Source organism: Cavia porcellus, unplaced genomic scaffold (genome assembly GCF_034190915.1).
Source record: "Cavia porcellus strain 051 isolate PalLab524CR breed Dunkin Hartley unplaced genomic scaffold, mCavPor4.1 scaffold_7, whole genome shotgun sequence".
NCBI lineage: Eukaryota > Metazoa > Chordata > Mammalia > Rodentia > Caviidae > Cavia > Cavia porcellus.
In genome coordinates, this window is record NW_026947490.1 from 46,871,256 (window position 1) to 46,943,344 (window position 72,089).

The 72,089-nt window shown below is 37.0% G+C and overlaps 4 protein-coding genes across 4 annotated transcripts; 1 reads left to right on the top strand and 3 right to left on the bottom strand.

Moving 5' to 3' along the window:
• The first annotated feature begins 19,363 nt into the window (after positions 1-19,363).
• Fcer1a (Fc epsilon receptor Ia) lies at positions 19,364-25,557 on the top strand. Its single transcript, XM_003466666.5, has 5 exons — positions 19,364-19,490; positions 19,923-19,943; positions 21,698-21,952; positions 23,482-23,760; positions 25,186-25,557. The coding sequence occupies exons 1-5, from the start codon at positions 19,436-19,438 to the stop codon at positions 25,368-25,370; spliced, it is 795 nt and encodes a 264-aa protein (XP_003466714.2). The 5' UTR covers positions 19,364-19,435; the 3' UTR covers positions 25,371-25,557.
• Positions 25,558-30,801: 5,244 nt separating this feature from the next.
• Positions 30,802-31,743, bottom strand: LOC100725288 (olfactory receptor 10J4-like). Its single transcript, XM_003466547.1, has one exon. It carries the CDS (start codon positions 31,741-31,743, stop codon positions 30,802-30,804), a length of 942 nt encoding a protein of 313 aa, XP_003466595.1.
• A 12,637-nt stretch (positions 31,744-44,380) lies between these two features.
• Positions 44,381-45,333, bottom strand: LOC100725558 (olfactory receptor 10J3). Its single transcript, XM_013149097.2, is given in 2 exon segments — positions 44,381-44,485; positions 44,488-45,333. Coding segments are annotated over 2 exon segments (951 nt in total).
• A 10,663-nt stretch (positions 45,334-55,996) lies between these two features.
• Positions 55,997-59,594, bottom strand: LOC100719311 (olfactory receptor 10J3-like). Its single transcript, XM_063253486.1, has one exon. The coding sequence runs from the start codon at positions 58,967-58,969 to the stop codon at positions 58,043-58,045; it is 927 nt and encodes a 308-aa protein (XP_063109556.1). The 5' UTR covers positions 58,970-59,594; the 3' UTR covers positions 55,997-58,042.
• Between the last annotated feature and the right edge of the window lie 12,495 nt (positions 59,595-72,089).

Genomic DNA, 72,089 nt, shown 5'->3' on the forward strand with positions numbered 1-72,089 from the left:
AACATCAGTCCTACCACCTTCTCACTACTCTGCTTTTAATTTTTTTCTTTCTCTAACTTCTGCTTTCGAATCTATCACTACCTCCCGCTGCTTTTTCTTTTCATCTCTGCCAGCTCTGAGATAGAGGCACAGAAGGGAAGGTTGCTCTCTATCCTGAACTGTCAACCCAGCAGACCAGACAGGAGAATAAGGGTTCAGCTACCAGACAGCAGGAGTCACAGCCCTTTGGGACCCACCACAGGACCATATTGTCCAAGTAGCTAACTATTATCCTCTTGAACTCTTATGCTCCTAATTGCCAGATAACACTTCAGATGTTAGACTTGCAGCAGACCTTCAGCCATGCAGCCCAACCTTTCCTTTCCATAGACACAACTGCTTTGAAAGATGTCTCAATTTATAAGCTGTAAACATGGAATCATTAGCATTTTCAGTAACTGCTACCATGACCCTTATTCTTTTTGGGCAACAGGCTTCCTTAGTGACATCTTAGACCAGGATTTGTTAATCACTATGTGTTGCTAAAGGAGTCTCATTACAGTTAATAAACACAATTCTGTTCATTTTAAAATTTAATTTTCTATACTACTTAAAATGCTGTCCAGTCTTCAGCATCCCTTCCCCCACCACTGGCCACTTAGAATAGAGAAAGTTTGTCTCCGGTGATTTGACACCGATCGGGAGATGAAGAGTGGTAACCACACTGTTCCCATTCCTTTCTCTTCTCATCACCACCCACTTCTCATTTGGGCAAAGAGAAGAGATAATGAAGAATAAATCCATAGTGATTAGCTATCAGCTCTTTGCTTGACTGTAACTTCTATTGTCATATTCAAATATCATCTTCTAAATTAAGGTAAGTTTGTGATGGTGTCCTCTTTGTGTTATTTTGTCACTATTTCTCCCCCATCATTGAGTGTTCCTTCACATTTGCGGTTTTTCAAAGACAGGTGTATTGTAAGTTTTCCATATATAGGAAAGTCCTATATATCTGCAGAGCTATAAGAATGACCTGTCCTTCCCAGGCTCAATCAATTTCTGCTTTTATCAACCTTCATTACAAGCCACTCTAAAGTCTCGTTATCAGAGTTCTCATCACCCAGTGTCTTTTTTTAGTTTTTGCTTGTGTAGGTGGCAGTAGGGATTAAGCCCAAGAGTTCTCTGTCACTAGGATACATTTTCAGCCCTGCTTGTATTTTATTTTGAGACAAGTCTTGCCACTTTGCCCAGGTGATTCTCCTACCCCAGCGGCCCTTAGTTCTAGGTTTATAACTATGTTCTTTCATGCTTGGCTTAAAGTGGCCTTTTTGAGGGAAATAAACAAGACATCTAAAGCTATTGCCATTTTTTTGTTATGTACACTTCACCTATGGAACATTTGAGCAACTAAGACCAATAAAGGCTGACTCTTCGCTCCTCTGTTTCAAGTCAGTTACCTCCTCCTTCCTGCTACTGCTGCAAGCTCCAGTTGCATTAGACACTCCATCAATATAACACTTCATGAATCTCATGATAAAAAATAGGCACAAGTTCTCATCTTATTAAAGAGAGTGTGAATGGTTCAGTTATCATAAATGCTATGTCAATAGAATTCGAAACATGTAGAATACAATGTTTTTCTTCCTTATGTTTCACATCCTGGCCAGTCAGACCTCTGAGCTTTAAACCTGGGTTTTGGCATTCACTAGTTACGTATTCATAATCTCTGTACCTCATGAAGATCAACAGTGCTAGTAGTACCTAATTTGTAAGATATCTGTAAGTATTAACTGGGATAAAATAACCGTGCCTGATACACAGTTAGGGTTCACTAAGTATGGACAACTATTATTGTTTCTATGTGTTTATTATTTTTATTAGTATCCTTTATTTTCTCCATTATTATTTCTGCCAATGGGAATTAAGTTTTTGCAGTCAATATCCTTAGAAGTGGTTTCCTTTCAGTACAGCTTCATGTCTAACATAGCACTCAGTATATTGCTATGCACATAGCAACTGCTTAACATATCAAGAAATATACTCACTACAGTTTCTTAGATCCTGTGTCTATTTCTGAAATGCAAATGATTCAACATATTATTGGCAGACTAAGGAATAATGTCAATATAATGAGGAAGTTGGTATAAACAAGATTTTTTCTAGCGAGTTAGTACTTTGTAGTATCATGGAACAGCAGCTGAATATAAATTTCACTCACACAGTGGAAGATAGCGAGTAGAGTACCTTATGCAATCATCGTTTACCTCAGGTTTTCTTCTTTAGGTTAGTTTTACCTTAAATCTGACTTGTATGTATTCATTTTATGATTTTCCCTAGCTTTTAGGTATTTTCTCCTTGTCACTTTCATCAGCCTTTGAAAAAGGTCAAGTCGTATACCCACTATTGGTTTTTAAAAATTTATTACAAATTTACTTTACCTTTTCAACTGTTTAGTGCATTTAGAAGAGTTAATGTTTATATTAGTGTGCTGGTGGCAGTTCTTGCATGACCTGCCATAATCACTTTTCTTCTTAAACTTATTTTTAATGTATGTGTTTGCAGAATGCAAGAACTTTAGAAAAACCAAATGCCTGTAACATGTTAGGCAGAAAAACTGAACTTAATTGAATACATGAAAATCATTCTTCATATGTAATTATACAAAAGCTTAAAAGTAATTCAAGTATCTAACATTTTCTTTTTACATTTTATCCTTGGATTTTTCCTATCTGTTAAAAAAATAATAGTTAACATGTCCACAAAATAAAAACCCTCCCTTGATTTATACATCTCTACACCACCACACTGTGTTGGTTACTTTTCTCTTATTGATGAGACAAAATACCTAACACCCAAAATTAGGAAAGGACTTATTTAGTTCACGGCTTGTGGAGGTTTCAGTGCATACTCGGCCAATTCTAAGGCAGAGTGGCACATGGTAGAAGGCAACAGTTAATAGTGGCGGGAAACAAAAAATATCAGTAAGAGAAAAAAGGGAAGAGCACTAGAGAGGACATTTTCTGTCCTTTATACTCTATGTAGACTACCCACCTTAATGTGGGTGTAGCACTCACACCATAATCTCAGCATTGAGACTGAATCTAATCAATCACAAACTCTAGAAGCCTGCCCTCATCACTACAGAAGGCTTTAGAGGGACATCCAGATAACAACCATAACATTTTGCCCTGATCCATCAAAGACTCATGCACATCCTTTGTGCAAAAGGCATTTAGTTCATCTCTAAATGTTACCAAAATCCAAACAGTTTTGGCATTGCTGAAATGCCCACGTTCAAAGTCTCTTCAGACAGATAGGGCAAACACTTAGCTGCAAGCTCTTGTACAAATGAAAAGAAAGTTAAACACTTCCAGCATAAAAGGTACAACATAAACATTTAAAAGTAATAAACAACAGATACGAAGTATAGAGATGAAAGCAAGCTAAAAATTAAATAGGGTAAACCTTCAGTCCTGTAATTTCAAAAATTATGTGTGACTCCACCCTGACAGCAGCTCCAGTGGTTGTAGCTCCTAAGGTGTCTCTCCTGAGCCTGCTTTGCTCCTTCCTTGCAGTGTCAGATGATCCATGTTCCTGGATTATCCAAATTTTGGAGTCTGCACTGCACCTTTGGCTTCACCCTCACAACTTTACAGAGTCCCCTCTTAGGGGCACACTGCGTGGGCCCCGAAGCCTTTTTCTGAAATTTGGATGGAAAGCTTTTTAACCCTAAAACTCTTTCATTCTGGATGTACCTAAAATCAGCATGGCATGGATGATGCCCAGGTCTGCTGCCAGTTGGAGAAGTAGCCAGGCTTTCCTCTCTCTTAGCTGTAAGTGTCAAGTGCCTGGGTAAGTGAGCACTCAGAATCTGATTCTGAGGACTAAATTCTCTAAGCTGCCACCATTTGGATCCTGGTATGACTGCCACTGTTTTGAAACATAGTGTGGCTCCTGCCTTTCCAGAATATGGTGCTCTGCAAATTTCTCCTGGAAACAAAGTCTGTCACTATTAAAACTGTGAGGTAGCAAAGGGTGGAGATTTGGTGTTTTTTGTGATGCCCTCAGGCCATCTTATATTCTTCTGTTCTTCTCAGAAATCAGATCTCAGCTCTATCCTTGCTTTACTGCAGCTTTTTTGCTGGACAAATTCACAGTGTTTCAAATCATTCTGCTGGACTTACTGTTCTTGACTTGTAATATAAATCTGGCTAAAAGCCCCAAACAATAGCAATGCCATAGTCGCAACATTCAACTACCTTGAAATTTCTTCTGCTTGATTAATAAGTCTGACACCCTTAATATTAGTTTCAGGCAAAATCTCTAGACATGAGCAAAATTCAGACAAACTTTTTGCCAAGCCATAACATATGCCATTTAGAATTCAACAACTGATGCAATCCTTGTTCCGAGCAGAAACTGCTTGATGAAGGCTTTTGAGGTCCTCAAGACCTGACATTGGGGAAGTCAACAATGACTGCCATAATGTCTCTCATTCTCTTTGAAGTAGCTGTCCATATCTTTACATATGCTGAAATTAAACATAAGAAACTAGACTAATATCACACTGAACAGAGAATAAAAGTATTGCTAGATTTTATATCACAGTGCTACAGAATTAGCACTGAGTATCTCAGTGTCTCTTCTTCTTCAGAGTATCTGTTCATTATATTGTGTATTATATAATCTGTCCCCATAAACTTTTAGAAATTCTACCCATGTGTGAATCTCTACATGTGTATCTATCCTTTCTGTATTATAGGGAAAAACAGATCAAAACAAGACAACAAAACAAATTCCTAGAAATACATGAAACAAAAAAGACATATAAGAACACATTATTAGGCCCAGTAGTTACTATGCTTTTCTCTTGTTATTTTCAGTAGAATTGTCTACATCATCAGACATAATATAATTGAGAGTAGTTAAACTCTACTCTTAGACTTGATACTATCAAGCATACCAAATTTGAATAAAATTAGTCAACACAAAACAGCGGTTTAACAAACCAGCTTCAAATAAGATCAGTCATAGTAAGACAATGTAAGTAATATAGGGCTTCAGTTTAATTTAATAGGAAATTAAGAATAGTTACCATACTATATCCTGCTATTTTGGGGATAGCTGTCTGTGCCCTCAATCTAGTATGAATTGACAGACTGGAACAAAATAAAATCAAACTAAACAGAGCGATAAGACTAATGTGGCTTTTAAATCCTGATACACTATTCACAATGTCCTCTGCCTTCCTATTTTAGGCACCTTTCCCTTTTTCAGGATGCTTTGTATATTTTGGGTACTACTAGCTCTTTTAGTTTTTAGATTAGGGGGGCAACCCGTTATCTATCTGAGTGGTGCTGAACCTTTTACTCTTGAGCTGGTTCTTGAGCTGTATTTCTTTACTAATTAAAGCCACAAGGTTTTCCTTCCTTCTAGCTGTATAGTTCTCCACTGCACAAAAAGTGTCATGACTTCCCAACCTATCTGCAACTACTGGACGAGTTGTCCCTATTTCTCTCTGGTTCCTTGTCACATAGAGCATTGTTTTCTCATCTTTGACTTTCAGTTTATTAACCTTCTTTCAGGTTGAGTATATTCCTATTCAGAGCATCTCCTAATCTACTCTGCCTGTGTTTCTTTTTGTTAGTGTATCAAGGCTATCTATATTAGAGATTATAGCCCACCTTCTCTGCCTCATCTCTGCTATTCTATTTTTCTGTTATTATTTGTCTACTTTTCTCCTTCATTTGACTGTCTGCCCATTTATTGAGGCCTCTCTGCCACTGTTGCTAGAATCCTGGTATTTTTTTTCTCTCTCTCTCTAGAATGTCCTTCAGTTTTTTTTTTTTTTTTGTAGGGTTGGATTGGTGGCCATGAACTCCCACAGTTCCTCCTTGTCTTGGAAACATCTTGTTTCTCCATTAATTTTGAGAGTTAGTTTTTCAGGGTACATCAATCTGGGTTGGAGGTTATTTTCCTTCAAGGCTTAGACTACTTCCTCCCACGCTCTTCTTGATTTGATAGTTTATGTTGAGAAGTCTGTCATTATTTTGATGAATTTTCTTTTATTGGTGATCTGCTTCTTTTCTCTGACTGTTGTTAATATTCTGTTCTTGTGGTGGATTTCTGAGATCTTGATTATTATATGTCTGGATGTAGATCTGTTTTGGTTGTAGTTGGTTGGAATTTTGTATGCCTCATTTATCTGGATATCATTTTTTGTGTGTGCTTGGGAAGTTTTCCTTAATCATTTATGTGAATAGCCATAGTAATTCATTTGTGGTTATTCCTGCTTCTTTGCTCATGTTTTTTATTCTTAAGTTACAGATCCTCTTGTCGTCTTCTAGCCTTTGAATTGTTACTTCCTGGTTCCTTGCTTTTTTAAAGAGGTCTTTTCTTTCACAATCACACATTGCAAATCTACAAGTTTGGAAAGGCTAACTTTAGTTTCTGTCAAGGCATTTTGCCAGCTTTCAATGGAGTTTTTATTTTCCTGGTAATCTCTTTGGATCTGCTTCACATATTCTAGATTTTGTTTATATTCTTCACCAAAGGTTTCTCTTCCTTTTCTGGGTTCCTCTATTCTTCTACCTGTGTATTCATGAGAGGGGCTTAGCATTTCTTTTATTAATGTTTTTATATCTTGCCTCCCTTTCATTAGAATTTCAGTTTTAAGTTCATCTATGATGTCATGAAAGTGTTTCTTTATGTCAACTGATGTTGTGGTTTTTCTGAAGCATGCTGGCTGGGGGCTTGCTGCCCTCTCCAGTTTGCTGTTATCTGAGGTACAGGCAGGGATGATGCAGGCTGGCCTCTCTCCTCTGAACCAGTCAACCGGCAAGTGCCTTCAGCAACTTAGGCTGTGCTGTGGCAATGTCACAGGATCAGGACGGTTTCATCCCTGGCTATTGGGTCCCAACCAGGGGCGTGGCTCAACCCAAGCTGATCCCACTAGTCCTCTTTGGGTCAGGGGCTGCTGACTGATGCCACCATGGCACCAGACTCTGCCCAACTCCCATATGTCTTCCAGCCAGCCACATCTGCCGCGGGACCCAATTTCCAGCACTCAACAAAATTTAATGCAGCTCTCCACCTTGGCTCCACTCCACGCTGCACTGTGTCCTCCTGCCAAGAGCCTGGGACTCACCAACTCTCATTATCAGGGGCCGTGGCTTCAGTACAACCTTGAATGGCAGACTCCACGGCGCACCCATGGGACAGGTCTCAGTGAGCGTGTCTGGCTCCAGCCCTCTACCCGAATTTTTCCTTCCTCTTCCTATTTTTCTTTTTCCTTTAGTTTCCCCCTGGGGTCATGAAAATCCCTCTCTCCTTGGCTAACCCCCACATGCTGCTATGTTGTCAAATTCCAGCATCTGAGCTGTTTTTCCTAGAGAGGCTCTCCACCCAGCTACCTATCAAGCCGCCATCTTCTCTGCATCCTTCTGGTACCAAATTCTATGATGATTACTTTTCTCTTGTTGCTGAGCCAAAATACCTGATACCCAAAATTAAAGAAGGAAAGACTTATTTAGATCACAGTTCGTGGAGGTTTCTGGTCACATTTGGCTGGCTCCAAGCAGAATGGTACATGGCAGACAGTAACAGTTCATGGCAGCATAAAACACCAAAGGCAACAAGGACACAAAAGGGAAAAGCACAAGAGAAGACTCTGTCCCTAATATTGTATCTAGGCAACTCACTTTAGTGAGTGGGTATAGCCCTCACAGAACTGGACCATGAATCAATCACAAACTCTAAAAGCTTACCCTCATAACTGCATGAAGCTTTCGGGGGACATCAACACAAAAACCATAACACATACTACAGCAAAACTTCTTAGAAAGTTGTCTATATATGTTTTCTCAGCTTATCATTTCCTGTTTAACTTTTCAGTCCACTTCAGTCTGGCATATACACGTACCACTCCACTGAAATTGCTATTATTAAAGTCCCAAAGATTTCCAAGTTCTAGATCCAAAGTATAATTTCATTCGTTCATCTTTCTTCACCTCTCTACAACATAATAAACCATTTCTTCCAGAAGTATTTCCTCTTCTCAGCTTTAGTGATACAATCAGTTTCTTGAGAGTCCTTAGGGACGCAATCAATTTCCCGAGAGTCCTAGCCTATCTTATCATCTGTTTTCACTACTCTCATTTCTGTCTCTTCCCCTTCTTTCATCTTCAAAATACTAGAATTCTGTATGGCTCTATCTTGGGTTTTGCTCTTTCCTTTAGCCACATTTTCTCTTCTTTTAGCTGACCTCATCATATACTGTGACTTTAAACATATGCCAATGATTTTCAAGTTCATATCTGTAGCCCAGATATTTCTTCTAGTCTCTGAATTTGTACAACTGCCTATTGAGGATAAGTATTTAGATGTATTAAAGACATATATATCACACTAAAACTTCGCCAAAGTGGAACACTTAATTTTCCTGCTTAAATCTGGTTCTTTCCCCAAATATAGTACTTCCCCAGTATTTACCATGTAATACATGGCTTCATATTTCACCCAGACAGAAAATTTGAAACTATATTTTATGGTTTTTTTTTTACCTTCCATTTCATCAGTAAATCCTGCTAATATCATCTGCAATATATGCACTGAATTCATCAACATTTCATAATCTGTACTTTGACATCCTTTAGCCAATCTATCATATTTTATGGTCAATTAAATCATATTTCATCCAACTCCTAGTATTCATGCAAAAATGTATATTTAACGTGAATATGTATATGCCTACATTTGTATGCATGTGTTTTTATATACATATAATATTCACACACATGAAAACTTTCCAATTGTCTTAAGCAGAAGTTATATTTGTGTTGATATATGTGTGTCTGTATCTATATGTGTGTGTATATATGTGTTCTCTTGCTTAAAACAGTTTAATAACTTTTCATTACCTTTCAAACAAAGTCCTCACACTTGACCATGTTGTATCAGGTCCTCATAATCTGCCCTCCACATACTTTAAATCTCATTTTATGCCTTATATCCCTTGTTCCCTGTGTATCAGTCCTACAGTTTTACTCTTAATTCCTGAGAATTCTCCAAAGTCTTTCTTGTTATGAAAACTTTCAACTTTCCACTGCTTGAATTCTTATTGCAGCTTTTGGAATGATCCATTCTAACTCAGGATTTAAATTTTTCCTTAGATATAATTTTACTGAAAGGTTACCTGTCTAAAATAGATAACTTTTGTTCTTCTGCATAGGAATATTACTTACTTTTTACAAAAGTCTGTTGCCAGTCTATGGTATTTCATTTGTCTGCTTAATTACTATCTTCTCCAACTGAAATCTTAGCTTACTCTATAAAGGATAATATTTTGTCTACTTATTTTTTGCATAATTGGCAGAAGAATATTTGGCACATAAATCTTTGAAATCAAGAAATGAGTATATGATTAATAATGTTCATGTGCAGAAACTAAAGTTTTGTGTTGGGTTTAATGGATGAAAGTTTAAGTTAAGTATCAGATCATCTCTAAGCCATATATTTTGTCACAGCAATTCAAGCTCAGAATTGCTTGTTGCGAAAATATATTGTAAAAAATTATATTAATTAATTTCAAAATTTAATTTGTTCATTTTTGGGAAGAGATTATAATTAATTATAATTTTATCAGCAAACTATGTTTAAGTGATATGTTTAATGAGGTACCCTTGATACTATCGTATATTTCTTTTTTTCTCTGAAGATTAGCATTATGACATTATTGAACTGCATAGTAAATTAGGATAAATTTAATTTAGGAATATAATATCTAAAATATTATTTCATATTTAGTGTTATACACTCATTCTAATTAATTGTTGCTCTTTGGGTCATATAGGGAGAGAGTTTTCTTTATATATGTTTCTGCAACATGTTATTAAGTACAATAAAGAATGTTGATTTGTGATTGACAGCCTATTGCATGTCAGTTTCTGTGTTGATTTACTCTCTTTCCTATTTTTCTCCACTGTGACAACCTGAAACCAATATTCACAGGTGTAACAAGATAACTTGATGTTCAATGGATGCAGTTATGAACTACAAACCAAAAACTGCAAATGTGGACACTGAAACCAAGTAGCAATGTTTGATTACAAATTCATCTTCTGAATAATCCATAACATTTATACCGATTAATTTTATTACCAGTGAAAAGGTTTTTATTTTCTCATGAAAAAATCTGTAAATTACTAAGCATAAGAAACAGTGGTCTACAGGAATGACCACTAAAATGTTCTGAATTTTCAGACAATTTTCTAATATTCAGTCCAAAGTTCAAATTAGGTGTCAGACTCTCTATTTTAATTTTGTTTAGATCCTCATTATTTATTTGAATCTCTAGTAATTGACAAGTGTTGTCTGTTATGTATGAGAAAAAGAAATTATGATGGCATATCTTGGGATTATAGTCAGGACTGTGCTCTACGTCCTTCTGTTTCTTTTCTCTTCTTCAAAAGCTATGCAAGAGTTCTCCAATATTGCCACACTCCATGTGGTATCACCCGTTTTATAGCACTCTCTTCCCTACCCTGATAGACTGACAATGGACCTAGAAGAGATAATTAGGTTAAGATGAATTAAAGTTGGTCTTCGTGTTCCTTCTGACAAATGTTTTGTTTTCAATGACAGAGAGCTGACTAACACAAATATCTTATTTTTATAAACTTTACAAAACATCCTTTTAGTGATTGTGTTTAGGAAGCAAAGTCAGAGAAAGAAAAAGAGCTGGAATCTTAATAGCCCCCTCAAGATCATCATGTTCCCAGTGTTCCAGGATCTGCCACTTGGCTCTATCTTAATGGTCCTAGAACCTCTAGAAAGCACCACAGGTTAGGAAGTAAGCTCTTACTGCAGGGCACTCAGGGACTACTTATCCAAGTCACAGCAACTTTTTAACTATGCAGAAAAGGTTACTGTCTTGTTCCATTCACACTTTTCTCCATCACATTTCCTTCCCCAGCTGAACCAAGAAAGCTCCTTTAGGCAGTTTTAAGATCTAATTGAGAACTTTTGTTGAAAGATCAGTTTAGTCCTGGTTTAGTGGAACAGAAGTATGTGGCTTGCAGTCACTATTAGATATAATAATACACTGCAAGCTGTCCTACCAAAACTCTTACACTGAAGAGCTAGCTCTTTTGGTTTCATGACACAAAGTGGATGGCAAAACGTCATGCTCTAGCATGAATGTAGACTCTGTGCTAGGCACTGGAGGTTGGTAGAAGCAAAAGAAAACCAAAGTTGAAATAAATGGAGTCAGAAACCAATCTTACAAAAAAATTTCTCAGTGTCAGGTGTGTGCAAAATTGTTATCAGAGGCTATATTTTTTTTCCAAGTCCAATGAAAAGGGAAATTGCCTCCTATCAGAAATCTACTCAGTAGTGCAGAATATAAAATTACAAATACATCAGTGTTTTTGCCTTTTGTGATGGGAATCAAGTGCAATAGTATTTATCAGAGTGCCTGTGTTTGTGAGGCACAAGCCTGTAGAAGACTGCAGGGGGAATATTGGATGAGAAATTACATTTTCTGTACACCCCAGCTATCAATAATAGAAATTAAATGTTGATCAGTGATGTTGGAGGAATGAATTATATTTCTAGTTTCTTTATAAAAGTTATATTAGTATAATATATTTTATAGTATAATAATATTTTCTTTATAAAAATTATATTAGAGTATTATCTGATAAAAAGGATATCAAATAGTACATATCAAAAATATGAATAAGAAAAGTACATTAGTGGAATATATAAGTGAAAATTAATTGTTTTTTCTAGATCTTGCAATACTCATGTAATTTGTCAGCTTTCATCATTTTTAATTTGTGCTGATTTATTTTCTTGTTCTAAAAAAGCAGTCCATTCTAGTACATTAAATTTTATTCAAAAATTTTTATTTAAATATTTAAGAAGGGATTCCTAAATTGTTTAAATTTTGTGTCCTTGAAACTAGACCATTTCCCTGTGTTACATACCCCAAAATATATTCTTTTAAATCAGTACAACTCTCAGTTTTCATATAAGGAAGTAATAAAATGAGAAAACATTCATAATAAAAAATGTCCATGATAAGAAAGTGCTACACAGATGAAGCAAATATGGACAAGTGTAGCTATTGGTGATCTGATTTTCTGAAACAGTGAAGAATTCAAGGATGCTGTGCTAAGCAAAGAATAATCTTCCTTCAATATACTTGAGAGTTTGTTTCTGTTAAAGTCTGGTATGTATGAAAAAGTGCTTTTGTACTTATTTGTCAAAGTCAGGTTCAAGGCTAAGCTATACACAATATCTAACTGGATACGGAAGGATGTGCAGAAGCAGAACAATTTTTAGTATGCCAAGATCCCCTGGTTATTACAGGGCATTTCGTTGCTTAATGTTGTTAGAAAACCCTTGTGCATCAGTCCCTGAAACAAAGCAAAGCCTTCCCCAACACACACACACACACACACACACACACACACACACACACTTCTCCTAAAGGCCTTCAGTAAGATATAACACTTGCAGGGAGTATGATGGTCATAATGAAAAAGACTCAGAACAACTCCCAGCTACTCTCTGATTCCCCAACTTCCACTCATACCCACTTTCTGCCCCTGGAAACACAAGGGTCACAGTCCTGTTTAGCCAGGATCTTGAAAGATTAGGGTTTCACAAGTTACCTATTAAAATGCAAATACTCCAGGCTGGGCTAAAACCTCTTGTCTTTATCTGCTACAGCCTAAAGGGATCCCTTTAAGAAATGTCTGTTACCATTTTTTAACTGTGTAATTCTGTCAGGAAGCATAAAATAAACCTGACTTACACTACATTTGCCTGGAGGGCTGACTCTGCAAAACCAGAATTTCTCTGCCTATGGCCACACCTAGAAATGATCTTCCAGCTCCCCACATGCATCTCTGCAGGCCTATGTTTTATGTGAGGGAGTAAATCTTACTGGCAGAAAGACAGGGAAGGAGTGTGTTTGTTTGTTTGTTTGTTTGTTTGTTGTTACTTATAAGAGTCTAATCAATGGCTTCTTACAAAATAATGAGCGTACCAGTAAGAGCTAATGTATTTAGCAGGTCCTGTCTGCCATGCTCTGTTCTAAGCACACCATATTTGATAGAATTTTGGCGCGGCAGAAAAGATAAGAAGTATGAAATATAAATGACCTTTATTTTAAGAATGCGGGGAGAGACCGCCTGACCCTCCAGGGTCTGGCATTGTCTCCTGGGACTGGCATTCTCTCCGAAGAACACATGGATTGGGGGTATACCCGTAGCTTAGGTTTGGGGTGGTGCCTAAGGAACATTAGTGACTCACAGTTAGCCCATTGGTATTCATTTCACACCACAGGTAAATTCCTAGGGGTGGGGAAGGTGACCTCAGGATAGAGCCTTTTGGTTCTGCCTCCAAGGCTTTACCGGCCTAGGGCAAGATTCTTTCAGTATTAATTCATTTAATGCTCATGTATTACTTCAGTACCACCCTTATGGAAGATGCTTACACTAACTCTGTCTTAAAAATATGGAGGCTGAGGCAAGGATAGATTTGGTAACATGCAAGAGAATAGCCAACCAGGAGCAGTGGTGCACCCACGTAATCCCAGCACTCCGGAAGCTGAGGCAGGAGGATCACTGCAAATTCAAGGCCAGCCTGGCCTACTAGTGAATTCAAGGCCAGTTTGAACTAAGTCATGAGATTGTGGCCTAAAAAAAAAAAAAAAAAAAAACAAAACGGAAAAAATAAAGGCATAAGTAGCTAATAAGTAGTCTCAGCTAAGGCTCAAACTGAAGAGCCTGTTCACACTCTGGACACTTAATTAACCCTTCACTTAATTTCTTTGAAACATGCATGATTACTCCTTAATATCTTTAATTTTTAAAATTAAAGATAATGTTCTGACATTGAAGGTTTTTCTTCTTACACTATGGCCCTTGAGACACTTTCTCAGCAGGCTTATAATACATTTTCCCCATTCTCAGGAAAAGTCAGCTCCTTAAATATTTGTATCTGTTGAAAACATGAACACAAACCTAAAACCCTTCAAGTCTCTTGGCTGGAACATGGTGTTATAAGGCAAAAATCACAGTCCGTTTGCTTGAGTGTCTCTGTGGCTCAGACTCCTCCTTTAACCACAAGATGCCAAACAGAAGTTGTATCTGTACACTATGAGTGACTGTCTATCCTGAAGACAGACAGCTTGATTTAATAGAGGGGCCCACACCCACAACACTGTAAAGCAGATTATGGTATGAAATTGATTGCCCTAAGCCAATGGCCATCTCTGAGAAATTTTAGGGAACATATTGACAGATATTCTGTTATGTAATAATTTAGGGGATACTTATGAATTCTAACATAGTAAGGAAATATTTCCCATTCTGATATAAGGGAATGAAATTCCCTACCTGTTACAGGCAGCTGAGCTACTTAGAACTATTATAGTCAGTCAGACAGGGCTAGGCCCAATCTTCAGTTTTAGAGAAAATAAGCTCGCACTGGACATAGCAGTTCAGGAGTTTCGTCCCCCTATATCAGACCTACCATATGTCTGATAGGATTTTGTATTCTCTAAAATCAAAGAATGAATTTTAGGAACAATGGAGGTTAAGAGCAGAAATCTTTGTTGAGAAAAAGAAAGCTTCTATATGAGAGAGAGACAGAGAGTCCCAAATGAGTTGCCAAAGATTCTATATTTTCTTGGGATTTTTATAGAGTAAAACTATGAAGTGAGGCAGGTCTAAAGTGGAGAAAACTGGGAGCTCACAAGGCAGATGGGTATGAGGCAGGACAGAGCTATGGTGAACCAGTAAGTTTAATTGTTTAGGTAAAATTGACCAAATCAGGGACAAATGGGGAAGTGAATCATGTAGCAAGCCAGCATTCTTTATAGATCAGTGACTCTTCCTATGGGCAGTTGGGATGGTGACTCCTGGCTTCTCTAGGTGATCCAGATTTAATCCTTAAGGATTATACTTAAGGGTGTGGTTGCACTTGTTTTGCTTTCTGTCTGGAGATCTGACTCACAGAAGGAGTTGTGTGTCTCCTCCAAGGTCACAAGACATTTGGTCCTTTGTGCCAGCTTCCTTGAGGGCCTAACCCTGCCTGACTACCTATAATATTTCTAACTAGCTCAGCTGCTTGTGACAATTCTACTGAGTTTTCATATCGAATCAAAAAGTTACCAAGTACCTCAATCTTTTAACCTCTTAGCTTGCATTAACAGCCTTCAACTTGTTTATCTGGTAGGATTTGCTTATAAGTCTTTAGTATATTAGTTCCAACTATATAAATCTGCAATCTCCAAGCAATATGGTAACTGAATTTTTAATGAAAGCATTGTTATTCAAAATCAATTGCTGGTAGTATACCTTATAGCTAGCCTTCATTCAAATGCTACCTGTGAAATACTCCACCCAGTTCTTCCTTCCATACCAAATATAAATTAATACCCAAAAGTAAAAAAGTGAAAGAGAAAGAAAGCATTGTCTTCGCGATTATTTCTTGAAGTTTCATTTTTCTTTCCCTTGGGCAGAATATCTTTACTTGCACCTAAAGCTGCAGTTTATATAAACCTTGTCTTCATTTCTTTTTGAATGGCATTAACTTTGGGAATCCTGGGAGTTTCCATTTATTTCTTTTATATATATTTTGGGACCAAAGTAGGTAACCGTTCAGGTCAAGAAAAGAAATAAAATTTACGAAGCCATTGATTTTAATGTGAAAATTTATCAGTCAGCCTTATTATTGAGTGTTCTTGCTTATTCATTCATGATGGCACTTATTCATGATGGCAAAAAGAATAAAGCAGAGTTGATTCCCTCCAGGACCTAGCAATCTATAAGACAAAGGCAAGGCTTTTTCTGTTTTCCATCTTCCTTTTAGAAATGTTTATGAAATACATAATAAATATGCTATCAGTGCCAAAAACATTAAGGGTATATGGATTGAGGTCATCCCCTGAACTGAGGAAAGGAAAGTATAGAACAGGAAGTTGGGCTAACTAGATCAATGAATTCTTATTTGTAAGTTATGGATTTATGGAAATCCGAGGAGTTTTTACATGGGTACTATGATTCTACATTCACTTCAATCATAATACATAGACTGAATGAAGATCTATCTATCATCTATCTAAATTTGTGACATAAATATGAAGGGTCTCCCAAAGATTCGTGTATTGAGAACTTTATCCCCAATGCAGCAAGGTTTTGGGTGAGGTCAGAGAGATAACTGGTACTTATGAAGTACTCATCTCACCAATGAAGTTTACTGATAAGTTTATAGGTAAATGAGCTTATTTGGAAGTTGGGTTCATTTGGAGGAGTAAGTCACTGAAGGTGTGTCTTTGAAGGTTAAATCCTGTCTATAGTCCCTTCTTTTTTCTCTCTAGCTCTATCTCTCTCTCTCTGTTTCTTTGCTCTCCTGAAGTCAGCAGCTTTACTCCTCCATGCTGTTTCCTTCTTGGGGCCAATTGACAATGAATTGAAACCTCTGAAACTTAGCCTAATTAAGCACCTTCCCTTTTAAATTATGTATGTAGAGTGTTTCCAGCAATAGAAAACTGGCTAATACAGCCATATAACTGCCTATCATTCTAACTGTTCAACAATGCAAACTCTTCAGTCAAATAGTTTGGGTCCAATAATGAAGTCTTCAATTAGCAATGAAAAATCATTCAACAAGCACTTAGAGTCCTTATGATTTAGTTTCCTCATTTTTAACTATACAGAATTAATAAGAAAAACAAAGTAGATGACATGTTTCAAACTTACCTAAAGCTAATATTTATTTGACATATAGGTAATTTGTATTTTACTCATTTTATATCTAATATTATATGGACCTTGATATAATAGAATTTAAAATAGACAGAAGCCAGCAGATTGGCCCTTCTACTTCCCAGTTTTGAAGAAGAACACAAAGACCAAGGATCAGAGCTCTCATGCTTCCTCTGCCAGCCATTTCTGCAAATCAAAGTTTTGCCAGAAGCTTCTCCCTCAGAATCCAGCTATAGAGACATCTTAAATTCCACAGGCCATGTTGTTTATGCTTGGTTGCTTGAGTTTCATTTATCTACCACTGCTACAAAATGTAATATAGAATAAACCTTTTGCAAACCAATATCAATTCAAAATTTGGGCAAGGGGATGCTATTGTGTACATGGGTGTTCAGATTCAGAAGTCTGTGGTAAGAAGTGACATTAAAACATACTGGTTTCATCCTGTTCTTGATGTAGACAGGTTAGGTAGAAGAAATAAGCAGCCCTCTCCACCCAGATAGTGGACATAAATTTTGGAGGACATTATGTCAATATATACAATTTTTAAATGTATGGAAATAAACTGGTACATTCACCAGTTCTGCTAGGGTAGGGTGGAACTCTTGTCTAGTTTTAGTATTTATGGGCTTCTTCTGAGTTCTTGGCTTGTTTCTTCAGGCATCTGAACTTACATTCATTTTTTTTTCTTTTAGGTGCCAGACATCAAACTCACAACCATGCACTTGCAAGGCAGGCGCTTATGCCACTAAGCTAAATCCCCAGCCCCTGAATTTACATCCTTTGGAAATTAGATTATGGTTTGTTCTGTCATATGTTTATGTTGTTGGTTGATTTGGTTTTCTATTTTTATTTTACATTTTTACTGGAACACTGTGTTCCAGTGTTTTCTAATCCTACTGTCTTCTTTGTAACTGCAGAGAAGACTGAGATTGGTTAGATAAATTATACTAGCATTCGGGACTGGTTATTGCACAAAGCATCCTAAGTAGATTCCTAGTTGTCTCAACCCAGTCAATATTTACATTTATTCTAAGAGTATTTAATAAATAATGGCAATGATAGAAAAAGATATATTTACTAAACATGTTTTTCATGTTAGATGCTGTGTGACACATTTTAGTTGCTTATTATCTCATTAATCTCATGATAAAGCCATGATCCAGATATAATTATTGTCTCAAATGTATAAATAAATCTCAAACACTTAAGCACTAGGAGTATTTGCATTTAAGTCTCTAAACTTACCATGCAAGCACGTATATGAATATATGCACACCAAACCAAAACAAAATATATGCCTTGCATTTTTCAAAATAACTTTCTATGGTCTTCAAAATCTGTCACTAAAACATTACATGTTATGCCGCAGAAATTGGTCACTAATCATTCTTATCTTAAACTTTATTACAAGTCTTTTTAGCCGTGCATTCTCTCATCATATAAAAAGTTGTAAGTTTTAGATAGTATTTTATGGGGAGTGCCTTTGAGTTTAATTCAATAGACCCAATTTAATTTAATTTAATTTAATTTAATTTAATTTAGTTAAGAGTCTCTGAGGAAAAACATGGCTTGATGTCATAGTGTAGCTTCTGCTGTGAAAGGTATTCCTTCCTACTCCAGAATTTTGGCAAATATCAAATTGGTATTGCATTAAAAAGTTAGTAAATGGCAATTTGTTATAGGTATTTAAGGCATTACTGACTCCAGTGTCATCAACAAGACTGACCTGGTGCTAAAAAGCTCAAGAATGAGTCAGTGGGGTCCTACAGGGGGAAAGAGAAGATATATATGCAAGAAAAAATGGTGTCCATGATAGATGATTATAAAATTAAAAATAGATCAAAGCTTAGAACTATCAAATAGGTAAAAACATCTAGATCCTTGTTCAAAGGATGGTTAATATCTGCTTTCCCATGTCATGAGTCAGATTAGAACCCAACAAAGGAGGAATCTCAAAATCTCTCCTATTTGGTGAGATAGTAGATCACCCGTCACTCAGGTGAAATTGTGTTGATTTGTAGATGAGCACAACAGCAGGAAATTAAGTAACAAGATAATTGGTAGTTCAGATGAACCTCAAAAGAATTTCTGCAATTACTGACCACATGCTGGAACACATACTAACAGTATATCATAATGGTTGAGGGTTAAACTCTGGTTTTGGATTTTGTATCTTTGAACCCTATGGTAGCCACTTACCAGGCAGTGCCCTAACTTTCCTGAGATCCAATTTTCCTATCTGCAAAATGTAGACAGTGATAGCATCTAAGTCATAGGAGTTTGGAAAGAAGTGAATAAAATATGAGATATTTAGCATAGTGCCTGGCATATATTAAGATATTGTTATTTTGCTCTTCTCTGTATCTCAGTTTCCTAAGCTGCATGTTGATAATTGGGCAGGGATAGTTTAAGGGAACCCTTGGGCTATGTCTAGACTTATGCCTATTCCTCCACCCCTACTCTTTAGGTGTGAATATGGAGGTATGGTAGAGAGGAGAACAAAGGCATAAAAATAAGATTGCTCTGAGTATTATCTCTGGAGAGAGAAACAAGTGCAACCATAACCGAGTTAACCAGATATGACACATACAACATTTCCTTCTCCTTTTTGGTTTCAAGCTTATTTTTGAAGCTATAGATCCTGCCCAGTGGCACCTGGACACAAAGAGGAGATGGCTGCTGCTGTGTATGGATCTGCCCTGCTCTGGATAGCTCTGCTACTCTTTTGTAAGTAGAGGGTTGGTTCATCCTCGTCAATGGGTCATGAGGGATCTGGGGAGAAGCAGGCATGGAAACTTTAGCAATCTTGGTGATGACTCTTTTTAGAACACGTTCAAATGATAGGATATTTCCTAGGGACTCTGTTAGAAATAACTGGAAGGCAGAGGAAACCGGATTGTGCAACAGCTAAGGGGAAAGCAGACTGAGAGCCCAGTTCCTTGCAATCACCTTGGCAACTGCTGGAGTACAAGATTCCTAAAAAGAATGGCAGGGTAGAGGGAAAAGCGAATCGCATTGTCCAACCGGGTCAGATTCCTGAGATGCTTGGTCCTGAAATCTCAGTGAATGTGGATCTCTGTGCCAAACCCAGATCCCAATCCTCTGGAGTCTTAGGGGCTGGCAGATAGATGCTAATTTACTGTCTCTGGATTTTTGCAGCTCCGGATGGGATGATAATGGGTGAGTCCAATCTCTTTGTGCCTTCAGCATTTCCATGTCTCTGGGCATTCCTCTCCCCTCACAGTTTGCCTGCATCCCCTCATTTCCATTTTCTGATGACAATGAATCTGCCCCTCCCTGCTCAGCCCACTTTTTATCTCAACCTTATGATTTCCTCTTCTTCTCTGTTCAAAAGCTTCTAATATGCCATTTCCAATTCTCAAGTCATTTCCTCCTCTGTTTAAGCCTAAAACCATGTCTACAGCCCATCTTCATGTCTTAGCCTTTTCCATGGTCTTTGATTTGTATTTGTATTATTTTATTTGTATTATCTGTATTACTTGTATTATTTTATGCCTGAGAATGCTGGCATTCAGATTAAGTCACTTGCTGGAGTTTACACGTCTAAGAACAAAAAATATAGATTCCAGCACAAGTCTTTTGTATCTAAATCCAGTTCTCCTTTGGCTATAGCACTCTTGTGTCATCACCATCTAGCCGCTTTCTTGGATTTTGTTCAAATTTTCACCACATCTCTTTGCTCCTGGAAGCTGTTAGAGACTGACAATCTTGGTTTGTTTCACTTCCTTGCAAAACTGACATATAGTTTTCACTGTATATTCACTTATGATTAAATAGTCACAAAATTTAGATCTTGGAAGGTATATTTCATCCAGCCCAATTAACATATTTCTATTAGTATGTGTTTGCAATATATAATGATTACAATTGTTGTTTGAAGTTGGTGTATGTACATATCTTTTTCTTCTTCTTCTTCTTCTTCTTCTTCTTCTTCTTCTTCTTCTTTTTTGTCTTTTTCCTTTTTATCGGTACCGGGGATCAAACTCACGACTGGGTGCTTGCAAGGCAGGCGCTTATGCCGCTGAGCTAAATCTCCAGCCCTACATAACATATCTTAATCCTTGCATTTTGATTCTTTTTTCTCTCTTTTCACCCAACCTCCTTCTTTCTATACTCCTTCCAACTATGTCCCCTTTCCCATTTGCAATGCTCTATTGTCATCATTTTTCCAACCTCTTTTCCTTTGCTGTATCCCTTCTACTTTCCTCTCCCTTCATTTATAGAAGATCTGCATATTTCCTATTTATCTTTGTTCTATTTTACTTCCTCACTCTCTCTCTCTCTCTCTCTCTCTCTATATATATATATATATATATGTATATATATATATGTAAATATTTAAGTTTGTGTGTCTAATTTATTTCACTTAATATTACTGTCAAGTTGTTTCCACTTACCTACAAATGCTTTAAGTTTATTTTTCCTTATGGCAGAGTAGTGCTTCACTGTGTTCAAATACCATATTTTCTTTTTGCTTCATCTGTTGATGCCAGTCCCATACATTTGTCCATCTCATTTTCCTACATTTATTCACTTGATAAATATTTAATGAACACTTACTATATACCAGCCTTTGAACTGAGCAGTGACTGAGTGTAACAGATGGAGTCTGTATCTGAAAACGAGTTGCAATTCTCACTTATAGATTCTGAAATTGAAATTAAGAAGAGAATTAGAATAGGCAATCTCAATTCACATAATAAATTACTTCATTCTTAAATCTCCTGCATTCATATCCTGTCTTCCTGTGTTAGAGGTTTTTGGGTCACAGCCCTGATTCCTCATGCTTTAATGCTTCCCTTAGGAATCAGGATAGAATACAAGCAGAACAAGGGTACCGACTCTTGATATATTCATGGTTTTTGATGTTGTTTCACTTTTATTTCTCTTTCTATAATTTTATTTTCTTGAAGCCACTCAGAAATCTGTGCTCTCCTTGAACCCCCCATGGTACAGAGTATTTGAAAGGGATAATGTGACTCTTACATGTAACAAGAACAATCTCACTGAAGACAGTCCCACTATGTGGACTCACAATGGCATCAGATTTTCAACAAACACTGCAAATTATAACATTGTGAATGCCAGCTCTCAAGACAGTGGGGAATACCGATGTTGCAGCCAAAATTTGTACTGGAGTAATCGTGTTCACCTGGAAGTGTTGAAGGGTAAGTTCTGGGGATATGGAAATGAATGTCTCTCACATGAGGAGTGGTCCATTGGAAGATGGAGAAAAGTAGGTTATTACAAGGGTGAGAGCATCAGGGTAACATTCAGGGCTTCCTATTCGAGACTTCTTCATTCTTCTCCTACACCCACTCTTTATGCCACCTTTTCTCCTTTTTCAGTATTCTGGCCACCTCTCAATATTATTCTTATATTCTACTTTTTTCTATCTTTTCTGCCTAGACACTGATGTACATTATGTCGTCAAATGGCACAATGGATTTATGAATATTGCAGAGCTATGTATCTGGAATAGGATCAAAAGTCCTGATTTAAAGATTTTTCTCTGAATAACCCATGTGTCATGATTTAAATATTAGGTAAATTATGAGGCATATCTGTGTACCTTCCTCAAGTCATTTATTGTTACACAAAAACAGTTCTTATGTTTGTTTCACTCAACTTCTGCCAACAATTAGCAGAACATATTCATACATGTGGGTTAATCAGTAAATCTTGTATGAACAAACTAATGATTTCATTTGGGTGGATAAGTGAGTGTTACACTTTTTTCTTCAATGAAAATAAATGTTTTAAACATCTCCACATAAATCCCATTTATGAACTAAATCAGTGTAGGACAGTCTTTACTTCCCTTCTAATAAACTATAGAGAAGTCCTTAAAGCTTCCTCCTAATAAAATGTTTGCACAAATTAACCATCTTCCCATTTGAAAATTTTCTTTTACCAATGTTTTTCAGTTATTGCAATGACAGTGACTTATTGTTCACAAATGTATTTTTAGTATCTACCAATACTTAGGCATTGTGTTAGACACTAGGGATAATATGTACAAAGAGACAAAGTCCCTGACCAATAATTAGAACATTAGATTAAGAATACAAATTAGATTAAGAATACAAATAAATACAACTTCTGCATATGTTTTAAAGAAGTTTTTAGACCAGGTATTATTAACCACAGGGCTGGAAAACTTGAATAAATTATGAGCAAAATAGATTCTCCTAAGCTACAATTCTATGTTTATTTTCCCTGTAGTGGCTGAAACTAGCTGTAATAGTTCTGAAGGGAATTCTGGGTTTCAGGGCTTCCATGTATGAGTTCAGTAGAAAGGCATGAGTGATTTTATCGCTCTATATTGACTTTTAGGAAAGAGTATTTACTAGTATAAAAGACAGACTCTAAGTGTTATTTTGTGTTTACTTTTAATTTATTTTATGAGTCAAGACTTGGGTTAATGCCTATGACTTCTGACCCATATTCTACTTGTAACTTTATCTATCTAGCTATCTATCATCAATCTTCTGATGATATATCTGAGTACCTGCATATATATAATTTATTGATAATCTAGCTAAGTACATACCTATAATCTATACTATCACCTCTACATTAATGATCTATCTATCTATAATCCACCTATTTGTAAACTCTTTCCTTCCATTCCATACCACTGTTCTCCTTTCCCTTCATTTGTTGCTAAATGAATAACATTATGACTGCTCTTTAGACTGGCTGCTCCTTCAGACCTCTCCCAATGTGGTGTTAGAGGGTGAGCCCCTCTACCTCAGATGCCATGGTTGGAGGAATTGGATCGTCTACAAGACACTGTACTACAAGGATGGCAAAGTTTTTAAGTACAATTATGAGAACAATAATGCCATTATCATTAAGAATATGACAGCCAATGACAGTGGTACCTATTGTTGCTCTGGCTACCTTAACTCCAAGCACTGGGAGGAGAGTGATAAGTGTTCATCCCAACCCCTCAAAATTACTGTCCTAAAAGGTGAGTTGGTAGAGGAAAAAGGTAATAGTCCATACCAGGGAAAGGAAGAGAGGCTGTCTGAGCCTGGAATGTTTGCAGCTTGTAGAATGGGGGCAATTACAACAAATTAGAAAGATTACTAGATTTGCAATGAGGTGACCAAAGCTAAAGACTGTACCTCAGTCTTAGAGTCCTTTTTTTGTTAATTCTGATAGTAATACCTGCTAAGACTGTGGAGTTTTTGTGAAGATTGGTGTGTTAATATTTATTATACGACTTTGTAAACTGTCAAGCACTATACAGATATAAGAGACTGTGAAATTTTTTTAATCTCAAACTCATCTGTTTCTCCTGGGAGACATATTTATATTTATCAAATTGGAAGGTTGTGAACAAAGATTGTGAAGAGCTAGAAGAGTCTATTCTAACTTAAGAGGGCTAAAAAGGAAAATAAGCAGTCAATATGCCATGTGCCTGTATCTTGCAGGACAAGATAAACAGGCTTGATGTGGAATGGGTAGACAGGTTGCCTTTATGGCCCATATGGAAACTGCTCTTCTCAAACTTTCCATACAACAGGGAGAATCTTTGAAATAATTGCCTTGCAAGGAAGAAATTAGATGTTATTTTCCTATGTAATGCTGATAATTATGTCAAAAACACATGAGACCGAAAGTCAGAATTAAACTTTTCTGAGAGTTCTGTTAATGTGAGACAAACATGTTATTTGTTTCTGGGTTTGCCATGTGTAAAATAGAAACTTTGACCTCGACTCCAGTGGCATCTCCTAAGGAACATATAAAGATACTGATATGCATGTCTCACCTCCTTAAATTCTCATCTAATTGGTTTAGGGTGAGATTTGGACATCAATACTTTTAAAGGGTCTTTCTAGTGGTGTTTTTGTGTAGCCACTGTTGAGAAACTGGTCCATAAATGACTTATCTCTGTCATAGTTGGAAGCTCAATAATTCTAGAAAAATTATTCCTATGTATTCAGAATAATAGAGTCACAAAACAGTGGAGTTGGAAGGTAACATAAGTGCTCCAGTACTTCATATCACCAAGTAGTTGTGCAAGAAACTATGGCTGATTAATTAAGAACAAGGTACTGGTGACCCCCTGACTTCACTCTGTTTCCCTTTAACCTCCAAACTGTAGATGGTGGTCATGTCAGCTTCAAGAAAAGGGTCATTTTTCTTATCACTTTCTTCTTGAGTACACTAACTAGAGGATAGTCAGGAAATAGTCTTCCTTGGGCCTCCAAGGAACACAGACTGAGTAACCTAGTCTCTTGAGTGTTTTCTTTCTGTTCCTAGAGGCCATGTTATGCTAAAAATGAAGGATCATGCTGAGTTCTTCTCTTAAGGAAGATGGAGCTCTGACTCTCATACTTCAATTGCTAATACTAATCATGTTTCCTGTTGCATCTGTGTTCTACTCTAGCTTATCAGAGCAAGAATATCTGGCTGGAACTTGTTATCCCTCTGTTGGTGGTGACTCTGTTTGTAGGAGATACCTGGTTATTTTTCTCAACTGATAAACAGTTCAAATCTCTCTTGAAGATGAAAACAACTGGGCAGAACCCACATCCTGTGGCAAGTCCCCAAAGGAAAGATGTTGTTGCTTGAAAATAGTTTGCAACAGCAATTTTCTTAAAGCAGCGTATGGAATTACTTTCTTAAACACAGCTTTCAAAGTGCATAGAAAAATCTGTGGTCAACGATTTACAGAAATGCCTCTTTAAATGAAATATAACTTGTTATGTGACTTGCAATACTAAGTGCTCAATAAAAACTGGTTGAATAAGTGCAACAATGAATAGATTCCTTAATATTAGCCTTTGCAATAGAGAGCAGATTTGAATAAAATAGATACAAGGCTATGTAAAATGGTGCTTCTGACTATTCAAGGATCATTTATTTGTCTTTTTTTTTAGTTCTAGAAGCAAGAACTATGATGATTTAGATTTAAAATACCTTCTCATGACCATTAGAAATGAGGCCACATGGTAGGAGGCAGTTGAAGTTGATAATGTTTATTATTTTTTCCCACATTATTATATAAAATGTCTTACTTTTGACTGACTATTACCTTAAAGAGTTGGTCCTGGAAATGAAGCTCAGTCCAAGAATTCTATTATTATTTTACTCCTCTAATATATCCCAAAATTATATCTTAAATTTGTATGTTTTATCTTTATGAACATATTAAATAACCACTTTGGAAAAAGCAAATAATAATAATCAAAATATTTATTTATGAAAACAGTCTAGGACTGAATAATTGTCAAAGGAAATAAACAGTTTAGTTTCACTTTAAATGTTACCATCGAAGGCCCAAGTTTATTGCACAGAATGAATGTAATTAAATTTCCTTCCTAAATGTCATCCATTGGAAAGAGACAAAATTATACAGGAAAAGACCCTGACTCTTCTACTTTCTAGATTGTTATTTGAGAAGATATTCTTTTAACACCATGGGTGATAGTACGTCACTGCTAAAATAGAAATCATAATAGCCATCCAGGCTACCACTCTTCTTGCCCTACTGTTCACAAACATGGTTAAACTGAGGTCTCACAGAAAGTTCCAGTGAATAGATGCACATATTCAGAGCTCCACAGGAGTTCTTTGGAGAGAATGAGCTGAGAAAGCCTCTTGTTCATTCAGGCTCCACAACAATTAGTAGAGGACAGATATCTGGGAGAGAAATTTACAAGTAGTATCTATTAGATTTACAAGTGCCATGCTTAAAGGCAATGTTACTGGAGGTGAGACAAGAAGGAAATTATGTGAGCCTTTCTTTTTGTTTAGCTTTATCCCTCCTGCTAGACAGGTATCCGGTATGAACTGTTTTTACAGAATCCTTCCTTTTGGTGTTTCTTTACTCACTATAAAGAATTAAGAAATGGCCAGATTTCCATTGAACAGCCTGTCATTGGTTTCATGGAACAAGGATTGGTGAGCAAAGGGGAGATGCCTTGGAAAACAATGGGCCAGAAGTCTCCCTAGGATGTTCCTTGGTGTTATAGGAAAGGATCCCTGCTACTACTCGAATGCTTGCTTCAAAGGCCAGCACATGTGTTCAGGACACCTTGCTCCAGTGGTCTCTAGGGGATCCAGCATAACATGGAAAACAAGCTATTCAAACTTTGTATCAAATATGAATCTGAAGCCAAATGATTCAGTTAAGACCTAAAAACTACTTAATGTGGGTGGAAAGTCCAATCTTGATCAGTTTGCAGCACATTTCTGAGAGTTTCTGTATTTTTGAGTGTCACAGTTCACATTTGCCTTTCCTCTTGTCCTCAGTCCAACCTTGGAGGGCTATGGACAGAGAACAGATAGGGAGATTCAAGCTGCCACTAACTAGTTGAGGGGGTGGTCAATTCCTTGCCAGTCTCTGAGATTCTATTTCCTTTTTGTAAAAGGAAATGAGAGGTGTGTAAAAAGTTTTCTGTAAGGTTCTTCCAGCTCAGACATGTGTCATTTATTCCTCTCCCACTCAGTTTCTCTGTTGTGGTTATCCAGGCACAGAGTGACCTAGAAGTCATTCCCAGGAAGCTGCAGTGTGTTTATGCTCCACTCCTTTGTCCTTCCCTCCCACTGGTCTCTCGTGTACCTAAATTCTGTGTTTATTTAAGGCCCATTTCTTTCTTCTTGCTCTTGTCTTGATGGTTACTCAAAGCCTATTCAAGAAAGAATGTAGAACAGAGATAGAAATGGAGGATTTTGTAGCCTTCAGAGTATATACTATGTCCAAGGAGACCTTTGTAATTTAATACATATAAAATATTTTCCACTGATACCAAAGAAGGAGTAGTTTTGCACATCATTAGAAGAATCCATCCCTGGTTCTCTGTTTTGGTTCCTGAGTCACCTCTAAATTCTTAACTGATGGATCTAGCCCAGAGCAAAATGCAACTTTTGCTCTCCCGTAAGAGGACACCACAAACCCACATGAGTTCTCTATCATTAGGTGCTGGTTTCTATAAGTCAAAACACAGTTCCCTAATTGTGGGCAATGGGATGGAAATTTCCCAAGATATATCAAATGTGAACACTCAGACAGAAGACTTACCTGGTTAGTATTCTGGGGAACTGAGAGTTCAGGAAAGGCTTTGCTCTTCCTTCTACCCACCAAGTGGGAAATGAAGAGAGCAGAGGCACCTTTCTGAAGCTAGAGATGAACCTTCTTATGTATGGTAGAGGCACCTGAGAATACCTGGGGATTGTCTAGGTCTTTAAATGAAGTCAGAGAATAGGGTTGTTTTCCAGACTTAAATTTTGTGTCCAGTGTGGAGTAGTTACATCCAAGTCCACATTCTCATTTGGTACATCAACCTCCACAAAATTCTCTCCCAAACTCTTTCACTGTACAAGTGTGTCCAGAATCACTATCAAGTTCACTTGTTTACACAGTGGATAGCGCACCCTCCCACACACACACACTTCCCCTCTTGAAAACTGGAAGGTCACAACCCCATTTTCAGTGTTTCCCGTGATGGGTGAATTTCAACATAACTTTGACAGTGGTCAGCAACCTCTCTGCAAGTTCAGGTACCTGGCTGCAATGAAACTGAAATTACCCTCTGTGAATTGAAAGGGTAAAAAATTCAAATTTTTATTTTCCAAGAAGAAACCACTACATAACTGCCATCTAAACTGATTTACACTAAATATAACTCAATAAACAGAATATAAATATTTTTAAAAATTAAAATGTAAAAGCCACTTATCTACCCTTACTAAAATATGTTAAGACTAGAAATTTCACTCTTTACTTATGCCAATTTTTCTAGAAATGGGATGCTAAAATTGAATTCTCAGTTGATGCCAAAATGGGATGCTAAAATTGGGTTCTCTGTTCTAGAAATGGGATCTGAAAATGTTGCCTGTTTTCATTCCCAAGAAACAGACTCTAAGACCCAAATTTCAACATAGAAACTTTATTCAGTGATCTCAGTCTCTGCTTCTGTGCACGACTGAAGGAAAAAGGATAGAACAAACACAGACGCTGAAGTGTGACACAGTAACATGAAACAAACAACTCAGCCCATCACACAGAGGACAGCTCCAGACTACGAAGAGCCCTTTCTACTTATCTTACAGACAATTCCCTGAAACAAACAGAGCCTTGGAGACAGTACATCCCTGAAAAGGCAGAATGAAGTTGGAGTCCATGGAAAGGATGGCTTCTGAATTGGAACTCAGGGAGAGTTCTCAACCCATATTTCTTCCAGCCATGGGGAAATGTGTGTTAAAGTTCTAAATGATGCAACTTTGGTGTGCATTATAACATCCCATAAATTGGTCTTCAGAAAAAAGCTGCTGTTTAATTAATCATCAGACCTTTACTCAGCAGCTTTGAACCAGATAAAACAGAACTATCATGCAAAACATTTTTGAACTGGGATTTGACCAACAGCACAGGAATGAACTGGTTATCTTCTCTAGAAATCTGACACTAAGGCAAAAATATCTTCTATCCTCAGCAAGACCTCACAGGCCGGGCTTTTTTCCCCCCAAGTGACAATGTGTTATCATGAGTTAAGGACTATTTCATTTCCACTGGTTCCTCTCAGTCTCAATAGCTGCAGTTTTGAAGGTGCTTCCACAAGTGATGTCTTGCTTTCATGGGTTTATGTTCCTGGATCAGATGGATTCTGCATGTTAAGTAAACTGTGTGAGTTTAGGGTGTGACAGTCTCACTGAATAAAAGGCTAGAGTGGAATGGGTAAATGAAACAGAAATCTTTGCTTATCTCAGCATGCCCACTTTCATTTTCTGTGATGCTCAGGCATGAAACGCTGCTTAGAACTCATGATGAAAGTTAGTGGGATCTAAAACAAAACTTATAGAAAGTAAACACAATAGCTTTAAGAGCTTCTGCAAAAACTTTAAGTCAAGCTTTGGACTTCTATTGAAATAAATATTGTCCAAAATTTTAGCTAAAATGCTCCTGATCATAATGCTATTTCAGAGAGTTTAGCTCTGTCCCAGAAAAGGAACTTTTCGAACACTACCTTATTTAGTTCTGTGTTGAAAGTGTGAAAAGAGTTCAACGTTTTGGCTTGGTTTCCTTTTTAATCTGACTTATCTTATCTGCACATTTTAGGACTATGGACAGCCCATGCTTCATTCTCTGTGACTGATGCTTTTTGCTGTCTCACATTTTGGGTCAGTGAGGGCAGTTCTGTATATTTGAAAGATGTGCATCCTAGCTTTATGAAGCTTCCCCAGGTTGTGATATTAACATGTAATAAAACAGCATAAGAAAGCCTACTATAGAAGGGTATATGTATATCTCCTCACTTACACATCACAATGGTTAAACAAATTACCCCAGTATCCTTACCAACAATAAAGAAATCTTTCTGAAATGGTTTCCAAATCTGATCTTCATCAGCTTTCGAACGTTGCTGCATTTGGTGTCTTACTGGAATTGTATGATTATGGACCCCTTAGTTGATGACAGAGATCCATTCCGACAGACATATATTTGGGCAATTTCATCATTATGAGTGTCACCAAGTGGACTGGTATGAACATAGATGGAGTAGTCTCACATCCACCTAAGTGGTACAGCATACGCCATTGCATCCACTATCACTGACTGAAACCTTACTATGTAATACATTGCTGCAACTCAAAATGTTCTCATAGGTGGAGCTGCGTGTATGTGCATAAAAGCATGTATGAAGTTTGACTTTTGCACTGAAGCAGGTCTAGATTTGAAAGAGTTGGGCAAAGAATGGAAAACTATAGTCAACTAAGAAACAAGTAGATTAGATCAAGGTCTTCAAGCAAATGGGTGTCTAGCCTCTGATCTGAGCATAATTTGCACTCTGTATTCATAAGTGTATGGAAATAATTTTCCAGTTACTCTGGAACTGGGCACAGAGAACAGGGACTGGACCAAAGGAATTCTTCAGGTTAACATCCAATGAATCTCACTCTGGTCTTTGTGATTTCATACATAAAGGCATTATCAAAATAGATTTAAAAGATATATAAATATCTATACACTAAAAGAAGAAACCTTCCTAACTTTTACTGATTAAGTGGAAATTGGCTTTCTTCCCAAAGCTTTGTACAGAGCATCTTTGACCTCTTTGTTCCTCAGGCTGTACACCAAAGGGTTCAGCAGGGGTGTGATGACAGTGTAGGTCACTGAAATAAGTCTATCTTGCCCCAGGAGATTCTGAGACTTGGGCTTAAGATAGATGATTGACGTGCAGCCATAATGGATGGTGACCACTGTGAGGTGGGAGGCACAGGTGGCAAAGGTCTTCTTCCTGCCCTCTGCTGAAGCAATCTTGAGGATGGTGGAGATAATGAGGATGTAGGAGATGAAGACCACACACATGGGTAGAATAAGGACAAAGACACTGACAACAAAGTTGATGATCTCACTGAGAGTGGTATTTGCACAGGCCAGTTTCAGCAGGGGTCTCACATCACAGAAGAAGTGGGGAATGACAAAGTCATGGCAAAAGGGCAGACTAAAAACAGATGTGACCTGGACAATGGCCATGCTCAAGCCAACTCCCAGTGATCCCAAAGCCAACTGAACACAAGCCCTCTTGCCCATGATAACTGAATATCTTAATGGGTTGCAGATGGCCACATAGCGGTCATAACCCATGGCCATGAGCAAGAAGCAGTTGTTGATGCCAAAAGTTAGATAGAAGAAAAGCTGGGTGACGCAGTCTTGAAAGGAAATAGTCTTCTGAAGATTCAGAAGACCATAAAGCATATGAGGAATGATGACCACAGTGTAGCATGTGTCAGAGATTGACAGTATGCTCAAGAAGAAGTACATGGGTGTATGAAGGTGACGGTCCAGGCGAATGATGGTCACGATAATCACATTGCCAGACAGAGTCAGCAGGTACAACAGTAGAAAAACAACAAAGAAGACAAGCCTCTGCTGCCACCCAAAACTAGAAAAGCCTTCAAAGAGGAATTTAGTAACAGAAGTGGAATTAGGCTGTGGCATCAGCATAGCAGCTGGTCCAGATTCGAAGGACTTGAGAAGATGAAGAAAAGATATGGTGGGTCAGATGTGAAGCACATTAGCCTGGACCAAGGTGCTGAGTCCAGAGAGTGTTCAGTCCAGCCTTATGCACTGCTCCAGATCCCGGAGGTCATTGGTGATCAGCTACCAGCCACGTTCCCAGCCTTTTTTACCCAGCCTCTTCCTTGATACTGTAGGCATGTGCACCCAGACCTTAGCACTGAGGGCATGGGCAGAAATAAGATGGAGAGAAGAAATAAGTTAGAAGAGATTTGTAGAAACAGCTAACTGATTTTAAATTCTTGTTTGTATTTCCAGAAACAAGATTGCTGGCTTGTGGTACTTCTGTTATTAATTATAAGAGATACTTTCTTACTGTTTCCCATGGAGGCTGTGCCACTTTACATTGACCTCAACTACGGACAAGTCCTCCTTTTCTCCAAATACTTTCTAGCGCTTGTTGTCCATATATGTATTGTATACATTGATTTATATATTATTTCATCCCATTGGGAGGTGATATTGGGATTTTCATTTGAATTTCACTAATGAGAGCATTCTTTCACATAACTGAATTGAAAAGTGCAGTCATGACCTTAAAGAGATACTTGTGCATTCATGTTCATTGCAGCACTATGCACACATTATAGAAAATTATGCACTCCACTGATATGGCCATTGCCAACTGAATGAAAAAAATGTGGTATATATTTGAATGGAATATGATTCACTTGTTAAAAAGAAAATTCTGTCATGTTCACAGCATGTGAACAAATGTGGTAGGTACTGTGCTAAGTAAAATAAACAAGGAACTTAAAGACAATTATTGCATAATTACACCCATAGGAGTTAGTTAAAATATTTAGACTCATGAGATGGGAGAAATAATGTAGTGGTTATCAGCTGCCAGGTGGAGGAAATGGAGAGTTTTTGTTCTGCAAAAAATTCTGGTATCAACATGATTTGGTTCTTGAAATTTGCTAAGAGGAATAATAAAGTCAATAATATTTTATTTTAAATTTTAAAAGTTTTCAGAATATTGGGGCTGGGGATTTAGTTCAGTGGCATAAGCACCTGCCTTGCAAGCAGGCAGTTGTGAGTTCGATCCCTGGTACCAATAAAAATGAGAAAGACAAAAAAATAAAAGTTTTCAGAATATAGATCTCAACTTCAAATAACAAAGCAAAACATTAAGACATGAGGCCCCATTTTGAAGAAGACAGGCATGTCTTTCATAGGTTCATTAAAAGCATATGTTAAATATATTCAAGTTGTTAGATATAGATTATTCTTCAAGAAAATTGTTTAAAGAAAGAACTATTTGGCCATAAGAGATCTGGTTCTAGATCAAAGGAGAAACAAATGAAACATTAAAAGTGTCCAGGTCTTTAGTTGCTCCTCAACACATCTTGAATTGTTGTCCCAGTGGTCCAATGAGACTCACACCCTACCAATGCTGCCAAGATCATTCAATACCAAGTCCCCAGTATAGTCTCTGCAATGGCTTCTCCTCCCCAGGACCCTAGTCTAGACCTTGTCTTTATAGATTTCCTGTAGGATCATGAGAAATGATTCCCTATGTCAGTGCTGTAGGTATTGAATTTGTCTCCTTAAATTCTAGCTACAGGAAGGAAGGAGAAATAAATAAAAGCTGAAAGTCATCCTACTTACCTCCTCCCTTTCCACCAGCCCGATACTAATGCCTCCTTAAACAACATGCTCTCTCTCTTTCTCTCCTCTATATTTTCTACCAAAACCCAACTTGTCAGGAACATTATTGCCTCTGGTCACTGGAATGGCTCCCTACCTAATTGCTCTCTTTCTGTTGGTCTTAGTCATTGTCTTCCTAGTGAATATTGTCATTGTGTTCTTTTGAAATTGCTACTTGTTTAACATTCTTACATAAATTCTTTTAATAGTTCTTCAAACTTTTAAGCACAATATTCAAACTCATTGGTAAATTGATTACAATAATATAGCACAGTTACCACAAGGATTAACATATTTGAAGGTTTTGACCTGGCACTTGACATGTAAAAAACCCTTAGCTATTCCTTTTTATTTTTCACAAATAAGTCAGATTTACATTTTTTTTTTTTTTTTTTTTAGGTACTGGGGATTGAACCCAGGGCTTTCTTACTGAGCTACATCACCAGACACTCCATCCTCTTTTTAAATTTTTTATTTTGAGACAGTTTTGCTAAGCTGCCTGAGTGCTCAAATGAATCACTTTAAATTTATAACAGAAGTAGCATAGCAGTAGAGCTGTGGGATTCATTCTAACATTCTTCGTTGTAAAATATCTTTTGATTATCCCAGTCTAGATTTCACAAATTTTATCATTTCTCATCCATTTACTCATATACACTTTTTCATGCTTCATTGAAATCTTTTGGAAAGTGCATTGAGCAGATTTCTGCCCTGCTATGCCTACTATGCTAACATAGGTACAGCACAATATTCCATTTTACCTCTAATACCCTGTTGATAACATTCAACATTTTAGTTCTCCTTTGGGTTAATATAGCTTCTCCAACTAATGTAACTAGGAAACAGCTAATTTAACTGGGACTCTCCAGATCCTGTCTGGCTGATAACTGATAGTTTGGAGCACATTACCGTACGTTTAGCATTCATCACACTTGGATATATTGAAATTCATACATTTTACTCTTATAACTTAATTTTCTTAACCATAAAAGCCTTTTGTATCCTTTGGTTTGAATTATTTCAGTTTTCTTTCTCCTCCACACTATTAGTCAGCTCTAAATTAATAACGTACTAAAAACTCTCTCAATACTATTATGTGGGAGACTGTAACAGAACAATCAGTATTGAGGTGCAGAGAGAACTGGGTAAAATTTAAGACATAGGTAGGAGTAGGATTACTCATCTAAGATCTAGAAATGGAGATAAGGAAGAAAAAGTGAGATAATATAATAGAATGTGTATAAATGGACAAATTCACAGAATTCAATTACTGTTTTTAAGTTTGGAATTTTTATTACTTTTCTTTCTTCCAAATAATGACAAAATAAGTGATAGAAGGCTTGTTCCTAATCAATTCAAGAGGAATATACTGCATATTAGCACTTTTTTTTTTTTTTTTTGGTAGAGAAAGGAATATAGTCACTGGATTGTTTCCTGGAGTTTTCAAAATCTTCCATGCATTTGAGTTTATGTAATGTGTAATTTGTCTTGATTTTACCAAGAAAAAACATTTCTTCACCAACATAATGTGCTCAGTAGTCAAAAGCGTAAGTGTTGTATTAGAAGCAGGGAAAGAAAACTACCAAAGTGGACTTGGCTCCAACAGACTTTAGATTCCTGAACAGTCTTTGGGATAAACTCCAGTGAAATGCCTTTCAAGTATTTTAGTCGTTTCTCTCTACATTAAACTATTGATTTACATGTAGAAATTCTTAGAGATGATATACTTTCCTCTCAGACACACACTTTCCTTCTTGTGTAAACTACCACTGGTTATGTGATGACTGAGTGTACACTCTAACAAACACTACCACCCTAGCAGACAAAAAAGCGATATTTACCTGGTTTTCCACTTCTGTAGTCTTCTAGAGAGTTGTGCTCAGGCCCAAGATGCATCCACTATTCTAGAAATCTGACTGTGTGAAATAGTGGATTATAAATATGTACTGATTTTTGTGAAATGTTTCTGCGATGTATGTCAATGTCCTCTGCAAAAATGTAAAGAAACACCAGCTGTTTATCACTAGGTCACTTTGTAGAAATATGCTATTGGATTGAATAGCACATGAGTTTCTTAATCAGAAGCTTAGTGAAGTCTTACTGACCAGTACTATGGTTTAACAGGATTTCCTTCTTTGGTAATAAACTCTCGATATCACCCAGAATGCTGTACCTAAAAACATGTACACGTAGAAGAAAGACATGATGTCTATCTCAGTCGTCTCATGTCTAAGGTTGCTGTAAAGACAGGCAAAGTCATCTTAAATTTCTTTAGATTTTCCTGGTATCACATGCTGAAAGAAGCACAAATTCTAAGTTGGAGATTCTTAATAAGGTGTAAAACCTTTGTCTCAAGTGCTGGATCTCTTTCTAAAATGCAGTCAGTACTCCCAACTGATCAGTGGCAAAGGACAGAATACAAACAGCAGCCTGGAGACCTCATTACCAAGGTGACTCATTATCCCCCGCACCCCCACAATGAGAGAACCCTTGGGAGGACAGAGTTGGCTAAGCTGCTGGGAACATCTCTGTGGGTGAGAATTCTAATTTTCTATTTTAGGGTAAACTTTGTGTTGCTAGGATCTCTGTCATACTTCTGTGCACTATTCCAGGGCTAAGGAAGGGAAGCCTAATACCTTATGGGATAACTCTTCATATACAAGAGAGGAAAAGGAATGATTTCCAAGAAGAGTTTAAGCAGGGATTTTTTTCTGCCAGGAACATACAGTGATGACCTTCGGGTACCCTGACACGTGAAGTCGGTTTGATGTTTCTGATAAAATCACCCCTCAGTTCTATCTTGTGAACTTTACACTGTTCAACTGGTATTTATTCTTTCTCCTGTGCTTGTCACATGCCCTGAATTCATTTTTAGAATCTTTAGCTCAGTTTGGCCCCTGATCTCAACTCTTAACAGTCATCTTCTATCTACTAAATTGATCTCATTATCTATAGCCCAAATAGATTTTCACGTGTCCATAGTTATAAGATATATAAAAGTTGGCACTGAAATTGTGATGTGTTTAATGCTATAATAATTTTTCATATCAATCTTACATTCGCACATCAATTTTGAGCATGTGTAGTGAGAAGCTTTTATTCATTCATCTTGTGTTCTCTTGGTGTACTTGAACATTATTGTTCTAAACCACAATGGTCAATCCATTATATGTCTTTCTAATCTGTCAGTACAAAGCTATGTACATGTATTCATTTCATTTTAGAGCATTGAAATAATAAATGGAAAACTCGGGTTAAAGCAGCATGTCTTGCTTCACAAGTTAGTTGTATTATACTGGTTGAATTGAATTAATTCTAATTTATTTAAACAATGGTGGTACTGATGGTCATACCAACCTAAGAAGGCACCTTCATAAAGGTGAATAAAATGTTAGAATAGCAATTTAATTTGCAAATGGTACAATTAATTCCATGTTTTTTGCTAACTTAATTCCATGTAAATATTAAATGGATATTATTTATCTGGGCCTTTATTCATTCATTTTTGCATTGATATGTTACTGTGAGCTGGGAATGATAATAAGTGGACATAGGTACGTAAGTGTTCTTATCAACATTTCACAAATTAAGTAACTGATGTCAAGGCAAACAACTGGGAGTAAATGACTCTTTGCTAAAGTCTTTTTTACTGTGCTGCTCTTCATGTCTTTCTATCACTGAAGGACAGAGTCTCCAAAATCTCTAAAATGATGATAAAATGACTAGATAAAGTAGATATTGCTGCCAGGTTAGTGAATATTTGAGAAGACAAGAATCTAGCAAGAAAAGGTATAGAGCGACACTATCCTGACATTTAATTCTGTATAATTTCCTTGAGTAATTATGGTTTCTCATTTGTCACCTTCAGTCAAAAGAACTTAGCAACAGGGTAGAGCATGTAGCCGTCTCCATGTGCTCTTACAGGAATGAGTAGGTGGAATTAAGCTAACCCTCAAAAGACTAGAACTCTCTTTAAATAAGTTTCATTTCTTGCTAGGTAAATATGAACTTGTCCTTAGTCTAACCACCTCCCAGGAAGCAAAATAAAATTTTAACCCGAGAAAGTAAGACATTCTAAAACCTCAATTGATTTTCAGTTTATTGTATGTACATAGTACATATGTAGTACATACATAATACATATACATACAATAAACATCCCTGTACATGTACATAGTACAGGGATGGGCAACTATAGCCTGCCAGTCAAGGTGATCACCACTTATTTGTGTACAGATTGTAAGATGTATAATAATTTTTATACTTTAAATGATCAAAGCAGATAAAAAAGGAAGGAGTGTTTTGTGACATCTGAAAATTATGTATTTGCATTTAATCAAAAAGTTTCTTTGAATCACAACCACTCTCATTCATTCACGAATTATCTGTGATTATTTTGGATTACCATGGAATTTAATGCAGCAGAGATTATGTCCAAGAAATCTAAATTATTTACTATTTAGACTTCTTCACAGAAAAGTTTACTAATTTCTGATATAAAGTTTTTAGAATGTAACAAAAATATCTGCAGTGTACCACAAAACAAGGTCAAATGATTAAAAATCAAGAAAAAAATCCCCAAGCATTTGGCAGAAACATAGCTATAAAATAACCACGTTGAATTTATAACTGTAACTGTGGCAGGTTGTCCCTAAGGTGGTCCATTATGGGAGATAGCAAAATTTAAATACCTTTCTTTGAAGACTGGCAGAACTTAATTAACTTTTACCCAACGAAATATAACAAGCATGATAGGATATGTAAAATACATTATATAAGAACCCAACACATTGTATACATGTATAGAATTATCATAGCCTGTCCCAATGATATATATAATTAAAATCATAAAAAGTGAAAGAAAAAAATCTACCTAAGCAGGCTGCAACAAAAGATACTACTGGGATGTCATTGAAGAAGTGAGGTGCCCAATTATAAGAGAATTTTAAAGAGGTCCTTGGGCAAATATATATATATATATATATATGAGCAATTTCTAGAAACTGAAAGGAAGTCACAACTCATAAGCATAAGGCAATTTCAGCCTCAGCCCTACAACCACAAGGAACCAAATTCTTTCAACGATCACATAGTTTAGAAGCAGCTGCCAAACTGTGGGAAAGATTACAGATCCATTGACCATTAAATAGGTTTGCGAGCCCTTGAGCAGAAGACCAGCTCATTCAGGGCCAGTCACCTAATTGGGGAAATTGCAAGAAATACATATGTGCTGTTTTAAGTCCCAAATACATGATATTTATTATGCAGCAAGAGAAATGCTCTACAATCATTATTGGCATGTAAGAAAATGAAAATAAGGGAATAAGGCCATTAACTGTTCTTTCAGCAACAATGATGGGAAACAAAAATCAATGAAATGAAATTTTCAAAGTACTGAAAGAAAATAACTGCCAAACTAAAATTGTAAACATAAGAAAACTAGTAAAGAAAATTAACCCCTAAACTTATTTCTTGGGCTTTTTGTGTCTCTACGGTGTAACTTAATTAACCATATTGGAAAAATCCCAGCAAATAATAGAAATAAGAACTCTTACCTCTGAAAATAATCTGGGACCAAGTAAGTTCTCAGGAAAGGAAATGGACCGTTTGTTTATTTTCCCTTTCATTTTATGTCCTCACAACATCCACTGAAGATATTCATCAAGACATCTCCATGGACTGGATGGAATAATTCAGTTTCTGCTTCCTAAAAAGCCATCCATTAGGAAGAGCTTAAACCACAAAGGAGAAGACATGAATACAAATCACGACTCTTCTGTTTTCTAGGTTTGTAACTAGGGAAAACCTTCTCTTCTTCCGTGGAGGTTTAATGTTTAATTCTTAGACTGGGGATATAGACTGATGGACTGGCTGGCAAGCGTGAGGTGCTGAGTTCGATTCTTGGTACAAAAAAATAAACATTTTATTCTTCCAATAGTAATGATAATACACATTCTGTCTTCCTTCAAGGATTCTGCACAGAATCAAGTAGAGACTGTAACTATGAAGGTTTGTTTAAGTTCCAAAGATTTATAGACAAAGACGTAGGAACTTCTAGCATCAGTGTGAGATCCACCACTTCCCCTTTTCTGTCCCCTCCAGCAGGATCATGGAGATGGTTACACTGAACGCTTAGAGAAAGTTGCGGGGCAAGAAAGGTACATTTTTTCAGTGCTGCCCAAGAATTGATAACAGTCAGTGAGAGGAGGGCATCTAACTGATCCATATTCTACAACAATTGATGTCTCGAGGAAGCTGAACTGGGTCAGATATTCATAAATATCCATTGGATCTGCCAGAAATGCTTTTAACTTCAAAGGAAATAGAGATTATTGGTGTTAATAACCTTTGCCTTCTCAGTTTCTTTTCTGTTTTTATTCTCTCTATACAGATTTTTTAAAATGTATTCATATAGGGATTTATTAATGTCTTACAAAAATATCTTCATTGTTTTCATTTGTTTAATTGGTTGATTTTATAGCTCAGAGAGTTAAGAAACGGCCACATTCTCAGTGAACAGCATGGTGCTTAGTTTGATATAACAAGCTCAGGTGAGTGAAGAGATTTCCGAAGTCCTGAAACTGGTCACAGAAAGTCCTGTTAGGCGGTTCCCCGATGATTCCACTTACACCTCACCCCATACTCCATTGCTTCAACTCACAGCCTTGAGGCCAGAACTTGCTTTAGGGACACTCTGCCCCAGTGAGTACTACAGCAGTCAGCAACACAGACATCAGGCTAAAAAGTAGCTTGCTCCTTTTATAAAGGTGGATCTCAAGCCTAATGACGTGAACTTACTGAGAGCTACTTCATGTGGGTAGAAAATTCAGTCCTGCTCATGTTTAGGTACATATCCTGAGAGTTTCTATATTCTTTCATGGCACAAATGTGCCTCTCTTCTTACCCTCAGTACAAGCTAGGAGGGCTATGGATAGAGGACAGAAATAGAGGATCCAGATATCACTAACTGTGGGTTGGGCCAGATCCTTGCTGTCTCTGAGACTCTATTTCCTCTTTGTAAGATGAGGGTTTTGGACAAAGTTTTCTGTAAGTTCCCTCCAGCCCAGACATGTGTCATTCATTCCTCTGTCACTCCATTGCCTTGTTGTGGTTACCCAGACTCAGAGTGGCTCAGGTCATGCCCAGGGAGCTGCAGTGTGAACTTCTCATCCTGTTTCACACCTTGGTCCTTCAATCCTGTGCTCTCCCACATATCTAAATTCTGTGTTCATTTCAGACCATGGCTACTACTTCTTCCCTATTACCTTTCTGATGATTATTCACAGCTTATTCAAAAAAGAATGTAGAACAGAATTCAGAATTGAGAATTTTGTAACCTCCAGAATATACCATTTATACATAGACTTTTACTTAACATATATGAAATATTTTCTATTTATGTCAGAGAAAGGGTCTTTTTACAGATGACTATAAGAATCCACAGATACACACTGTGGTACACTCTGTCATTTTCAACTTCATACTGAATGTGTCTAGGAAGAACTTAGAACAATATTTATCCTTTCATTATAGGCCAACACAAATCCTCACGAATTTCTCATAATTAGTTGTGTATTTTTGTAAATCAAGAAAGTAGTTCACAAATCATAGCTTATGGAAAAAAACATTGCACAGGCCATCTCTAGAGAGGACAATAAGACACAGATTTATCCAGTCAGTCATTTGGGTACTGAGAGATCAGGAAAGATTCCGCTTTTTTTCTCTACGTGCCAAATAGGAAGTGAAGACAGTGGGAACATTTTACTGTTAAGGATGACAGGGGTATCTGAGGACACCTGGGAACAGCACAGGTCCTCAGGACAATGGAGCTGAATATCAAACTTAGGTGTCTGCCCAGCTCTGAACAGTTACGTGAAGTTCTTGAGTATTCCACCAAATACCATTTACAACAGTATCATGGGTCACTATTAAATTCACTTGCTTACATGACTGAGATCAACACTATTCCCCTTGTTGAAAACTGGAAAGTCACAGCCTCCCTTTCATTATTTCATTGAAGGTTGAATTTCAGCAACTCTGAGAATGATCAGTAATCTCCTTGAAAGGTATAGTACCTGAATGCAATGAATTTGAATCTGCTTACAGAAAATTTTTGGAAGGAAAAAATGACTTCTTGTAAATTCTGAGAAAATTCAGATCTTTATTTTTAAATGGTTTCCAAGCAGACAATACTATACTGCTGACAACTAAATTGAATCACAGTTAATGTAGCTCCACAAACACAATGAAATCATTTTTTTAAAAACAGGCAAATGGAGGAGCTGCTGACCTTCTTCCTCCTCTAGACATATCACAACTAAATTTTGAGTCCTCACTTAATGATAATTGCTTTTCTAGAAATTGCTTTCCTACAGTTTTACAGATTTAGAACCCATGGAAAGACTCTGTGACAGACTTTAAAGCAGGAATTTCATTAACAAATGCTATCCACCTCTGCACTGTGCACGGTAACAGGGTAGAAGAGGCAGGTAATAGAAAATGTGGCACAGACAACAAACAGCTCAGCTCATCTCACAGATGAGTGCTCTGAATGGAGGAAGCCTCTTCATAATTATCTTAATGACAGTTGGATTTCTGAACTAGACATATCTCTCTCCCCCAAACTACAGTCAGAACTGGGAGGAAGCAGTATTGTAAACCCAAATATCGACTTTAGTCATCCAAGTGTTGTAATATTCTTTTTAGTTTTCCTCAGAAACCAAAAAGTTATATTTGTAATCCCACTAAGACGTTATTGGAATCCCAGCAAGTTAATTCCAATCTACTACCATCAATGCAATCCACAGCAAGAGTAAAAACACTAAGACATATTCCAGGTTAAGGGCAGCCAAGGGGTCCTAAGTGCAGATTTTGATCCTAGGCCTCTCCCAGAATTTATTATCTGGTGAAGAACAGGGGTGGCACAGGGATGAGTGACAGTGAGGATGATGGAATCAGTGAGTAACTTGAGCTGGGTAGCCAGGTACAGGACTGCATCTCTGTAAATTGCAGAGATAAAGATATGCAGAAGGATCAATGTACATAATCCAATTAAGGTAGCACTGGAATTGTTTTGGGGGCACTATGGCTTTGGCTTCTGATATGCAAACTCTTGTGCCCTGGGGAGCCATAGCCTCTTATCTTGAGGCTCATACCCAGCTGATATTCCTGGAGCTACTTGCTCTAACATCTCTATTGCTTTTATCCTGTACGAACTTGTATTGTATGGCTAACACTATGCTAAGAATCAGGACTGTCTGTTGTTGGCTATAGAGATTACATATTAGCACCTCATCTAGGCTTATTTGCAATGCTTAGAGCCAATTGAAGAGAGAAGGAAATATCCTAGCCAGCTTTTTAAATATCAGTGTAAGGAGTCTCTAAATAAGCAAAGTCACATTAATTGTTTTGCATTCAAAGGGAGTCACTGGAGTTGCTTAGAAAGAACGGTTCATGTAGAGAGCTTTCAGCCCACATTCCCCATAGTACAGGGAGAATGCATGTGTAAGTCCTGAGTGATGCAGTCTGGGTGTATAGACTACAATAGCCAACAAACTTATGTTCAACAAAGAAATGGTGTTACATTGATCAGACTTTTACTCAACATTTTAGAGCCAGGTTAAACAGAATATTATGCAGAATATTTTAATTGTATTTTATCCAACAGGACAGATATGAATTGGCTATCATTTCTGAAAATCTTGACACTGAGGCAAAGATATCATTATCTCCAGCAACATCTGGAGCCTGACTTTCCAGGTCTTGATATTTTGCCAAGGGACAACGTTAATTTGAGCTAAAGTACTTGTTTATTTCCACTGGCTCATGCCATCTTCAGCTGCTGCAAGTTTGATGGCACTTCCACAGCTGAGGTCTTGGCTTTATGGAGCCACATCACTGGATCAGATGGGTTCTGAGTACCACAGTAACTGTGCTTGGAACTTGTAGTGTGACTGATTACTCAGCAGAAAGAGTTACATGGAAGGATGACACAGGGTTCCTCAGACAATCCACTTTTACTTCCTGCAATGCTTAGATGTGAAATACTATTTAGAACACAGGTAAAAATGGCAGGGTCAAAGAAACTTCTAAAATTTATCCAGAGCATGTTATGAGCTTCTTGTAAAACTTATAACAAAGCTTTGGATTGCTGTTCATCAATAAAGGCTGCCTAATAATGTAGTAAAAGTGATTATGTTTCTAACACTATTTCAGAGAATTTAGGTTCATTCAGGGAAATCTCTCAAATGGTATTCTCAGTAGTCCAGTATTGAGAGTACAAAAAGAGCTGTAACTTTCTGGATGGTTTCCTTTTCAATATGACTTTTCTTTTTGGACATGTCATGACCATGTAAAACCAAACTCTGTACTCTGTGGGTGGTGGTTTTGGATGTCTTACACTGTACTATTTCCAGGCCATCTAGGGAAGTGGTGTCCACTTTGAAGATGTGCACTTATCTCCAGTTTGTGAAGCCATGGGAGAAAGTAGGCAAGAAAATCAAAGAAAATGTACATGTGTGTTTCCTCAGTTACATGACAGAGTGGCCACACAACTATTCCAGCATTCTGATCAACAGAAAAAAATCTCTCTGAAGTGGTTTTTGAACCATTCATCAGGATTCTGCTGGATTTTGTGTGTTAGTCAATTTGTATATAGAGCTGAAAACATTTCAGAATGTTTGTATCTCTGTGTAAGTGTGAGTGTCGTTGGGTGTCAATGACACCCAAAATCTTTGTACTACATTATATCCTAACCCAAGTCATTTGCTCATACCTCTAGTGAAGAACACAGAAAAGCTTAAGTACCTCAATTAGCACTCATTTCAACTTAGTCCACTGTTCCTGATGTCACATGTTGAAATGGTATAGTAATCATTACAAATAATCTGTGTGTGTAAAGAAAACAGCTTCACAAACTATCCAGATTGGCTTTCTTCACAATCGCCTGCACAGAGCATCTTTGACCTCTTTGTTCCTTAAGGTGTACACAACAGGGTTCAGCAAGGGTGTGACAACAGTGTAGGTCACTGAGATGAGTCTGTCCTGTCCCAGGGAACTCTTAGACTTAGGCTTGAGATAGACGATCGAGGCACAGCCATAGTGGATGACGACCACTATGAGGTGGGAGGCACAGGTGGCAAAGGCCTTCTTCCTGCCCTCTGCTGAGGAAATCCTAAGGATGGTGGAGATAATGAGGATGTAGGAGATGAAGACCAGGGTCATTGGTAGAACAAGGACAAAAACACTCACGACAAAGGTAATGATCTCGTTGACAGTGGTATTTGCACAGGCCAGCTTCAGCAGGGGTCTCACGTCACAGAAGAAGTGGGAGATGACAAAGCCATTGCAGAAAGGCAGACCAAACACAGATGTGACCTGGACAATAGCCATGCTCAGGCCAAATCCCAGTGATCCAGATGCCAGCTGGATACAAGCCATTTTGCCCATGATAACCGAATACCTTAGAGGATTGCAGATGGCCACATAGCGGTCATATCCCATTGCTGTCAGCAGAAAGCAGCTGCAGATTCCAAATGTAAGAAAGAAGAAGAGCTGTGTGGCACAGTATTGGAAAGCAATAGTCTTCTGAGGATTCAGGAGGTCAGAAAGCATACGTGGAATGATGGCCACAGTGTAGCAGGTCTCGGAGATAGAAAGCATGCTCAGGAAGAAATACATGGGAGTGTGAAGGTGACGATCCAGGCGAATAATTGTCACAATAATCACATTGCCAGACAGAGTCAGCAGGTACAGTGTTAGGAAAACAACAAAGAGCACAAGCCTGTGCTGCCACCCATAACTAGAGAAGCCTTCAAAAAGGAACTCCGTGATGTAAGTTGAGTTTATTCCTGGCACTGTCATTGTAGCTGGTCCAGGTGTGAAGGAGCTGGACAAAGGAAGGAAAAGTGTGATGGGTCAAGCGTGAGACTCAGCAGGCTGAACCAAGGTGTTCAGGCCAGAGCATATCCAGCCTCTGGGCGTTGCTCTAGATCACAGAGGTCATCACTATTTGGACTCTATGTACGTGTATATTTATTTTGGTGCTGATAACATAACTCAGGACCTTGCGCTCTCCAGGCCATTGCTTGTGCCCCAGGGATATATCACAGGCCCATCATTGGCATTCAGTTAGTGTGTGATTCCTCAAGTTTTCTTCCTTGCCTACCTCTTAATTGATGCTTTTGAAATGTTCTTCTGAGATCCTAGCATTGAAGCCGAAACAGAGATGAAGAGAAAATTAGAGACCTGTTAGTGAAGATTTACAAAGCTACCTAATTGGAGATTCTTATTTAGATATGAAATTGTTGGATCTTATGGTAGTTTTATTTTTAAATAAGTGAGGATCTTCTGTACTTTTTTCCGTAGAAGTTTTACAATTTTACATTTCCACCATGGAAATGTGCAGGTTTTCTTTTCCTCAAGTCCATTTGAGTATTTAGTATCTGATGTTGATAGATTAAAAAATAGTATCACTTGTCACTGTTGGGAGGTAATATCTCATTGTGGTTTTCATTTGTGCTTCCCTGCTAATTACTGCTATTGATCATCTTTCTATTTATCTCAGTTAAAGTGACATCCCTAAAGATATATTTGTACTCCCAACATTTGTTATGACATTAAATACTAGAATCAAATTATGGAAATAGCTCAAATGTTCATAGGCAAATGAATGGATTAAGGAAACTATGGTAAGTATGTGGGATGGAATACTATTTACCCTCAAAAAGAAGATTATACACAATTTACAGTGACAGATAAACCTACAGGATATGTATTAAGTGAAATAAGCCAGTTATAGGCTAACTGCATGATTTAATTATCTGAGGTGCTTAATATAGTCAAATTGATTGAAACAGAGAGTGGTACAGTATCTACTAGGGATTAGGATAAAGGAAATTAACAAGTTGTTACCTCACTACCATAAAGCTTCAACTATGCAACATGAATGAATTTTTGAGCTTTGTTGTACTACAAAGCATATATAGTCAGTCGCAGTGTAATATAAATTTTAACATTTGTTAATAGTGCTGATCTCATAAGTATCTTACTATGAAATAAAATGAAACAGAATACCAAAGATATTGGAAGAAATTTCTGAAGGTATTTTATGTGTGTTTCCACAGATAATGCTTTGATAGGTTTATATCTCATTCAAATTCATGAGATTTATACATTTAGTGTATTCAAGTTACTTGGCATTAATTATACTCAGTCAAATGTTGAAAGAGAGAGAGAAGGAAAGAAAGAAAGAAAGAAAGAAAGAAAGAAAGAAAGAAAGAAAGAAAGAAAGAAAGAAAGAAAAAGAAAGAAAGAAAGAAAGAAAGAATGGAAAAGAAAGATATACTTGACCATTGGATAGTTGTTGAGTGGAGAAATCGTGAAACATCAAATGTGCCCAGATCTTTGCTCCTCCTCAGCACACCTTCAGGAGTCCCTGAAGAAGTAAATGACAAATGACCAAGTGAAACATAAAAGATGTGTGAGACTGATTCCCTTCCAATGCTGTCAGCAACATTTGATGCCAAGTGTTCCTCTAGAGAACAGAGCAGTCTCTCGGCTACTATTTCTCCAAAAACCAGAGTATCTTATAAGATCATGAGACATGATTATAGACCACTGGAGATATTTACTTTGTCTCCGTGAATTCTGGCCATAGAAATAGAGAAAAAACCTGAAGATATCTCTTCAATTAGGAAATGAGCTTTCGCCATTCCTTTCCATGCTATGTTAGAGATGGAAATGAGCTGGCCCTTCTACATTTTGTCATATCCCTGTGAATTCATCACTAGGGCCTGTACTGGGGCAGATTGATCTTTACCCCTCAGCCAAGTTTAACCACCATCTGCACTGTTTCTTCCCTATTCTACCCAAGCCAAAGGCAATGCCTCCTGCACTTCCTCTCTGTATCCTCCTCTTTGTGCTTGCTAACAAGACCTAACTTGCTCAACCAACTAACTTGACCACTGTCATTACCTGTGACCACTGCAACGACCTCCTAACATATCTTGCTGTTTTGAAGGGCCTTAACCTATACCTTCTTACTGACTCTGGTTGTTACAGCCCTTCAAAATCAGTCCCAGGCTGATTAGAAATGCAGTCATGACTAGAAAGAAATGCATCCATCTTATCTTTGACAAAGGGGAAAAATACGTTCTCTGGAAGAAAACCTCTTTATTAAAGGATGCTGGAAAAACTGGCGTGTCCACATGCTAAAGACTAAAACTAGACTCATTTGTATCACTGCGCCCTAAGCTAAAATAACAATGAATCAAAGATCTACGTATTAAAACAGAAACACTAAATCTATTGGAAGGAAAAGTAGGTAGAAATCTGGAAGATACTGGGGCAGGCAGAGTGTTCATGAACAAAACCCAAAGTACTTCAAAGAGTCAACAACTGGGATCTCATCTTATTAGAAAGTTTTTGCATATCAAAAGAAATCTTCAACAGAGTGAAAGACAAACCCACATACCAGGAAAAGATTTTAGACAACTGTCCCTCAGACAAAGAAGTTCTATCTAGAATATATAAAGAATTTTAAAAATCAGGCCCCCAATTACAAAGATCGAATCTGAAAATAGGTATTGAAAATGAATATGCATTTCTCAGATGAAGAAACACAAATGGCAAATAAATATATGAAGGAATGTTCAAATCATTTGAGAAATGCAAATTAAAACAATACTGAGATTCCATCTAACCCCTGAAAGAATAGCTGTCATTAAGAAATCAATCAATAACAAACAATGGATGGTCTGCTAAAAAGGAACCCTTCTCCACTTTTGGTGGGAATGTAGACTGGTACAATCACTGTGAAAGTGAATGTGGAGAATCCTCAAAAAACTGGGAGTAAAGATTCAAATCATCCCAGGTATTTTCCTCCTGGATATTTTCCCAGTAGAATTACAAACATCATACCACAGTGATATATGTGCATCTATGTTTATAGCACCACACTTTATAATGGCTAAATCTTGGAAACAACTCAAATTTTTATCAACCAAGGAATGGATAAAAAGATGTGGTCTTTTATGTCATGTAATTCATCTATAAAGAAGGATAAAGTTGAGGCTTTTATAGATAAATGGGTACAACTTGAGACAATAGTCATAAGGGAAATAGATCAGAATCACATGTATAAACATCGTATTGTCGCCTTAGTGTTAGAAATTGAAAGAATAAATGAGACTCAATGCATACAGTAGGTTTTCTGAAGGGGAAGAAATTGTTGGGGGCTGGGGATTTAGCTCAGCGGCATATGCACCTGCCTTGCAAGCAGGCGGTCATGAGTTCGATCCCTGGTACCGATAAAAATGAAAAAGACAAAAAAAAAAAAAAAAAAAAGAAAGAAATTGCTCAAAAGGAAATAACAAGAGCGACAGAGGAAAATAGAAAAGAAGCAAGGTAAAAGCGCTTATAATGTTTGATCAATTTAGCATGCCTTTATCTTGTAATCTAAGAAATAGATTTAAAGATAATAATGCACCATACGTTTACCATTGTTAATCACCTATAATCTTGTTTTGAAACTCCATATCATTGTTTTTATTGTTTTTTTCTCTTTAAATTTTAAAAAACAAAGATGTTCCTGGAGCTTCCCTGAGTAAATGACTTCACATGCCTCTCAAATTTCTAAAAACAATATTGAAGCCCATTTACAAGTTGATTATGTTAATATAAGACAGAGTTGCATGAAAATTAAATAGGTGAGTATATTTAAAGAATTTAACCCAGCACACAGAAAGCACTTGTTAAGCAGTAATTTTTTTAGTGCTTATTCCCTTTTATTTTTCACAAGTGAATCAGTTTAAATTTGTAAGTGGCACACAGAATGAATAGAGCAGGAACACTCAAACATTTCTGTAAGTTTGATCTTGAATAACATACTGATCATGCCCAACATTTTTAACTCTCACCTAGATCAGAAAGGCCATCCAACTAACATACTCAGAAATATTTAAAATGATATTTATTCCATGTTAATGATGACGCTTTGGAGCCAATCAATGTTAACTCACAACTTCCATTGTACTTGTACACAGTGAAATTCATGCACATTACTCATGTTACTTAGTTCACTTTATGGACTGGACTTCATCCCAAACAGTGGCCTGGAGTATTTCCCTTTCCCTAGTCTTCCAGACTATTTGTCAATAACACTCAAAAAAAAAAAAAAATCCTCTGCCCCAGCACATACTGTTTTGAAAGCCTAACAGGCAGAATGATTAGCACAGGGGCACAAGCTGTGGGGGATACATAGGAAGCATTACCAAGAAAATGATTACTCATCTCGGGTCTAGGAGATAGAAATGAGGAGTAAAAGCTAGAGAGGTAAATGGAAGAAATGCTTAAATGATGTCACAAAATTCAGATGACACATTTGAAATTGAAATTGAAATTGCTGGCTTACATACTTTCCATTCTTTTAAAATAAATGATGCCCAAATGAGTGTAGTCCAGTACTAGATATTCTGCTTATTATTCTAAATATTCTGCTTATTATTTTTCAATAGAAAAGGATATTCATTCTATATTTTATGAAATTAAAAATCTCTGTTAATTTTGGGTTATTTAAAACATAATTTATCTTGATTTCACCAAACAAAACCATTTGTTCACCTGTTCAGCGTGCTCAGTGGTCACATGAACATGTGTTCTGCCATACCTTGGAAAGGAAGATCAAGGTGATCTTGGCTCACTTGGACCTTAGATTCTTAAACAGCCTTTGAGATACACCTTAGTGAACGGCCTGATTTCACTTCTTTTCCTCATTAGACTGCTCATCTACGTTTCAAAGTTCTGAGAGATTATATTATTTCCTGTGAGATGCATGTTCCCATTACTCTGCAGATTGGCGCTCGCTCTGTGATAATTGAGAACCTGCTCTGACACACACTCCACAGCCTACCAGTTACTCACCTGCTTCTGGGATCTTCTAAAGACTTGTGCTCATGCCCAAGTCACATCCATCACTCTGCAGATTTGACTGAAGAAATGCGAGATTGCAACTTATACCAATATTCATCAAATATTTCTAAAATGTTTGGCAAAGCTGTGTGCAAAATATTTTAAATTGTGTGCAACTGTTACTGAACAGTCTCTGAATGTACTTCTTTCCAGGTAGTGCTATATTTTTCACAGGAATTCTCCCTTTATTACCAAATCTCTAGGCACCACTCGGATTATCACACCTAAAAGCCAGTATAAGGAGAAGGAAATGATGTCTGTCTCAGTCCTCCTGTGTGTGAGAACACAGTAGGACTAGAAAAGCCACATTAAATTCCTCCAGATTTTCCTAGTCCTAGTCACTGCAAGAAGCTCTTCTTTGAATCACAAAGCAGAAACTCTGGATTGGAGGTTCTTAATGAGATACCAAATCTCTGTCTCAGAAGCTGAGTTTCTCCCCAAAAGGCAGTTGTTTTTCTCAAGTGATCAAGAGTAGAAGACACAGTGCAAACAGCAGACTGCCTGGAGACCTCATTACCAGGGTAACTCACCACCCCTCCCTGCTGATTCCCATAGTGAGGACCATACTTGGGAAAACAGAGATGACTGAACTATTAGTAACATCTCGAGAGTGAAAAGCCTAACTTTGTGGTTTAGTGTGGCTCATGGCCTCCCTAGGATCTATGTCATGTTTTCTATGTATTTCTCTAGTGGCAAGGAAGGGAAGCTTAATGCCTTATAGGATAACTTCTTACACATGAAAGAGGAGAAGCAATGACTTCCAAGAGAGGTTTAAGTAGCAATTCTTATTGTCATGTGTACACAGAAATGACCTTCAAGTATTTGACATGAGGGACAAGTTTAATGTCACTGAGTAGAATTATCAGTTCTATTCCTAAATTCTACATCATGAACTTCTATACAATAAACTGGCATTTATTCTCTGTCTTCCCCGCACCGCACACCCCTCGCTCATTTTGGCCCCTGACCCTAGCTCTGGGAGGTCATCCTCTGAATACTAAATTCATCACTTTATCTGTAGCTCCAATAGATTCTCACACTTCTCTACAGTCCCCAAATACATAAAGACATTCATCACATGTGTTTACTTCTTTGTGAAGATCTTACATTCCTAATTCAGTTTTGAGTACATTTAAATCCAGACTCTTTTTATATACCTTTTGTTCTCTTGGTTTACCGAGGATTGTTCCTTCTACAGAAAAATTACTAATACTTATCACTTGTTTTTGTGTGCTAGGATAAATCTAGGTAATATATGTACATTCAATCATTTTATCTTAGTGGTAAACTGAAGATAACATAATTTCTGTTATTTTTCTAAAGACACTGAGATGATGAATGGCAAATCTAGATTAATCCCAGGATATTTACCCTCATAATTTTCTACATATCTGTTAGTTACAATAAATTTGAAATTGGATTTTACTGGGTTAGATATAATAGCAACAAACTATGAACACATCTTAGTATTGGTGAAAAAGAACTCATTGAACTAGAGATACTTGTAATTTCAGCCTATATTTGCCAGTAACTTGGCAAGTATTTAGATGAACATTTTTCTTATTAGGTCTTTTATTCTTTATTTCATGGAAAGATAAGATGGCAATCTTAAAAATGATGGTGAGTGTGATGATCACAATTTATTTGACTTTTGCCTCCCATTATTTCTTCTCACAAAAACATGGTAAATTGTATCTGTCTTCTACCCACCTGTTTGTCTGTTTGCCTATCTATCTGTTTGTCTGTCTGTCTGCCTGCCTGTTTGTCTATCTATCTATCTAACTACCTATTTATTTAAGTACCACTCTTTTTGTTAAAAAAGATCAAACAGAGGCCTGGCTATAGAATTGGACTGAGTTCTAACCAAGGTGTTTTTTATCCTGCTACTCTTCATGCTGCTGTAAATAGAAGGATAGAATTAGTTTTCCTCCATTTCTCTAAGAATTATACAGTGACTATAAGATGTGAATTTATCTATAAAAGCAGTAAACAGTTCAAGGAGCCAAGATTCAAGAAGACATGTGCAGATATGCTAGCCTAACATTCACTTCTGTGCAGTTTCCTTAAGGAACTGTAATTTGTTGTTTGTCCTTTTTGGTCTACAGAACTAACTGAACAAATCATCTGACAGACTCTATACACTGAAGCCCTCCACCCTTGCAAGGGAAAATTGGAAATAAATTAGCCTTCTGAAACCAGCTTTAAATTAGCTTATTCTTTAGTTAGATAAATACATCCCTGTCTCTAGTCAACTACTTGGCAGGAAGTAAAATAAAATCTCTCTACAGTGTGAAAACATAATGTACAGTCTTTCTTTGTCTTAGTAATATGTTGATTTAGAACATGGTTAGCCAATGGTAGACATCAGTTCATGAACCTGTCACCTGCTTTTGTACAGCCTAAAAGCTTTGCACTAGTTGTTACATTTTTGAATGATTGACAACAAATGAAAAGAACAGTAGTATTCTATGATGTGAAAAACATGTGAAATTCAAATTTCATTAACCAAGTGTGTTTTTTTTGAGCCATGATAACATTTGTTCATTTACATATTTTCTCTGGCTATTTGTATGCTACTGGCAGAATTCAGTACATGTAGCAGATATTATGGCTAATAAACCTAAATAATGAATTTATTGGCCCTTTTGGAGAAAAAGTTGCAGACTCCTCGTATAGCTTTTAGAATGCAACCAATATGATCCAGATAGACAGGAGAAATGACCAAAGGACTAAAAATCAAAATCTAAGTACACTAAGTACAAATAGAGTCACAAATACATTATTAAATTAATAACATGAATTTCAGGTAATTATAACTATGGCAGATTTGGTTGAACCACACAGAATCACATCCATATATAATCCCTTCTTTTGAATGTGGCCAGAGCTCTGGGTTACTACTGTTCAACAAAATGTGACAGAGATGATGATGTCATTACTAGCTTCTATGTTTCCTTTGAAGAAGTAAACTGCATGTTCCATCTATTTTTATTAAATTATCTATTTATATATTATCTGTCTATCTATGTAGTAGTAGTATACATGGAACTCAAGGTTCCCTCATTCAGCTATATTCCTACTGCCATTTTTATTTTTCATTTTGAGACACACCCTTGAGACACATTGTCTAAGTTGTCAATGCTGGGCTCATATTTGCAATCCTCATGCCTCAGCCTCTTAAAGTTTTGGTATTTGGGCATGAACCAGTTCTCTCAGCTAGTTACATTTTTAAAGAGGGTTTGTATGGTGGCCACATGAGAAAATACAAGGGCAATCAGTAGGAATGGAGCGGGGTCACAGTTAGCAGTGAGAAAAAGAAAACTATCTCTGCCCAATAATCACCGGGAACTGTATTCTTCAGCAGCTAGTGTGATGCACACACAAGACAAAACAATGTGACATATGTAAAGCAATGTAAGAAGCATAAAGAATCCTGTATAAAGACCTAGTTTATACATAACTTATAGGAAAGATAGGATGTATCAGAAACAATAATGAAGAAATAGCCATGAGGTTCCCAGCTGTGAGGAAAACAGCAAAACACAGATTTGGGAAACACTCTAAGTTACAGGAAACATAAATACACATGCAAAAATATAAGGCCAGCCCTTGCTTTAAGGACACCTAGCCCCAGTCACAGACATCAGGCTAGAGAGGAAGTTACTCCTTTTTTAGATGTGGGTCTGAAGCCTAATGATTTGAATTTAAAACCTGAGAGCTACCTCATGTGGGTAGAAATGTGCTCGTCTTGAGGCTCATGTCCTGAGGGTTTCATGACAGACACATTGGCCTCCCCTCTTGCCCTCCATCCAAGATTAGAGAGCTATGGATAAAGGACAGATATGGAGGATCCAGCTACCATTAACTAGCAAAGGGTTTGGGACAGTTCCTTACTGTTTCTGAGATTCTATTTCTTCTTTGTAAAATGAGGGTCTTGGACAAAGTTTTCTGTAAGATGCCTTCAGCCCAGGTATGTATCATTCATTCCGCTGACACGCAGTTACCCTGTTGTGATTATCTAGGCAGAGTGGTTCAGAAGTCGTGGCTAGGAAGCTGCAGGGTGAACTTCTCATCATGTTCCACACCTTGGTCCTTTCCTTTCTGTGCTCTCTCAAGTACCTAAATTCCGTGTTCCTTTAAGACCCACGTCTGCCATTTCTTCCTCCTCGTTACCTCCTTGATAGTTACTCATAGCTTACTCAAGAAAGTACACAGAACAAAGAATTGACTATTTTTGAAAAAAGGATGATACAGAATTTCAAAACAAAGTAGAAGGAGATTAACAATGGCTAATATATTGCATATCATTATCATTAAAGTAGTTGTTCAGATTACAAAATATAAGCATGAAAAAATGTGCAAACAAACAATGAAACCACAAGCTATTTTTTTGATGAACTAACAGAGATTAGTAGTATAGTATATTGATCCTGTACATATATAGTCTTTTCCCTTGTTTCTTTTTACCTTTCCCTTATCCTAGTTATTCTTCTCTTTGGAACAGTTTCTTTCTCTTTCACAATATCTATTGTATGTTTTGGTTCTTATTTTCTCTTTCAGTTTTTCACACTAGGGAAACAATATAATATTACACATGTAAGTCTGATTTATGTAATTTATGAGTATGGTCTCAAGTTGCTCCCATTTATCTACAAAAGCCTTAAGTTAATCTTTCTTTATAGCTGAGCAGTTCTAAATTGTATAAAAATGCCACTTTTTTGTTCATTCCATGGACTGCAGAATTAAGTATTTTGCAGACCCCAGAATCTACCTTTTTAAAGAGAATTTTCTCTGTGCTGCATATGAAATACTTTCTATCGATGCCAGAGAAGGACAAATGGCTACAAGAATCCATCTCAGATACACATTGTGGCACTCTGTAATTTCCAATTTTTTTTTTACACATTTATCCTTTCATTATAGGCCAGCACAGATCTTCATGAGTTCCTCATAATTAGATGTACATTTTTGTAAATCAAGAAAGTGGCTCACAAATCATAGTTAATGGAAAATAAATTTCACAGACCAGCCTAGAGTAGACACTGAGACACAGATTTATCTAGTCAGTAATCTGAGAACCTCAGGGTTCTGGAAAGATTACACTTTTTCCTCTACTTGCCAAGTAAGAAAGAAAGACGTGGGAATACTTTACTGTTATGAATGACAGGGGTATCAGAAGACACCTGGAAACAGCACAGGTTCCCAGGACAAGGGAGCTGAATACCAACTTTAGATGTCTGCTCAGCTCTAAACAGTTACGTAAAAATACCTCTACCATTTAGTACTTCATCAAACCCTTGAGTATCCCTCCAAATACCATTTAAAATAGCATTACAGATCATTATCAAGTTCACTTATGTACATGATCACCAACACTCTTCCCCTCATGAAAGCTGGGAAGTCACAGCCCCAATTTAACTATTACTTCTTAAGGTTGAATTTCAACATAATACTGACAGTGACCAGCAGTCTCTCTGCAAGGTGGTAGTGCCAGACTGCATCGCATTTAAAAATGTTCAAAGAAAACTTTTGGAAGGAATAAATGACTTCTTGTAAATTCAGAGAAAAATTCAAATCTTTATTTTTAACCGATTTCCAAGCAGACAACACTATATGGCTGACAGCTAAATTGAATCACAGTAAATGTAGCTCCATAAACACAATGAAATCATTTTTTTAAAAACAGGCAAATTGAGGAGTTACTGACCTTCTTCCTCCACTAGACATATCACAACTAAATTTTGATTCCTCACTTAATGATAATTACTTCTCTAGAAACTGCTTTCCTAAAGTTTTACAGATTTGGAACCCATGGAAATGGACTCTGAGATAGACTTTAAAGCAAGAATTTCATTAAGGAATGCTATCCACCTCTGCAATGTGCATGGTAACAGGGTAAAACAGACAGGTAATTGAAAATGCACAGACAAGCAAATAGCTCAGTCCATCTCACAGATGAGTACTCTGGATCGAGGAAACCTCTTCATAAGTATCTTAATAACAGTCAGATTCCTGAAATAGACATATCTCTTTACCGTAAACGACAGTCAGAACTGGGAGGAAGCAGCTTCATAGCAAGTACAGTTCCTTGAGGGACTCATGGAGCTTTCAGCCCACATTTTCTGCAGCACTGAGAGAATGCATGTGTGAGTCCTGAGTGATGCAGTCTGGGTGTGTAGCCTACAATAGCCAACAAACTAATCTTCAGCAAATAAATGCTGTTACATTGATCAGAACTTTATTCAGATTTGAGCCGTTATACAGAATTATTGTACAAAATAATTTTAACCAACAGGACAGAAATGAACTGACTATCATTTCTGCAATTTGGACACTGAGGCAAAGATATCATTATCTCCAGCAACAGTCTGGGGCCTGACTTTCCAGGTCTTGATATTTTGCCAAGGGACCATGTTAATTTGAGCTAAAGTACTTGTTTATTTCCACTGGCTCATGCCATCTTCCACTGCTGCAAGTTTGATGGCACTTCCACAGCTGAGGTCTTGCCTTTATAGAGTCACATCACTGGATCAGATGGGTTCTGAGTACCATAGTAACTATGCTTGGAACTTGTAGTGTGACTGACTCTACAACAGAAAGTCAAGAGTTCTGTGTGAAGATGATACAGGCATCCTTTCTTGCCCCAGAGCACCCAGTGTTGCTTCCTGTAATGCTCAGATATGAAATGCTATTTAGAACACAGGTGAAAAGATGATGTGATCAAAGAAACTTCTAAAAGTTAACAAGAGGTTTATGAGCTTCTTGTAAAATTTTAAACAAAGCTTTGGATTGCTGTTCGTTAATACACGCTATGTAATATTGTAAAAGTGCTTATGTTTATAACACTATTTCAGAGAATTTAGGTCAATGCAGGGAAATCTCTCAAATGGGATCCTCAGTAGTCCATTAATGAGAGTACAAAAAAAGCTCAACCCTTCAGCCTGGTTTCCTTTCAGTATGACTTTTCTCTTTTGGACATGTCATGACCTTGTAAAACCTAACTCTGTACTCTGTGACTGTTGGTTTTTAATGTCTTACATTGTACTCTCTATTTCTAGACGAGTTAGGGAAGTGGTGTCCATTTTGGAAGGCATGTCCTTGCTCATTTGAGGGTTCCCCAGTTTGTGATGTCACTGTAGAAGGTAGCCAAGACAATCTAAGGAACTGTGCCATATTATGTGCATATGTGTTTCCCCAGTTGAATGTCACACTGGCCACTCAACTATCCCAGCATTGCTACCAACAGGAAAATAATCTTTCTGAAGTGGTTTCAAACCATTCACCAGGACTCTGCTAGATTTTGTGTTAGCCAATTTGTTTATGAAGCTGAAAATATTCTCAGAATGTGTATACCTCTGTGTAAGTGTAAGTGCTCTTAGTTGTCAATTACACACAAATATCTTTGTACAACATTATTTCCTAATTCAAGTCATTTCCTCAGATCTCTAGCAAAGAACACAGAAAAGCTTAGTACCTCAATTAGCACTCAGTTCCACTTAGCTCACTATTCTTGATCTTATATGTTGAAATGGTATTTTAATTAATACACATAATCTGTGTATGTAAAGAAAAGAACTTTGCAAACTCTCCAGATTGGTTTTCTTCACAATCGCCTGCACAGAGCAACTTTGACCTCTTTGTTCCTCAAGGTGTACACAACAGGGTTCAGCAGGGGTGTGATGACAGTGTAGGTCACTGAGATGAGTCTGTCCTGGCCCAGGGAACTCTTAGACTTAGGCTTGAGGTAGACGATCGAGGCACAGCCATAGTGGATGATGACCACTATGAGGTGGGAGGCACAGGTGGCAAAGGCCTTCTTCCTGCCCTCTGCTGAGGAAATCTTGAGGATGGTGGAGATAATAAGGATGTAGGAGATGAAGACCAGGGTCATTGGTAGAACAAGGACAAAAACACTCACGACAAAATTAATGATTTCATTGTCAGTGGTATTTGCACAAGCCAGCTTCAGGAGGGGTCTTACATCACAGAAGAAATGGGAGATAACAAAGCCATTGCAAAAAGGCAGACCAAACACGGATGTTACCTGGACAATGGCCATGCTCAAGCCAATTCCCAGTGACCCAGATGCCAGCTGGATACAAGCCGTTTTGCCCATGATAACTGAGTACCTTAGAGGATTGCAGATGGCCACATAGCGGTCATATCCCATGGCTGTCAGCAGAAAGCAGTTGTTGATGCCAAAGGTAAGATAGAAGAAGAGCTGTGTGGCACAGTGTTGGAAAGCAATAGTCTTCTGAGGATTCAGGAGATCAGAAAGCATACGTGGAATGATGGCCACAGTGTAGCAAGTCTCAGAGATGGAAAGCATGCTCAGGAAGAAATACATGGGAGTGTGAAGGTGACGATCCAGGCGAATAATTGTCACAATAATCACATTGCCAGACAGAGTCAGCAGGTACAGTGTTAGGAAAACAACAAAGAGCACAAGCCTGTGCTGCCACCCATAACTAGAGAAGCCTTCAAAGAGGAACTCCGTGATGTAAGTTGAATTTGATCCAGGCACTGTCATTGTAGTTGGTCCAGGTGTGAAGGAGCTGGACAAAGGAAGGAAAAGTGTGATGGGTCAAGCATGAGACTCAGCAGGCTGGACCAAGGTGTTCAGGCCAGAGCGTGTCCAGCCTCTGGGCATTGCTCTAGATCACAGAGGTCATCACTATTTGGACTATATGTATGTATATATTTATTTATTTTGGTACTGATAGTCAAACTCAGGATCTTGTGCTCTCCAGGCAGTTGCTGGTGCCGCAGGGATAATCACAGGTCCATCATCGGCATTCCATTAGTGCCCAATTCCTCAGTCTTCTTCCTTGTCTGCTTCTTAATTGATGCTGTCGAAATGTTCTCCTGGGATCCTAGAACTGAAGTAGAAACAGGGATGAGAAGAAAAGTAGCGATCTTTAATAGGTACCTGATTGGAGGTTCCTGTTTCTATTCCCAGAATTGGAATTGCTGGATCTTATGGTAGTTCTATTTTTAAACATTTGTGTACCTTCCATACTGTTTTCCATAGTGGTTTTACCATTTTATGCTTCCACCAAGGAGGTATTTGGGTTTTGTTTTCTTCAAATCCCTTCAAACCCTTAGTATCTTGTATTAATAGATTAGAAAATAATATCTCTTGTTACTGTTGGGAGGTAATATCTCATTGTCATTTTCACTTGTGCTTCCCTGTTAATTACTGCTATTGATTATCTTTTCATTTATCACAGTTAAAATTACATCTCTGAAGTGATATTTATACACCCAACATTTTTTGTGATGTTAAAAACTGGAAATTATGAAAATTATCCAAATGTTTGTCAGCAAATGGAGAAGGAACATGTGATATGTGGGATGGAATATTACTTACCCTTAAAAAGAAGGATATCGATGATTTACAGTGACATAAATAGACCTGCAGGATGCATACTAAGTGAAATAACCTAGTCAAAGGAAGGCCAAAAGTGTATGACTTAATTATATGAGGTACTTAATGTAGTCAAGTTGATCAAACAGAGAGTGTTCCAGTGTCTACTAGATATCAGGATAACGGAAATTAGTAAGTTGTTACCCCATGCCATAAAGCTTCAACTATGCAACATGAGTGAATTTTTGAGCTTTGCTATACTACACAGTATATATAATCAGTCATGATGTAATATAAATTTTAACATTTTTAATAGCACTGATCCCATAAGTGTCTTATTATGAAATAAAATGAAGCAAAACACCAAAGTGACTGAAGGAAACTTCTGAAGATATTGAGTGTGTATTTCCACAGGTAATGTTTTGGTAAGATTATACCTACATTCAAACTCATGAGAGTTATGCATTTAGTAATTCAAGTTATTTGTTATCAATTACGCTCAGTCAAAATGTTGAGAGAAAGAAAGAAAGAGAGAGAGAGAAAGGAGAAGAGAAGAGAAGAGAAGAGAAGAGAAGAGAAGAGAAGAGAAGAGAAGAGAAGAGAAGAGAAAAAAAGAAAAGTTTGGTCCAGTCAGTGGAGAAATAGTGAAACAGACCAAGCGTGCCCAGGTCTTTGCTCCTCAGGACACCTTGCGGGAGTCCCTGAAGAAGTCTATGTTGAGTGACCCGGTGAAACATGAAAGATACCTGAGACTGATTCTTTTCCAAAGCTGTCAGCAGCATTTGATACCACGTGCTCCTCTAGAGAACAGAGCAGTCTACTGACTTATTTCTGAAAGAACAAGAAGCAAACACTTTATAAGATCAGAAGAGATGGATTTATAAATCAGTGTCGATATTTACTTTGTCTCTTTGAATTCTGGCCATAGAAATAGAAAGACAAAAAATCTGAAGATATCTATTCAAATAGAAAACAAGCTTTTCCCATTCCTTTCCATGCTGTGTTAGGGGTGGAAATGAGCTGATGCTTTCACATGTTATCTTATCTCAGTGAATTCAGCACTAGGGACTGTACTGGGACAGATTTACCCAAGTTTAACATTATCTCCACTGTGCCGTTCTCTGTTCTATCCAACCCAAAGGTAATGTCTCCTGCACTTCTTCACTGCATCCTCCTTTTTTTGGTGCTTTCTACCAACACCTAACTTCTAATGACCATTGTCATTGCCTACGATCACTGGAAAGATCTCTTAATACATCTCCCTTTTTCAAGGGCTCTTAATCTACATCATCTTACTGACTCTGTTCATTACACTCTTCCCAAATTTGTCCCTGACAGATTAAAAAACACAAACACAACTATAAACACACTCAGCCAGCTTACCTTTGACAAAAGAGCCAAGCATGATCACTGTAAGAAAGATAGTGTCTTTAATAAATGTTGCTGGAAAAACAGGCTATTTACATCTCAAGCACTAAAAGTAGACCCATGTCTATCACCATGTACTAAACTAAAACAAAAGTAGATCAAATATTAAAACAGAAACACTAAATTTACTAGTCAAAAAGATAGGTAGAAATCTGGAAGCTATCGGGGCAGGCAGAGTGTTCATGAACAAAACTCAAATTGCACAGGAAGAACTTCAAAGACTCAACAACTGGGATCTCATCTTATTAAAGAGTTTATGCACATCAAAGAAATCTCCAACACAGTAAAAAGGGATCACACCGCACAGGAAAAAATTTGGACAGCTGTCCCTCAAACATGTTGTATCTAGAACACAAAAAGAATTAAAAAGAATCAGGATCCCAAAATTCAAAGGCCCAATCCGAAAATAGGCATTGGAGATGAAACATATTTCTCAGATGCAGAAATACAAAAGGCAAATAAATGTATGAAAAAATGTTCAGCATCATTAGTCACTAGAAAAACGCAAATTAAAACAATACTGAGATTCTATCTCACCACTGAAAAAATGGCTGTCATCAAGAAATTGGCCAATAATAAATGTTAGAGGGTACATGGGGATAAAGGAACTCCAGTATTGGTGAGAGTGTAGACTGGTGCAACCACTGTGAAAATCCGGGTGGAGATTCCTCAAAAACCTGGGACTATTGCTTTTCTGGGCGTTTGATCAGAAGACTTACGAACATCATACCAAAGGGATGTATGCGTATCCATATTCATAACACCGCACATTATAATAGCTAAATCTTGGAAACAACTCAAATTCTCATCATCCAAGAAATAGATAAAAAGATGTCATATTTTTATACAATAGAGTACTATTCAGAAAGAAGGGTAAGTTTGTGACTTTTAATAGGTAAATGGATGCAACTTGAGACCATACTTGTAAGTGAAATAAATCAGACCCACATGTATAAACATCATATTGTCTCCCTAGTGTAAGAAAATGAAAGAGTAAATAAGATCCAAAATGTATAGTAGGTTTTGTGAAAGAAAGAAAAAAAGGGGCGATGGAGGAAAGTAGAAAAGAAGCAAGGTAAAAGTGCTTATAATGTTTGATCAATTTTGCATGCCTTTATCTTGTAATCTAAGAAACTGCTTTAAAGATAATAATACACCATACGTTCACCATTGTTAATCACCTATAATCTTGTTTTGAAACTCCATATCATTGTTTTTATTGTTTTTTTCTCTTTAATTTTTAAAAAACAAAGCTGTTCCTGGAGCTTCCCTGAGTAAATGACTTTACAGCCCCTCAAATTTCTAAAATCAATATTCAAGCCCATTTACAAGTTGATTATGTTAATGAAAGACAGAGTTGCTATGAAAATTAAGTAGGTGAATTTATTTAAAGAATTTAACTCAGCAATTGACACACAGAAAGCTCTTGTTAAGTAATAATTTTTTAGAGCTTATTCCCTTTTATTTTTCACAAGTGAATCAGTTTAAATTTGTACGTGGCACAGAGAAACAACAGAGGTGGAGGATTCATTCCAACATTTTTTGGATTGTAAAGAATCCTTTGATACCCCAGCCCTGCTTATAAAACTTGGATCATTTTTCTTTTGTTGACTTATATAGATGTTTTCATGCTCCTTAAAAGATGTTTCTGAAGTTTCACTGATCAGAGTCATACACAGCTACAGTTGCTGTCCTCACATAGATGTGGAATAAGTAGAATACATTTTTAAGTTTCACTTCTAATAATGTGGTGATAATGCCCAAAATTTTTAGTTCTCTCCTGGATCAGGAAGTCCATCCAGCTAATATACCCAGAAAAATCTAAAATGATATTTATTCCATGTTAATGATGATACTTTGGAGACAGTGTTAAATCACAGCTTCCATTATACTGATACACAGTGAAATTCATGCCCATTACTCATGTTACTTAATTCAGTTTATGAAACAGATTTTATTCCAAACAGTGGCCTGGAGTATTTCCCTTTCCCTGGTCTTCCAGATTATTAGTCAATAACACTCAAAAAAATTTCCTCTGCCCCAGCACCTAGAGTTCCAAGAGGCAAACAGCCAGAATGATTAGCACAGGGGCACAAGCTGCAGGGGATACACAGGAAGCATAGTCAAGAAAATGATTATTCATCTCGGGTCTAGGAGATGGAAATGAGTAGTAAAAGCTAAAGAGATAAATGGAGGAAATGCTTAAATGATGTCCCAAAATTCAGATGACACATTTGAATTTGAAGTTGAAAGTGGTGGCTTATAATCTTTTCTTTATTTTAAATAAATGATGAAAAATGAATGCAGTCCAGTACTAAATAAATACACTTATTACAACTTTTCAATAGAAAATGAAATTTACCATACTGTTTTCTGAAATTTAGTAAATTCTCATTAATGCTGGTCTTCTTAAAATATAATTTATATTGATTTCACCAAGCAAAACCATTTGTTCACCTGTTCCTTCTGCTCAGTGGTCACATATACATGTGCTCTGCCAGACCTTGGAAAAGAAGAAAGATCAAGGTAATCTTGGCTCACGTGGACCTTAGATTCTTGAACAGCCTTTGAGATACACCTTAGAGAAAGGCCTGGTTTTACTTCTTTTCCTCATTACACTGCTAATCTATGTTTCAAAATTCTGAGAGATTATATTATTTCCTGTGAGACACAGGTTCCCATTCCTCTGCAGATTGGCACTTGCTCTGTGATAACTGAGAAACCTGCTCTGACACATACTCCACAGCCTAGCAGTTACTCACCTGCTTCAGGGAACTTCTAAAGACTTGTGCTCATGTCCAAGTCACATCCAGCACTCTGCAGATTTGACTGAAGTACTAGATTGCAACTTGTATCGATATTTATCAAATGTTTCTAAGACATTTGGCAAAAATGCAAAAAAATTTAAAACTCACTATTTGTTAATCTGCAGATTACTGTGTGCAACTGTTTCTGAACAGTCTGTGAATTTACTTCTTTCCAGGTAGTGCTATATTTTTCACAGGAATTCTCCCTTTAGTATCAAATCTCTAGGCACCACTCGGATTATCACACCTAAAAGCCAGTATAAGGAGAAGGAAATGATGTCTGTCTCAGTCCTCCTATGTGTGAGAACACAGTAGGACTAGAAAAGCCACATTAAGTTCCTCCAGATTTTCCTAGTCCTAGTCACTGCAAGAAGCTCTTCTTTGAATCACAAAGCAGAAACTCTGGATTGAAGGTTCTTAATGAGGTGCCAAATCTCTGTCTCAGAAGCTGAGTTTCTCCCCCAAAGGCATTTGTTTTTCTCAAGTGATCAAGAGTAGAAGACACAGTGCAAACAGCAGACTGCCTGGAGACCTCATTACCAGGGTAACTCACCACCCCTCCCTGCTGATGGCCCATAGTGAGGACCACACTTGGGAAAACAGAGGTAACTGAACTATTAGTAACATCTCTAGTGAAAAGCCTAACTTGGTGTCTTAGTATGGCCCATGACCTCACTAGGATCCATCTCATGTTTTCTATGTATTTCTCCAGTGGCAAGGAAGGGAAGCTTAATGCCTTATAGGATAACTTCTCACACATGAGAGAGGAGAAGCAATGACTTCCAAGAGGGGTTTAAGTAGCAATCCTTACTGTCAGTTGTACACAGGAATAACCTTCAGGTACTTGACATGAGGAACCAGTTTAATGTCTGAGTAGAAACATCAGTTCTATTCCTAAGTTCTATATCATGAACTCTTATACAATTAAACTGGTATTTATTCTCTGTCTTCCCCTCACCACACACCCCTCACACATTTTGGCCCCTGACCCTAGCTCTGGGAGGTCATCCTCTGAATACTAAATCCATCACATTATCCATAGCTCCAATAGATTCTCACACTTCTCTACAGTCCCCAAATACATAAGAGTTGCCACCCAGTTGTCACATGTGTTTACCTCTTTAATCATTTCTTTTGATGATTTTACATTCCTAATTCAGTTTTGAGTACATTTAAATCCAGACTCTTTTTATATACTTTTTGTTCTCTTGGTTTACGGAGGACTGTTTCTTCTACAGAAAAATTACTAATACTTATCACTGGTTTTTGTATGCTAGGATAAATCTAGGTAATGCATGTGCATTCAATCATTTTATTTTTGTGGTAAACTTAAGATTACATGATTTGTGTTTTTTCTTAAAGACACTGAGATTATAATTGGCAAATCCAGATTAATCCCAGGATACTTATCTTCATAATTTTCCACATATCAGTTAGATGCAAGGAACTTGAAATTGAATTTTATTGGGTTAGTTATAATAGCAGCAAACTATGAACACACCTTTGTATTGGTGAAAAAGAACTCATTGGGGCTGAGGATTTAGCTCAGTGGCATAAGCGCCTGCCTTGCAAGCGTATGGTCCTGAGTCAATACCTGGTTCTGGTTAAAAAAAAAAAAAGACTCATTGAACTATACTTCTAATTTGAGCATATGTTTTCCAGTAACTTGGTGAGTATTTAGATGAGCATTTTTCTTATTTGGTCCTTTGTTATTTATTTTAGTGTAATAATATGATAATGTGATAATGTTAAAAATGATGGTGAGAACTATGTATTCATCTCAGAATTCCATTTTTGAATGGGTCTTTGAGCTTTGTGATCTGATATTTTTCTTTCTTTATATATTCTAGGTAGAAGTCCTTTGTCTGAGGGACAGTTATGTATGTTCACCCATGTTTATAGCAGCTCAGTTTGTAATAGCCAGATTTTGGAAACAACCTCAATGTCTATCAGCTGAGGAATGAATTAAAAAGACAGTGAAGTACTACTCTGCTATAAAAAATGATCACATTGAGATATTTATAAGTAAATGAATGCAACTTGAGACCATACTCATAACTGAAATAAACTCACATGTGTAAATACCATATAGGCTCCCTAGTATAAGAAATGGTAAGAGTACATAAGATACAAAAAACTCAATAAATACAGTGAAAGGAAAAGAATCTGCTTAAAGGGGGAAAAATAATATCTCAGGGAAAATGAGGAAATAGAAAAAGGAAAAAATATCTTAAATTATATGAACTTATGATAGCTAAGATGATTGTGCTATAAATTCTGTAAGTTCTTGGAACAAAAAGTTAACATTCATAGGATTGGAACAAGTGTGCATATTATTGAATGGTGATCTAAAGAACTCTTGAAGATCACTATGTAAAATAACAACCTTAGTTCTGTTCCTACCACCTTGTTTTGAAGGCCTATATTGTCAGTGATTTGGGCTCTTTGCTATTGTTATTTTGTCTTTTTTGTTTCGTGTTTTTCTAGGAATATTTTGTTTTGTTTTGTTTTGGTTTTTTCCCTCTAATACAGAAAGGATAGGTCTACATGTAGAGACTCATACATGTGTAGAACTTCTCCTAAACAATTTATGAGGATCAGTTATATGATGTATGATGAAATGAACAGCTACCTTGAAGAAAAAGAGACACTATGGTATCCAGCACTAATTCTGTAACAGCATGCTGTGAAATCCAGCAATACTATTATTCTTTGTTCAGACTGAGTTTAGTCTGCTTTATATTGTTTAGCTTCAATATACATGAAGGTATGGGCAGCTATTTTGAAGAGAATGAGAGACATTATGGCAGCCATTGTTGACTTCCCTATTGTCTGGTCTTGAAGACCTAAAATGCTTTCAGCGTCCTGTTTGGATCAGTTTTATACTATTTTATTTTGTGTGAATTCATTGTGTGTGAAGATATGGACAACTATTTAGAAGAAAACAAGAGACAGTATGATAGACAGTGATGATCTCCTGTTGTCTTACTTTGACATCTGTGTTATGTTGTTTTCTTTTGATTGGACTTGTTCTGTTTTATGTTTAGTTTTACCATCATTAAAATAAAATTTTAAGAAAATGGTGGTGACAATTAATTTAACTTTTGCCTCCCATTATTTCTTCTCACAGTACCATGATGAAGTGGATTTGTCTTCTATTTACATTTTTTTCTGTTTATCTGTCTGTCTATTTGTCTATCTACCTATCTATCTACTTATTTATTTGTTCATTTCACTTAAAAAGAACAAACTGACCACCCCACAAGCCCAGGGAGTTTAAGATTCTTGCTCAGCCCAACCAGGGAACTCTGCAGCTTCCTGCTGCACTGGACCAGCTTAATGGGTCTTGAGCCAGTCTGCACCAACTTCCGTGCTTCCTGCTGTGCTCCGCGGACTCTGGGGATTTGGACCTGCCTACACCCTAAATTCTGGAAACTGCATGGCCTGAGGTGAGTGTCCCTGCACCAACCTGAACCCAGGAGTTTGGGATCATTGCTCCCACCAGCCAAGGAACTTTAGGGCTTCCTGTTAAACTCAACCTGCCCGCAGGGCTTGGGCCTGCCTGCCTCACCCCCAGTGACCCTTTCTCAACCCAGGGAATTGGGCAGCCAGAGTCCCAGGAGCTGAGGGCATAGAAGAGGATTTCTAACAGGCCCTGAGGAAGCCTTGGAATAACACTCGAAACAGAGAAATATAGGAAAATGACAAAACAAAAGATCAAAATACAATCTCAAACCTCCAGGCCATCCCAAGAAACCTTAGGAGCTATGTACACAGAAGAAAATATATGCCATATATTTTATGCCATAGAGAATAATATGAAATACCTGACATAACAGCAACTGAAATAAAAAAGCAACTCCAGGAAGCTTTAAAGGAATTCAAACTAGAAATAATCTCCCAGGTAAAAGAAGAAATGATAAAAGAAATAAAAGAGATGCTGAACATATCTAAAGAAGACACAGTTCAAAACTTGCAGGAACTAAACAAAAAGACAGAATCTCTGGATCAATAATACAAGAAAAAACAGAATACATAAAGTAGATGCAAAGAGATATACAGGAAATCAAAAATTCTGTTGAAAGTTGTCAAAACTGCCTCAATGAAAGTGAAGATAGAAATTCAAACCTCGAGACAAGATTGCAGCTAGTGAACAGGAAAGGAAAGATCTTTTAAAAATAACAAGAAATCAGGAAATAACAATTCAACAGCTGCAAGATGATGCAAAGAAAACATAAGATTGATAGGGATAAATGAAAAAGAAAAAGACAACATAAAGGATGTCAAGAAGATATTTAGAGAAGTAATAGACGAAAATTTCCCAAACATGAGAATGGAAACCGAACATCAGGATCGGTGAAGCATGTAGAATTCCAAATAGCCATAACCATGAAATCACACCCCGACATACAATAGTCACCATCGCAGAAATCCAGCATAAGAATAGAATATTAAAAGCTGTCAGAGAGAAACAAACAATAAAGTCAAGGAAAGCATGGAGTTAAGTATTACAGATCCTAAACGAAAATGATTTCCAACCTAGACTGATGTGCCCTGCAAAACTGTCCTTCAAAAGCGATGCAGAAATAAGATACTTCCATGACAAAGAACAGCTGAAGAACTTCATGATCACCAAGCCAACCCTGCAAAGGATACTAAAAGACAGTTTAGATACACGTAGGTAAAAATCACTAAGCAAATCAAACAATTAAACAGAATGGAAAGTTAAAGATGCAACAGCAGAAAGATAATGTGTCAACAATAAACTAACATGTAACAGTTATAACCATTAATGTAAATGGTTTAAAAGCACCAATTAAAAGAAACAGACTGGCAGAATGGATCAAGAAACAACATCCAACAATATGCTGTCTACAAGAAACCCATCTAACCCAAAAGGATACTCACAGACTGAAAGCCAAAGGATGGAAAACAATAATTCATGCAACAGGAACCCCCCCAAAAGTGGGGGTAGCTATTCTGTTTGCAGACAATGTGAACTTCAAACCAATAATGACCAGAAGAGGTACAGAAGGTCATTACATACTGGTTAGGGGAAAACTTCAAGAAGAAGAGATAACAGTCTTAAATATACATGCACCAAATTCCAGAGCACCCAGTTATATAAAGCAAGTATTACCAGAAATGAAAAATAAAATTAGCAATAACACAATTATAACAGGAGACTTAACACGCCATTGACAACAAGGGACAGATCAAACAGGGAGAATATCACCAAAGAAATATAACAGAACTGAATCACACTTGTGAGCAAATGGACTTGATAGACATATACACAGTATTCCATCCAACAACGTCAGAATGTACATTCTTCTCAGCAGTACATGGGATAGTCTCTAAAAGAGATCATATATTAGCCCACAGAACATATTTAAATAAATGCAAACGACTTGAAATTATCTCATGCGTGTTATCGGATCATAACGCCAATAAATTAGAAATTAATAATAAGATACTGCAAAAATCCCACAAACACATGGAAACTGAATAACACACTCTTGAGCAATCAGTGGGTCACAGGGTAAATAAAAGAAGAAATTAAACATTACCTACAAGCAAACGAAAATACAAATACAATTTACCGGAATCTGTGGGATACAATGAAACTGTCCTAAGAGGGAAATTTATTGTGCTGAGTTCCCACATCAGGAAAACAGAATGAATACAAATAAATAACCTGATGTTACACCTCAAACATCTAGAAAAAGAAGAGCAAGTGAAGCCCAAAGCCAAAAGAAGGGAGGAAATTGTAAAAATCAGAGCAGAAACTAATGCAATAGAGACTAAGAAAACAATCCAAAGAATCAATGAATCAAAGAGTTGGTTCTTTGAAAGAATAAATAAAATTGATGAGCCCCTAGTCAACCTTATTTAAAAGGGGAATAAAAAGTTCAAATTCATGCAATAAGAAATGAAAAAGGTGAAATCACTACAGGCCTGATAGAAATACAGAAGATCATCAGCACCTATTTCGAAAACCTATACTCTCATAGGTTTGGTAACACAGAAGAATTAGATTCCTACAAACATATGAAGTACCAAAGCTAGGTCAAGAAAATGTAAAACTGCTGAATAACCCAATTTTTATTAATGAAATTGAAAATGTAATTAAGTTCTTACCTACAAAGAAGAGCCCAGGCCCAAATGGATTCATTGCAGAATTCTACAAGAAGTACAAAAAAGAATTAATGCTGACACTCTTCAAACTCTTCAATTAAATTGAAAGGGAAGCTCTCATTCCAAAGTCATTCCTGGAAGCAACTATTACTCTAGTTCCAAAACCTGAGAAAGACCCAACTAATAAAGAGAACTGCAGGCCAATCTCCCTAATGAGCACAGATGCAAAAATTCTCAATAAAATATTGGCAAATAGAATACAGCAAATTACCAAGATTATACATCATGACCAAGTGGGATTCTTCCTAGGCATGCAGGGATGGTTCAACATACATAAATCAGTAAATGTAATCCACTACATCAATAAAACCAAAAGTAAAAATCATATGATCATTTCTATAGATGCAGAAAAAGCTTTTGATAAGGTCCAACATTCATTTATGTTAAGAATCTTGCAGAAAATATGAATAGATGGTCTTTACCTCAATATAATAAAGTCCATCTATGACAAACCAACAGCCAGTATCATACTAAATGGCCAAAAACTGAAAGCCTTTACCTTAAAATCAGGCACAGACAAGGATGTCCGTCATCACCAATCCTATTTAATATGGTACTGGAAATACGAGGCAGAGCAATTAGACAAGAGAGAGAAATAAAAGGGGTAAAGATAGGAAAATAAAAAGTTAAATTATCATTATTTGCAAATGACATGATACTCTATACAGAAGACCCCCAAAACTCCATTGAAAGACTCCTAGATATAATAAATAAATTCAGCAAGATAGCTGGATACAGAATCAATACTCAAAAATCAATAGCATTTCTATACACTAACAACAAAATGATAGAGAAATAAGAGAAGCCATACCCCTCACATTAGCAACCAAAAAAATGAACTATTTAGGGATTATTCTCATGAAAGAAGTGAAAGCTCTATATAGGGAAAATTGTAATACACTGAAAAAGAAATTGAAGAGGATCTCAGGAAATGGAAAGACATCCTTTGCTCATGAATAGGAAGAAACATACTGTAAAATGGCCATTCTCCCAAAACTGGTATACAGATTCAATGCCATTCCAATAAAAATATCATCAACATACCTCATATATCTAGAGAAATCACTCCTAAAATTCATCTGGAACCAGAAGAGACCTAGAATAGCAAAGACAGTTCTAAGCAGCAAAGGCAAGGCAGGAGGCATCACAATCCCGGACTTGAAGTTATATTACAAAGCAACTGTAGTAAAATCAACATGATACTGGAATAAAAACAGAGTTGAAGATCAATGGAATAGATTAGAAGATACAACAACAACCACAAACACACTCAACCACCTTATCTTTGATAAAGGGGCCAAACATGTTCACTGGAAGAATGACAGTCTTTTTAATAAATGGAGTTGGAAAAACTGGCTCTCCATATGACGAAAACTAAAACTAGACCCATGCCTATCACCATGTACTAAAATAAAATCTAAATGGATCGAAGATCTGAATATTAAAACAGAAACACTAAATCTGTTGGAAGACTAATTGGGTAAAAACCTTGAAGACATAGGGGTAGGTAGAGAATTCTTGAACAGGAATCAAACCTCATGGGAAATACTTCCCAGAATCAATAACTGGGATCATCTCTTATTAAAAAGTTTCTGCATGTCAAAAGAAATCTCCAGCATAGTGAAAAGAAAACCCACAACGTGGGAAAAAAATCTTAAAGAACTGTCCTTCAGATAAGGGACTTCTGCCTAAAACATGTAAAGAATTTTAAAAAATCAGACTCCCAAAATTCAAAGACCCAATCCAAAAATGGGCATCTGAGATGAATACACAATTCTCAGATGAAGAAATACAAATGACAAATAAACACATGAAAAAATGTTCATCATCATTAGTCATTAGAGAAATGC

Coding starts and splice junctions, on each gene's coding strand:
- Fcer1a (XM_003466666.5), top strand. CDS start 19,436: ATGGCTGCTGCTGTGTATGGATCTGCCCTGCTCTGGATAGCTCTGCTA. Junction 19,944..21,697: donor TCCGGATGGGATGATAATGG/GTGAGTCCAATC, acceptor ATTTTCTTGAAG/CCACTCAGAAATCTGTGCTC. Junction 21,953..23,481: donor TCACCTGGAAGTGTTGAAGG/GTAAGTTCTGGG, acceptor ACTGCTCTTTAG/ACTGGCTGCTCCTTCAGACC.
- LOC100725288 (XM_003466547.1), bottom strand. CDS start 31,743: ATGCCACAGCCTAATTCCACTTCTGTTACTAAATTCCTCTTTGAAGGC.
- LOC100719311 (XM_063253486.1), bottom strand. CDS start 58,969: ATGACAGTGCCTGGATCAAATTCAACTTACATCACGGAGTTCCTCTTT.